The 53,505-nt window shown below is 33.7% G+C and overlaps 3 protein-coding genes across 5 annotated transcripts in view; 1 reads left to right on the top strand and 2 right to left on the bottom strand.

Annotated features, from left to right (window-relative positions):
- Window positions 1–20,781: 20,781 nt before the first annotated feature.
- On the bottom strand, window positions 20,782–36,597 carry LOC141483251 (uncharacterized). Of its 3 annotated transcripts, none has more exons than XM_074177742.1 (2): window positions 36,204–36,597; window positions 20,782–21,327 (listed from the first exon to the last, which is right to left on the bottom strand). In XM_074177742.1, exons 1-2 carry the CDS (start codon window positions 36,499–36,501, stop codon window positions 20,876–20,878), a joined length of 750 nt encoding a protein of 249 aa, XP_074033843.1. In that variant the 5' UTR covers window positions 36,502–36,597; the 3' UTR covers window positions 20,782–20,875. The 3 variants fall into 3 exon arrangements, with proteins under 3 accessions (XP_074033843.1, XP_074033844.1, XP_074033845.1); XM_074177743.1 differs by lacking the exon at window positions 20,782–21,327 and adding an exon at window positions 27,741–28,381; XM_074177744.1 differs by lacking the exon at window positions 20,782–21,327 and adding an exon at window positions 27,741–28,375.
- LOC141483250 (uncharacterized) lies at window positions 28,405–32,822 on the top strand. The gene is made up of 2 exons (XM_074177741.1): window positions 28,405–30,234; window positions 31,209–32,822. Exons 1-2 carry the CDS (start codon window positions 30,174–30,176, stop codon window positions 32,111–32,113), a joined length of 966 nt encoding a protein of 321 aa, XP_074033842.1. The 5' UTR covers window positions 28,405–30,173; the 3' UTR covers window positions 32,114–32,822.
- Window positions 36,598–49,299: 12,702 nt separating the features above from the next.
- The window catches only part of LOC141483236 (uncharacterized), an 8,854-nt gene continuing 4,648 nt past the window's right edge, over window positions 49,300–53,505 (bottom strand). The window contains exon 2 of the mRNA XM_074177716.1: window positions 49,300–49,957. Coding sequence (XP_074033817.1) covers window positions 49,620–49,957 — 338 coding nt within the window. The 3' untranslated portion in view covers window positions 49,300–49,619. The remainder of the gene's footprint in view (window positions 49,958–53,505) is intronic.

Genomic DNA, 53,505 nt, shown 5'->3' with positions numbered 1-53,505 from the left:
AAAAATTGCCATTTTTAAAAATATCCCTAGACTTTTCCGATGTGTATATATATATATATATATATATATATATGTAGTCCATCTAGCCTCTCTCTCCAGAAAAATGTTGAGAGGAGGTAGATCCAGAAGGATCTCCATAGTCGCTGACGGTGTGTTACTGATGGCCAGACAAGCCCCTCTCTGTAAGCCAGAGAGCTTCGCCTGGGCAGAACATTCAGTCACCTAAAAAGGAATTTAAAAAAAAGATTGAATACATGTACATAATTATTGCTCACTGAATTCATGATGATTGTAATATTCAAAGAATGTAAGGTTTAACGGTTTTTATGCCTGACATTTCGTCTGCTACTGCGGTAATGTGGTAACGGTCACGAGCTGGTGCTCGAGTTGTTGTTTCCGTCGTTCCGACTTCATTAACTACGATGCTGGTATTTGACTCTATTTTTATATTATTATTAGTGGGCGTGGCTTGGCTACATTGGAATTACGAAAAGAAGTGTGGGTACCCGTTTCTCTGAACACAAGAGGCACTGTTGACTCGGACAAACTGACCAAAAATTGGATGTAGTCGAACATGCTCTCAACTAAGAAGGCACTTACATTATCTCATTCTCGAAGATACAGTAATATTCGATAAAACTCAAAATTACAATTCAATAGTAGATAGAGAGATAATAGGAATTCAAAAACAGGGATAATTTCAATAGGAAAGAAGAGGCAATGAACATTAATAAAATCTGGCTACCTCTCCTTAATAGTACACAAACAAGGTCGGGTATTCCAATGGGAAATGTTTCTCCTGACGAAAATCAAGTAGTTTTCATGAAAGAGCTCTAAAACAACGCATTTTAAAACTTATAATTTCAACTTTTTTCTTTAAAACATTATTTAAATACCTACTTAAAAAAAAATAATGAAATAATGCATTCAACATTTAAAGGGATTCGTATCTATTTCACCATTTGGCAACATCGGTTATAGCTAATAAAGGACAATGAATCTGTTATCTGTATGAGACAAACAAAGATGACATATTTCAGAGGCGTGCTGTTCTGTTTACTTATGTTCCGAGTTCTGAGACATTCTGTGATATATGATATTTTGTGCACCTAACCTATCTTCCTCTATATAAATAAATAACAAAACAACTGTTGTTTATGTGGCTTGTGGAGGTGGTATTGAGCTATAATTTATATTTTGCCTTAATTGTTGATTTATAAAGATAATTTTCCTTTTTTTAAAGCAGAATATCTAGGTACGTATAAATTATTTCAACTTGATATAGGCGCTGTTGCCAATATGTGAATTAGAAACAAATTCCTTCAAAAATTAAAACCCAGCATTTGAAACATCAATTTGAATACTTTTCGAAGTGAATTTGAAAAACTCATGAATTGAACTCAACTTCATTTTGTTCAAACTTGCATTTGCCGTAATAACCCAAATTGAGGAACATTCCCCATCAAGAGAAATCAAGCTATGCCCAGCAATAATTATATAAAACCAGAGTCAAATACTAACATCGTAGTTTCAGTGTTGGGAACAACAACTCGAGCACCAAACTCGGGCAATGCAACTGTTACCACATCGCCTTTGATAATGTCTACCGCAGTAGTAGACAAAACTTCAGTCATGAAAATCTAAGGACCACGGCCAAAAAACCCGGGAACGAAGCTTCCATGCAATTTTATTATTGCCCCGTTCATTATAATTTATTTTAACTTGTGAACTATTTTGAATGTGTTACCATTTTTATATACTTGTATACAGGGTGTTTCAAATTCAATTCACAAATATGGTTAAATCGGGGCAAAGTTGCGCATTTACCTAACTAACAATATGCCGTTGAGGAATTTCTGAAATTTCGAGTATATCCGGATATATCCGAAAAAAAACCAAATTTCGGAAAATGGTTTTTATTTTTTCCCGCTTCATTTTTCGAAGGATTCGAAAATAAATTGCACATCCACATTCCCACTTTTTCCCTGCTATATGATGGTGTTTTCAGATTTGCTATCCGACGTTTCGTCTTTCAGCCACCATCATCAACTTTATTTTTTCTTATGGGGGCTACATTGGATTCTTTCTGTTTTGAATAGAACCAGATTTTACCTTTTCAATGATAAGTTATCATTCTTTTTTGAAAAATTGGAGATATTGAAAAAAATGTATTTTCATCATAATAGGCTTTGACTTCTAAATTTAACTTTAATTTGTTACACTCAATGACATTTTGTTATTGTACAAGTCATTGAATTTATGGTGAAAAAAATCTGTCTCGAATGAAGAAAAAAGATATACATATTATTACAAATAGAAACAGTTTTAGGACATCGGAAATGTATTTAAACGTGTATTCCGAAAGACGACAACCGTATCGAACTATGTTCAAGTTATTGGATGAAAATCTCACCAAGTTTGGTTCGTTTGAAAAGCCAATGAAAAAATACGGTGACAGAATCAACAATTGAAATTTGATAAATGAGTTGTGTATGAGGTAAATTGGACATTGTGTCCTCTTCAATGAAAATAGAACTTTCAACAAATAAGAATAATTAATTAAAATGTAAAGACAAAAGTTAATCACAACAGATGCTCAAAATACTGGCCTTGTTCATGATAACACGTCTGTGCCCTTGTTCGAATATTATTCATTGCACGATTAATTTCCCTCCCACTCTATCTTCCGAACTCAACAATGCTGTGTTAAAGGTCCTCAATATTTTGATACGCCCTCTAAACAAAATCTCTATTTTTCAGTATACCTCATAAGAATGTATCTATAACACTTAAGTCTGGAGACCTTGCTGGCCACCTCACCGGCCCAATATTCCCTATCCATTTACCACCAAACGGGAGGTTCTATTCTTGGAATGTACGTATGACCACAATGATTGAGGATTAGATACTACAGATTCTTGTATAGAATTTAAACTCCCTCTACGAGTGTGTATTCCTCTTTTCTCTATTCACTTTTTCTCTATCTATTACTCTCTCACTCCGTCCCCACTCTGAATTATGTTGCCATGACGTCATCACAGCTGTTCACAGAGACTCGCTCGTGATGAAGATGATGAATAATTATTAATTGATGGATAAATTGAACTTATTTTATAGTTATTTTATTTTATAATAATTTATTATTTATTTACGATACCATGCATTCTTTTATAGTTTGAAAGGTTAGGTTTGAAAGCAGCTATAATAGCTGAACCTCGCCCATTCATCATATTATGTTTCATCATATCTTTCTACTGTTTATTTTTATTACGATGAATAAAGACCTGTTATTATTATTATTAACTTTCTATGTTTTTACCACTTTTATTTGTAACTAACGTTACTGCAGTCCTATAAGGACATTTTCAAACTAACATATTGTTTAATATAATATATTACTTATACAATATATAAGTTTTACTACTTTGATTTGTAACTTACCAACTTTTACCACTTTTAAACATAGAAAGTTTCATTTCTCTTTTCTTCATTAATTAATCAATTGATTATGGAAAATTAGATTTTTTGAGCATTTTTTTTAAAATTATTCTAAAAAAGGCAATAATAATAATAATAATAATCTTTATTGAAATAGGAAACCTAATATACATATCTATGAGTGCAATAATAACACTAGAACAATGAAATATAAAAAAAATGTATGCAAAAAATTTCAAATTTAAACAATTTGAGATTTAAACTAGCATGTAGCCAGACAATGAACATTACATATAAAGATTTCAGTATCATATGTTAAGTCACATTTAAGTAGATAATGAAATATAGGTACATATATACATTAAATTATTATTAAAACAGTGATATTTGAATTGAAAGGGTTATATTTTTAGGAGTGAATAATTTTTGGGAAAGAAAGTAGAAAGCCAAAAACTTTCTTTCCCAAAAAAGTGATATTTGGTTTCATTACAGATATGAATACCCTAGTGAACAATTAAAAACAATAAATGATAGCCAATAATGTCCCAAATAATTTCACATAACTATACAATTTGTATTCTATTACTTTTTTTCTAAATTCTTCAAGTGCTCTTTTAAAATCTTTTGAAATTTATATTTTTTTTATTTCTTCCGGTAATTCATCGAACTCGTGGAAGCCCTTTAAAAATTAACGAATTAATGGTACTCCCAAATGCCGTTCTGTTTATATGTATATTATTGGAATTTATTGTATTATAATTATGATTGTTTTTATTGAATTTGATGTAATCTTTGAAATATTCTGTTGTCATTCCATTTACAATTTTGTATACTAGAGTCATTGTAAAATAGTAGAGTCTACTTTCAACTGGTAACGAATTCAAACAATCAAGCATACTTTTATGGGAGTACGGCGATTTGTTTTCAAGATTACTCTCATCCCTCGATTTTGTAGTTTTTGTAGCATATTTAATTTGTTGAGGTTAAATAAAAATAATAATGGCGCACAATAATCAAAGTGTGGTTGAATAATGGTATTGTAAACTGTTACTTTGGACTGCATTGACAAATTTTGTGCTATACTTCTGAAAAAATATAATTTTTTCGATATTTTCTTATGTATATATTCAAAGTGATTGTCAAAATTTAAAAAATTATCCAGTTAAAAACCAAGGTATTTGATTGATGACACAACTTCAATTTTTTCGTTATTTATATTGAGGTTTATACCGTTGATATCTAGAGAACTGTATTTATATTTCCTGGTGAATATCATTGCTTTTGTTTTTGTTGTGTTTAACTTCAATTTGTTAGTGCATAAATACTCATTTACCGCTCCTAAAATCCTATCCATTTTATGAATAGCTCTTTCTAAATTCATATCGCTACACATAAGCAACGTATCATCAGCAAATAGGTTTATGAACTCAGATTCAATAAAAAGGTCAATATCGTTCAAATATAAAACAAAAAGAAGTAGGCCCAGAACGCTACCTTGCGGAACACCTACATCAATGTCTTTTTCATTTGATAGTGCATCTTTAAAACGGACTTTCTGTTTTCTATTGTTTAAATAATCACTGAACCATTCTAACGCCTTTCCATCAATCCCATACTGAGCCAATGTCAATGACTTAATTTCTCTATCAATTGTCTCAAAAGCTCTTTCAAGTCTAAAAATACAGCAATAACATATTTCTGGTTATCCAAGTTAGTTTTAATATTACATATTGTGAGCTGTAATGCTGTTTCACATAAGAAGTTTTTACGGAAAACCGATTGGTTATCTATCAAAATTGAATTTTTAGTGACGTGATGTAGTAACTGATCATGATTTGAAAGGGTTATATTTTTAGGAGTGATTAATTTTTTGGGAAAGAAAGTTTTTGGCTTTCTACTACTCCATCTGATACAAAAAAATGGATGAGAGAATCTTCCAAAGAAAGGAAGGATTAATCAATTTGAAAATAAGTAACTCTATACATGGATGTGTAGATCATGCAAAGAAGTAATTTTCAAACACAAACTGAAAGAAAGTCCTTCTGAAACAGCTACTTTCATATAAACATTGAATTACACGAAAGAAAAAATTCTTTCGAAACAAATACTTCTATACGAACACTGAATTATACAGAAGATACTTTTCTCTATTCAGTTTGTATATCTAACATTCGTGGAGGAATAAGAATCAGATATCATTCACATGAGTTCTACTTTGAATGAATGGTAATAAATTGTACTCACATGGAACACTCTCACCCTAACTGGTATACACCGGTGTTTCGCCTTAAGACACTTGCCCTAAGGCTCTTCAGTACCAAATTGGATAACATTATAGAAAATACAGACACTTCATTCATGAATTACGATTTTGAATGTCACAGATAAGCTTGATTTGCTTATGCCATCGATGACATCGTAATGACATTCATTCACCTATTTGATTTAATCCCAGCCATGAGGAATCTTATTTGAATTGAAAGGGTTATATTTTTAGGAGTGATTAATTTTTTGGAAAAGAAAGTTTTTGGCTTTCTACTACTCCATCTGATACAAAAAAAAATTGATGAGAGAATCTTCCAAAGAAAGGAAGGATTAATCAATTTGAAAATAAGTAACTCTATACATGGATGTGTAGATCATGCAAAGAAGTAACTTTCAGACACAAACTGAAAGAAAGTCCTCCTGAAACAGCTACTTTCATATAAACATTGAATTACACGAAAGAAAAAATTCTTTCGAATATAGAATATAGAAGTATTTGTTTCGAAAGAATTTTTTCTTTCGTGTAATTCAATGTTTATATGAAAGTAGCTGTTTCAGGAGGACTTTCTTTCAGTTTGTGTCTGAAAGTTACTTCTTTGCATGATCTACACATCCATGTATAGACTTACTTATTTTCAAATTGATTAATCCTTCCTTTCTTTGGAAGATTCTCTCATCCATTTTTTTTTGTATCAGATGGAGTAGTAGAAAGCCAAAAACTTTCTTTTCCAAAAAATTAATCACTCCTAAAAATATAACCCTTTCAAATCAAATAAGATTCCTCATGGCTGGGATTAAATCAAATAGGTGAATGAATGTCATTACGATGTCATCGATGGCATAAGCAAATCAAGCTTATCTGTGACATTCAAAATCGTAATTCATGAATGAAGTGTCTGTATTTTCTATAATGTTATCCAATTTGGTACTGAAGAGCCTTAGGGCAAGTGTCTTAAGGCGAAACGTCGGTGTATACCAGTGAGGGTGACAGTGTTCCATATGAGTACGATTTATTACCATTCATTCAAAGTAGAACTCATGTGAATGATATCTGATTCTTATTCCTTCACGAATGTTCGATATACAAACTGAATAGAGAAAAGTATCTTCTGTATAATTCAGTGTTCATATAGAAGTATTTGTTTCGAAAAAAAATTTTCTTTCGTGTAATTCAATGTTTATATGAAAGTAGCTGTTTCAGGAGGACTTTCTTTCAGTTTGTGTTTGAAAATTACTTCTTTGTATGATCTACACATCCATGTATAGAGTTACTTAATTTCAAATTGATTAATCCTTCCTTTCTTTGGAAGATTCTCTCATCCATTTTTTTGTATCAGATGGAGTAGTAGAAAGCCAAAAACTTTCTTTCCCAAAAAATAACTGATCATATACAGCAAATTCCAGAATTTTTTCAATTGGGGGCAAAGTATTAATGGGTCGAAAATCACTGGCTTTATTAGTGTACTGCTTTTCAATTTATATGGTATTTTTTCCTGTATATAGAGATGTATTGATTAAGTTTAGAATAATATGACCGATGGTTTCGAAGACCTCTTTGATCATTTTACAGTTCAGCGTTTCATATATGGAGAATGTATTGTCCAGGTTACTATTTTCCGCAAATCTCTCTTAGAGAGCATTTCGAAGTTTTCGAGTTTACAATATAAATTATTGTTTACATTGTGCCAACTTTCAGTGATGCTAATACTTTGTCTTATATCATTAATACTATGAACAAAATAATTATTAACACCGCACGCTATTTCTATGTTACTCGGTAATAGTCGATTATGCTCATTTGATTGAAAATATATGCAATTCGAGACATTTTGGCTATTACTGTTAACCACTCTCTTCAAAGTTCTCCACATTTCTTTGGGATTATGTCTATATCTGTCAATATTGTTAAAATAAAATATTTCTTTTTTTTTTTGTTTTAAAAGATTGACATCATTTCTCAATAGTTTAAAGGTTTCCCATTTATTTTGTTTGTTGTTGTTGCGACTCGATTTGAAAATTTTATATGCTCTATCCCTCTTCTTGATTAATTTTTCTTATAAATACAAGTATTCTACTTAAAAAACATACACTTATTTATTTGCATGCTATTTCCTGAGCTTTTCAATTAATTAAGTTCAATGAATTAAAACAAATTTTGTTCTCGTCAGATTAAGCGAATCCCTCTGGATAATCATCAAATTATGAGACAGCACGTCTGAAACATAAAGATGAACTATATATATATATATCTTAATTTGACGCGCTTGAGTATTTCAAAATGGCGATTTTTTTTTGTACATTATAATAATGGCCTCGAGTTTGCGTCAGATCGAAATCGTCAGATTATTGAATGAGAGCTTTTTTTGTTGCACTTAACACCCCCTTAGAAAATCTGACGCGCTCGATTAAATTTTTTTTTCTTTTCACTTTTAACCCTTACGTACAACCAGAACGCATCTAATAGAGCGAAGATATCTCCGTCGCCATGAGACTATATCTTCTCTTTCTATTAAGACAGATTTACGGGATCGTTTGGCATATATAAATTTTAAATCTTCTTTTATTTTTTTCCTTGACTTATTTTTGCTCATTTTTGGAATGAGTTTATTATCCATGACCTTTGTCCTAATGGATTCGAGGGTTGGCGCTTTATTCTCAAAAAAAGAATTAATGGTATAGCGTACAAAATTTTTCAGGTACTCGTCCAATTCATTTTTTTTCTACCACGACAATGTACTTTTGGAGCTTGCACGATCCCAGTCACCTTTTTTTCACGTACAATGCGTTCAATTGTCGACACGGATATTCCCGTTAAAAATGAACACTGGGCTACAGCTTCCACTGTACGGAGTGTATTTTTCAAATTTTCGTTCACTCTACAGACAATCTGTTTTTCTTCTAACGACATAAACTTCCGCTTTCTTTGTACATTACTTGGACCTGCTACGGCATCCATCTTGATGCTATAAAAATAATAAAATGCAATCATATTATTCAGCTATATGTCAGTTGTTTACTTACCTCAAAAACTATTTTAAAGTTGATGTATTTTGAAAAACACTTTATTGTGAGATTTTCACTAGAACAGATACATACATTGTGATTTTGAAATATTACTATCTACCTAGAAACTAATAATATTCTAGGAAGTAATAAATGACATTTATACCTGAGTTTAATGACTAGGTCAACTAATTATCTCACAATAAATTGTGAATGTGATGAAAATCTAATGTATAATGTATTTTGAAAAACAAGTATCGGCCAACTCTATATTATATTTTAAAGTTAATAAATATAACAGTATATTTAATAAATATAATAAAATATATTTAATAAATACAAAACAGTCACCTTCACAAGAAACAGAACACACTACGCCTATGCAGATAAGGACGCTTGATGGTGAAGAAACCGAATGACTAGTTATGGCATCTTAAGGACGCAAATATAATAGACCAACGAAGTGTTGATCAGTTTACCGATGTTTCCAAGTATTTAACGAACTGGTTCACCTATTCGCTCGTACATCCTATCGATATGCAGAAGCTATCTTGTTACGGGGGGCAAATTTTATGGAATCATCTTACTTTTCAATTATGTACAATGGCGATGCATAGACAATAAAAATGACCCCGGTGAGAAATTAGTTCTAACATTTAATATTGTTGCCGTTAGCTCTCAGTTCAATTTGTATACTATAGTGTCACTCTTAGCACAATAACCCACAAACTTATTTCAATAATTACTTTGTTAATAGTATTTCAAATATCTCTAAGAGTATCCCTCAATCTGATGAATGGTCATCCACAAATTATTCAGTTATAAACAGTTCTTTTTCCAAATTTAAACTATTAACGATGACTCAACTGCGGGAGATTATTCATTCCTTAGACAATAAAAACAACTCTGAAGTACTGAATAGCAAATTTTTAAAAGAAACATTCGAGGTATTTGGGTATGTGATATTAAACCTGGTGAATAAATCTCTGGATAAAGGAATATTTCCCGATCAACTGAAGATAACTTCTGTTATTCCTATACCAAAGGTTAGTAATACAATTGAAGCAAGTGATTTTCGCCCAATTAATACACTACCAACTTTGGAGAAAGTTCTTGAACTAGCAGTTTACGAACAATTAGTTGCATACTTGGATGATAATGAATTATTCTTAGGTAAACAGTCAGGATTCAGAAAAAATCATTCCTGTGAATCAGCTATTCAGTATACTTTCTCTAGATAGAAAAATGCGTATGATGAAAATAAATACACTGTAGCTGTCTTTCTTGACTTCAAGCGCGCATTTGAAACAATTGACAGAAACATTTTGATAAAAAAATTAAATTATTATGGGTTAACAGGCTCTGTGCTGGCATGGTTTCTTAGTTATCTTAGTGAAAGAAAACAGAAAACAAAAATTGGTTCAAAAATATCTGATGAGATAGATATCAACATTGGTGTTCCCCAGGGAAGTGTACTTGGTCCACTTTTATTTATTATATACCTAAATGATATTTATTATGTTCCTGGGCTACATGAACTTAATCTGTTTGCAGAAGATACGTTAGTTTATACTTCGAATACAGAACTCAATGATGCTGTAAATACTCTCAAAGGTTATATGAAGAACATCGAAAAATATTTACATATGAATAAATTAAAATTAAATGCAGATAAAACAAAAGCTATGGTGAAACAACTAAATATAAACTGAACTCTATTGATTATAATGAAATAAAAATTGAAATTGGTAACACTACCTTGGAATATGTGTCTGAAATAAAGTATCTGGGAGTTATTGTAGATAACACTTTGAGTTTGAACAGTCATGCTGAATACGTTATAAAAAAATTTCAAAAAAATTATATTTTTTTTCTAGGATAACAAATAATTTGACTATTAACTCCAGAATATTAACATATAATTGTATAATTAAACCTCATTTTGAGTACTGTCCAACTTTAATGCATTTAATAAACCAAAATAGGCTTTCCCAATTTAAAAACTCCAAAATAGGAGCATGAGAATTATATTAAGATGCAGTCGTTATACTTCCATTGATCACATGTTAAATATACTACAGTGGCTGTCGATTTCAAATCGATTATTCTTTTTAACAATGGTTTTTATATTTAAAATAACCAAAAGTCTCCAACCAACATATTTTAATGAATTTTTGGTTTTTAATAATCAAATACATGAACATGAGACAAGATCTTATAATAATTTTCATATATATATATAGAACTCACACTGGTGGTGGAACTAAAAACTTATTCTACAAGGGACTACGGAAATTTAACAATTTACCAAATGCCATTAAAGAGGAAAATACTGTAAGAGGGTTTAAAAGTAAATTATTGGAATAGCTAGAGCGTTAGTTAGTTGGAAAATATGTATATTATATATAGTTACTATATCAATATTGGTTTTCAACATTGGGTATTATAAATTGTATATTTTTTATTATTATCTTTTTATTTAGTTTATCTTCATTATTGTTATTATCTATATACATATTTGAATTTTATTAATATTTTTGGCACTGTGGAAATTTAAATTATTAATTAGTTATTATGTCTTGTAAGATTAGGATGTATCCTATAATAATGAAGATTACATTACATTACTTATGAGTAGAATATCATGAAATTTCAATAACTTTCTTTCTATTCTATCCAGCACTCCACCGATATCCAATCAAACCTGACAATGCCGAGCCAATCAGAAGAGTCCTTCCAACCACTGTCTTTAAACAATATCAATGACACGCTACATGGGGTCTCATCAACAAGTCCACCATCGGGGAGGTTGCAACGCATTGGTGCCAACAATAGCTGAAGATGCCCATCATAGTCGTGGGCGAGTCGTTTGGACCACGGCTACCCAGCCCGAACAACCAAACTTCGAATTCCAGTTTCAAAGTTCAGTTCATTGTATTGGTGCATTTGATCCTGTGTGGGGAACCTGTAACCCCCATCGGGCGCGTCCTCAGGTGGCGGATAGGGGGGGCCCTAGCCGGCAAGTCTGGTGGGCTGGAGGGTAGGAAACACCCTCCCGCGGACCAACAGGTTTACAAGGCATAATCCAAGGTGTTAGGCGACCCGTGCCGATGGATGAATGGTACCTGGGCCTCATCAGGTATCACGAACGGAGCCTCTGGGATACCAGGCGACCTCCCAGAGTAATCAGCCTTGCATCCACACAGGGGGCACCGTGGATGTGGACCTTTCTATCCCCCATACTCGTGGGATCAAAATGGATAAATGGGAATATATACACAAAAAAGATAACTTCATGAGCGATACTTCTGACTCGCAAGCTGGAGGACTGTCGCCTTTCGAACAGCAGTCTAAAAGACCGTCAAGGGCGCTCAAGCGCAAACTTAGAAGGGCACAACAGAAAGTTGCCGCGGGGACATGGACAGAAAATAAACCTCTCAAAATGCACTACGACCGAGAACAAAGACCTAGGAAAGAGATGAGATTACTTTCGCAGAATAAAAATATCGGCGGCTATGTCTCGCATACTTCAGGACTGTCGGCTTTCGAGCAGCTTCATAAAAAACCATCAGGAGCACAAAAGCGCAAACTTAAAAGGGCACAGAAAGTTGCCGCGGGGACATGGGCAGAACATAAACCACTCAAAATGCACCACGACCGAGAACAAAGACCTAGGAAAGAGATGAGATTACTTTCGCAGAAAAAAAATATCAGCGGCCCTGTCTCGCATACTTCAGGACTGTCGGCTTTTGAACAGCTTTATAAAAAACCATCAGGAGCGTTCAAGCGTAAGCTGATAAGAGCACAGAAAATTGCCACGGGGACGTGGATTGAAAAAAAACCACAGAAAATGGGCCGCGACATAGAACAAAGACTCAGAGAAGGGACAAAATTTCTTTCGCAGCTTTCACCAGCTGGGTCCCATAGGGAGCCTACTGGTGATCTGAAGATGGCAATTATTGATAGCTGCCACCCAGGGATCATGTTGAATCAGGAACAAGCAGATCTGATTCAGGCAAGATTGGTTCAAGAACTAGACAACAGTTCCTCAGCAAGCAACGTGAACTTACAGTTCAAAACAACTTTATTCAACGCAGGCATCCTTTGGATAACTTGTGCGAATTCAGACACAAAAAAGTGGCTTTGGAGGAGAGTCAAGACCCTGGGAAGACTTTGGGAGGGAGCGGATTTGACCGTGGTGGAGGTAGAAGAACTTCCAAAGAGGCCGAGGATCCGGGTGTTCATACCAGGTCAAAGAGATGAAGAGGAAATGGTAAGGACTCGTCTGAGTAGGCAGAACCCTGAGCTGCGAGTGGAGAACTGGCTGCTCGTAAGTAAGAGAGAGGAGAAGGAAGGACAAACCCTTGTCTTTTCTATGGATGACAGATCTTTCAGGGTCTTGGAGGAGAGCAGGTTTCAAGCTTATTATAAGCTTGGCATGATCACCTTTAAAGGTGCTGCCGGGTCTTAACACAGATGTTGGGACAAGTACAAGCCAACGTCCATACTAGAGGTGGTTTTGATTACTCTCATTCTTTTAACATGGGCGTAGAGGGAAAACTATGGATCATGAGGGGTTCGCCATGTTCACCACCATGCATATTAACGATTGTTGAAATGATTTAAATTGAAAGGGGTATATTTTTAGGAGAGATTGATGTATACCTCTTTCAATTTGAAATATTAGTATTTTTTCATATGATTAATAAATTGAATTGAATAAATTTGCTCGTTTTCTTTAAAATATTGCACTGCAAACGTATTGCTATGCAAATGATGAATCGTTGAATTTCAGCTTCATTTCTTTTGGAAGGAACACTTCACCATAAAATTTACAGAATTTTACATGTGCTTATTATTCAACAAAATTTTCAATATATATTTTGTAAAGCCTTGTAAAGATAGTAACAACAGAAAACATTGATGAAGATAATAGGTTCGTTCCAACCAGCGTCAGAAACAGTTTCTGACAGTCAGGATTCTGCGCAGTAATGTGATTGCGTTCCAACGTGAGTTTCCAACCATTAGTAAACTATCAGTTTTCTGTTCCATCCAAGATTCAAACCTGTTCGAAATCTATCAGAATGGTTTGAGGATTATCTTCTAACCATCAATCTGACGCATGCGTATTCCGTATTACTGTTTCTGTTTTATGTTCATGCAACTTACAAACAACATAACCTGCAAAAATTGTTATAAAATAAATTATGTATTTGCTGGCGCAGGAAAAATTGGGAATTCTTTAAGTGAACCTATAATATGAACATCTTTAATTACACAAATTAATTATTGCGGTGACCTCCCAGTTCCATGTTGATAAGTAAATAGAATAGAGACATAAAATACTGCAACCTTCTTTTACTCTCCAGAAATACACTTGATTAGATTTATTTTTAAAGAATTGAAGGGGTTATATTTTTAGGAGTGACATTCGTTGTGGAATGTTTGAAATACAAACTGAGTAGAGAAACGTATCTTCTGTATAAGTCAGTGTTCATATAGAAGTATTTGTTTCGAAAGAATTTTTTTTTTCTTTCGTGTAATTCAATGTTTATATGCAAGTAGCTGTTTCAGGAGGACATTCTTTCAGTTTGTGTCTGAAAGTTACTTCTTTGCATGATTTACACATCCATGTATAGAGTTACTTATTTTCAAATTGATTACTTCCTTCCTTTCTTTGGAAGATTCCCTCATCCCCTTTTTTTGTATTAAGATGGAGTAGTAGAAAGCCAAAAACTTTCTTTCCCAAATTATTTTCAAAGGTTATGTTGAAATTCCATGCCAAACTTCAGTTGAACTATCAGCTGTTCCAATCAGAAATTTCAAATTAATCAGAAACCAATATTTACCAGACATGCGCGTTGTCAACGATTTACAATCAGTTGGAAATCTGTTTGTGACTCAAGGTTGGAACGAACCTAATAGTGCTTTGAGACAATAGAAAATGTTTGGAAAATCATACTTTGAAAAACATTGGTCAACGATATTTCCACTGACAAAGTAAATGGTTTTTCATAAAATGAGAATTTACCATACCACGAAAATGACAAATTCTACCTTTCTTGGTATATAACTGCATCTTATATCGATATTAGAGAGGTTGTTTGCATTATGACACATGTTAATTGGTGACTTCAACATCAAGTTCGTTTGTGCCCTTTTGCAATAAAAAATTATTGTGCCTAGATGCTAGTCTTGAAACAAAGAATTCAATTTCTGATAGTAGTGCAGAACAGTTGCCGGATTTATTCGTTTCTCTACAGCTGCAAATTCGAATTCATAAAGCACATCAGAGTAGTTACAACTCTTCCAATTCTGAAACTGAGGAATTTCAGAAATCTATTTTATATTCTATCAATTGCAGATGTATATTGATTTCTAGTGTCCGACCGAAACTGGTTTTCACGACCGAAACCGAATTTTTGTATCAGTTTCGGCCGAAACCGAAACTTCCTTACAAGGAGTATGTTTTAAGGGAAACATAAAGAAAACTTGTTTATATTGAAAGAATTATATTTTTAGTAGTGATTAATTTTTGGTAAAGAAAATTTTTGACTTTCTACTACTCCATCTTGATACAAAAGAAAAAGTGGGAGTCTTTCAAAAAATAAAGAAAACGTTATTATAATCAGTCAGTCTCAATTTTTCCATCTTTAAATCATAACGTTATGCAGTCTTCAACATTTTCACTTGTGTTAGATCTTCTCTAAGAATGTGTATGGTTTTGTTAAATATATTGAATGCGAGGTCTTGTTGTGTTTTGATTTGAACTTGTTCCTCGATAAGTGATTTATGATTGTTAAATTTATGATATATATATATATATATATATATATATATATATATATATATATATATATATATATATGTTTGATGTTATATGATGTTAAAGTTGATGTGGGTTTAGAAAATACCAAATTTGATTTTTCTTGTAGATATTCCTGTGAAGAAATTTGGAAAGAGACACAATTGATCTTAGAAAATGTAGAACAGTTTTAATTATAAAAGTAAAAATGTGTTGGATTCAAAAATATATCAATTGCCAAAAGAGAAAATTCCTTAAATCTAAAATTGTCCTAAATCTACAACGAACTATTCAAAGTAAATATCCGAACGTACTCGGCAAATGTCAGTTTATTATTGAAGGTCACTTAAATTCTTGCAGACTTGAGTTTTTGATTCAAACTTTAATCTTGATTGTCCTATCAATTTCTGGTACAGTTCAATTGATATATGCATATATTGTTGTGAAATGGAATAGTTAAATACCTTATTTTCCTCCAAGGATGGTGTGGTTTTTCTACGAAGCTGGAACTTGTGGATCTCACTAGAAGTGTCTGGACAGGTAGGCTTTTCACTGAATTATTTGTAGCTCATGCGTCAGACACCAACATTGAAAAAAATGAATTCTCCTATTTGGGTAGAGTTGACCAATCTTATCACACAGATCCCAAGTACTTCTACATGTATTGCATACATGATTCCAACAATTCATGGAATGTGTATCACAACGCAAACAACGTTGCAGTGGAGCTGGAGCTGTAGAAATATTTGTGGTACCTGTTCCACTGAACAACAGTGCAGTGTTCCACTGCACAACAGTGCAGTGGAACAGGTACCACAAATATTTCTACAGATACCTACATTATTAAATATTATAGGTTCGGAACACTTCAGACACTGTAACTGTTGTTGACGATAATACGATTTTGTTCGCTTCAGCAGATGAGAAGGAGGCGATAGTTGAATCCGCGACACACAATCACTACACATACCAGTACATGGATTGATTGAATCCTCAGGTCTACTTATTTGGCAAAAGTAGCACACAATAGCCCCTGCAATCATCATTGGGTAGACACACACTTTTGGTTTTTCATTCCACTCTTTTGGAAACGTCATTTTACTAATTCGATTAGAAATATTAAGATATGACTTACAGAAACTCTAAATGCTCTCTTCTATACCGACGATCTCTATTTATACAAATCAACATCATGTGAAAGGATAGTGGGATAACTTCTTCTCTTCCACTCTAAACGAGTCAAGTGGGAGTCGCACTACCACCACTACCTATATAAGTCGACTTGCAAACCTAGAGTTCATTCATTCACTCTGCATCTGTGAGAAAACGTTAAGATGAATACTCAAAAAATAGTTGCTGCATTAAACAGAATATCTGCTATTGATACTAATAATTGGATAGACGAGACAGATGATGAGGATGTCAACATTCCGCTAGAGGAAGTGATAGTTGAAGAAGGTGTAGGAGTTGAAGAAGGTGTTGGAGTCGATGAAGTGGAGATTGACCTTGAAGTCAACGAAGTTGAAATTGAGGCTGAGAGCGATGAAGATATGGTCGTTGAGCTAGTCATGGATGATGAAGGTGAAGATGAAGGGGTTGTAGCAGATTCATCTGAAGGTGATAGCGCTTTGAGAATCGGTCACCGAATGCTCAACATCACCGATACCTTAGAAGATCCTGCCGATTTATATTGCGTGATGAATGCGCATGTGCAGATCGAAACGATTGATGGCAGCATAAAAAAGTTATGTTGGTGCTGTTTCCGATTTTATTCAATAAGGAACAATAACGGTGGCTGGTATCAACACGTTAATATCCACGATACGGTCTCTATGATGGAGATGGGTCAATATTGGTGTGAGGCATGTGAAAGACCGCTTACGAATTTCACGAGAGTATCAGCTTTCATAATATGCAATAATGTGAAACCTGTGGCAGAATAACCCTGGACCTATTGGTCAAAAAAAAACAACAGCCCTTTTCAGGGCTACATTATTCACACAAACAGTAGTTAGTTGTATTAGTATTCATAGATTATATGACAAATGAATACTTTGACTAATAAAAAGTCTAAGTTGGAAATTTGTTAGTCTTTGAATATCTATACATTATATGACAAATAAATTACTACTTTGACTGAAAAGTCGAAATTTGGAATTTGATAGTCATTGAATATCTATGCATATGATGAGTACTACTTTAAATGAAAGTTGAAGTTGGCATTTTGTCAATCATTGTATGCATATAATGATGAATACTTTTACATACAGAATGCTTATAGTCAGAATGCTTATAGAAGAAATAAATCCACTGTTGACGCAATTGATCAACTCATTAAACATGTGTTGGAAATCTTAGAAAACAAACAGCAAACTCTGGGGTTATTTTTTGATTTGAGCAAAGCTTTTGACCTCGTTGACCATGACATACTGCTACACAAATTGCAGTTTTATGGTATACGTGGTCCTGCATTGAATTGGGTTAGATCTTACCTGACTGGCCGTAGTCAACTGGTCTGTGTGAATGGAATTAACTCTGTAAGTAAATGTATAGTAAGAGGGGTACCTCAAGGCTCTGTTTTAGGACCTCTTTTATTTTTGGTTTTTATTAACGATCTTCCGAAATTTTGTTCGAAAGCTTCCATTAATATAATTTTTGCGGATGACACTAATATCTTGGTATCTGCGGAAACTATGTCCGAAGTAATTGTCAAAGCTAATGAAGTAACTGATCAAATTGAGGAGTGGTGTTCTACAAATGGTCTGCTGCTAAATTCTGCCAAATCTCAAATGCTCAACTTTGTTACTAAAAATATAACTATTGATAAAAGCTATTTGGTAAGATTAAATAATGAAACTTTACATCAAGTTAATTGTACTAAATTCTTGGGTGTTGATATTGATAATAAACTTACCTGGAGTTTCCATGTTGATAGTGTCAAACTGAAGCTCAGTAAACATATATATTTACTTCGTAGGTTGAAACAAACAGTCTCTTTTGATGTTCTCATGCTTTTATACCACAGTTTAATTCAGTCAGTGATTTCCTATGGTCTTGAACAGTGGGGCTCATCAGCTAAAGCTGATGAAGTGTTTGTCATTCAGAAAAAGGTAATCAGAATTCTGGCTGGGGCATCTTCAAGTGCTAACTGCAGGCCATTATTCATTCGTTATAGTGTATTAACAATGCCTAGTTTGTATATCTACCAAACTCTGATATATATAAGAAAAAATATTTCAATTATTCCTAGAAATGAGCAAATCCATGAACATTTCACCAGAAATAACCTTCAACTTTATCAGCCTTATAGTAGATTGACAGTATCGAAGAATCACCCCATGTGCTGTGGGATTAAATTATATAATAAGCTTAGTAATGACATTAAGTCCTCAAACATCAATGTCTTTAAAAGGAAGCTTAAGGTTTTTCTATTGCAAAAAGCATACTACTCTGTGGATGAGTTTCTCCTTGAGTCATAATCATAATTTGATTGTAGCTTAGTGATTTTATTTTTATTTAAGTTATGCTTTGTATTTGTTTTTCTATAATAGTTTGACCTGTTGTATCAGCCAGTATTTTATGATGATGTTTGCCTAATGTGATTGTAAATGAACACTGATTCAATAAATGTTTGATTGATTGATTGATTGATTGATACATACATTTTGTTTGAGACTATAATGTTAACATAATGTTAACAATGGTATGAACCTGTTTCTGTTTGAAAGTATGATAATAGCTCTGAAAAGAGCTATTTTTTTTATTGTTTCAGTCTTTAATTGTAGTCCTGAAAAGGGCTGTTTTTTTTATTAACCCATGCAATGATATGGACTAACGCTCCTCATCATCAGAAACAATAATTATGGTATCGTCATCTGAATCAGATGATATACTAATGATATCATCCTTATAGTCATCTGAATCAGATGATATACTCATGATGTCGTCATCGTCATAATCATCTGAATCAGATGATATACTAATCACATCATCCGCATAATCATCTAGATTGTTATCGTCAACAGCCATCTCAAACTCTGCATCTATGTCCTCCTGAATACCTTATTCTACTCGTTCTGCGAAATCATCAGGAAGATCATAGATTCGCTGCAGAAATTGAGCGAAGGTTGTACTCAAATGATCAGACGTTGAATCTACTTGGATGGGTCCTGTACTCGACATTGTGGAAGAATGATGTAGAACTGGGATTGATACTATATTTATATTGGAAGAAATAAAACGGAGGGGGTGAAGTGTAAATATAGAACAGTGTTTGAGATTCGAAAACATTAAGAATGACGATCTTCATGAAACTCTGAGCGATTATTATGAGAAATTCCAAGTGATTATTATGAAAAAAACTAATAAGAGAGAGGGAGGAAGACACTGCCCCAGCCTCGCAGTGCCTCGTGTACACCAACCAAAAAAGTGTGTACTCCGTGGAAGGAAAGGTAAGGAAAGGATGGAAGAAACGAGGAAATGATTACAAATCATCATCGGAATTGAGGACATCATCATCATCGATCAGGATGGGGGATGGTGGAGGACTATCCTCGATGAGGATTGGGGATGGTAGATGTCTGATATCGCCAGCGTCATCGTCGGTGGTGTCTCCAGGCGGTGGGTCATCCCATTCGTCATCCCATCCGTTGGGATCCGGATAATCCCCGTCCGATAGGTCAGCTTCATCACTCCCAGTGACATGCTGAACCTACATCCTGTAGTCGTTATTCATGAATCCATAGGGCAGATAGTGCGGTTCTGTGGTGGAAGTGACTCGTGGTACCTGGGTGTTGTCCCAGTAATTGAACTAATACCCCGGGTCCGGGCAGCTATAGGGTTCAGAGGTTGAATCAGGTTCCATCTCGATGCTAGCTGATCAACTGAATGTTTCATCAGATGATTCCTACTTTTATACTTTTGAGAGGGAGTGGGAGAGGAGTGGGAATTGAGTAGGGGTAAATTGCAAAGTAACATAAGACATATTCAATGAAAGAGATACTTGAATGGATAAAATACAAATGAAATATACTTGTCGATTTCATTATGAAACATGTCTATTTTTTATTTTTTAAATTTTTTTCACATGAAATTATTTACAAGTGATTAGAGAACACAAAAATTGATGTGAGGTATTTGTCTAGAAGAACTTGGAATTGAAATTAAAAAAAAATAATAATAATAAGAGGAAGTGAAGAAAAATGCTCCAACCATCGCATTGTTCAATGTGTACCAAACCAAAACAATGTACACCCTTTATTTCGTTTTTTTTAATTTTATTTTTTTTGGTTCCTAAAATTACAAATATAAACTTAAAACTACCATAATTAAATATTCCTAACTAACCTAAAACTAATCTTATATTTACACTTTATCTACGAAAATAGTGTCCATAATTGTCACTAATTTTTTGTACAGCTCTATCGAAGAGGTCTCTGCTTTACACCTTTCCTGCAGAGATGCATAATTCCGATCTATTTCGGCCATTTCCTTTTGGAGTTCCCTCCGTCGGTTATCCATTTCAGCCATTTGCCGGTTCATGGTAACCAACGCGGCCTCGCTAGATCGGGAAGCTCGTTCTGCTTCTTTACATCTCTGCAGAAAAACACTCAACTTTTCACTAACCTCTCCGATAGGCTCTCGCACTACTTGTGGCATCAACACCTCAGGATCCGCCGGTGTCGCTGGCAGCGGTGGTAGTCGCGTCACGAACGGAGACAATATCACTAATTCCGGAGAAGACGCCCTCGGAGTTTTCAGTGCTGCTGCTGGTGGTGTAGAGGCCCTCTTACGAGAGGTCGACCAACTACCTGCATCTATCAAAAAGAAAGGTGTGATTTACCAAATCGTGTAGAATAAGTTGACGTATTTTTAATTATGTACACTTCATCAATTGGCAATTATGATAAGGCCTTTTGCTCTAGTATTTCAACCTCCTGTACAATCAAATTATTTTGTTCAAGTCTACTTTTGAAACGGACATGATGAAAATATATATGAAAATATAAACAATTTCCAACAGACAAATACACTCACCGTCTTCCTTCTATTACGAACTGAATAACACTCTACCAATTGCTAACTGCAGCAGGTATATTCGTTTACTGATTTCATAGTGTGCCAGGCATTTCTTTTATATTAAACAGTGCGAGTCACCCCCACCATGAAACCGTGAAAGGTTCACATTGCTAGTTGCTATCCACTAGAGATGCCTTACGTCACAGCCAAGCCCATCTCCCAACTTGATGCGATAACAGTTGCCGGTACGAGCAAGCAGTGGTCGTTGCGCTCTCGGAGAGGGCAGACGTTTGCACAGTCCTCGGCCGCCTGCGTGTCATCATCAATAGCGAGGGTAGGGCGATGCGTTACGTCACATCATTCACTGCTTCGAGAGCGATACGAACAAGCAGTTGTCGTTGCGCTCTCGGAGAGGACAGACGTTAGCACAGTCCTCGCCCGCCTGCGTGTCACCATTGATGGCGAGTCTGGGGCGATGCGTTACGTCACATCCTTCACTACATCGAGGGAGGTGGAGGTGAGAGCAGACCGATGAATACGCATTACTCTGCCACACGTCGTGGAGTGAACATGTCGCTCTCTAGCCGTTGAACGGTTATTGCTGTGACGTCACTCCACTACTAACTTGGTGCCCTCACACCGATGGAGCATTCATTACTTGGAGGATCTTCGAAGTATGCAGACGTATGTTTGTACATAGACAAACAAGCACATGATGAAACCCTGTACCGTGCATTCTCTTACACACACACACATACACACACAAAATCTCATATGAAAAAAAAATCTGACGATCCATGCACCAGACACTTCAAGGTCACAACGCCTTGACTTCACTGCACAACAAAAAAAGCAAATAACACGTCATATTGGTGGGGGAGGATTAGAACCGGGAAAAAATTTCTGAACGATCCATACACCACACCCTTCAAGGTCACATCACCTTGACTTCACCAAACAACAACCAATAAAAAAGCAATTAATACGTCATAGTGGTGGGGGGAGGCTTAGAACCGGCTCAAATCTCCTACTGTCAGTACCGGGCAGGCGGTCCTGGATTGAAGACAAAATGTGAAAAACCAGAAGAGTACTTGATAAAGATAACTGCGTAAACGCAAGCGAAACATAAGTGGAACCACCTATTGGTGTGACACCCAAATCAACTTGACAAGTTTTTATGTCAGTGTTGGTGGTTTGACCAACTAACCGACAACTGCGGTAGCAGAAATTTGGGAAGCTAACCTGAAATGCCATCGGAAAATGAATCCACATGTTTCTAGAAATGATATTAAATCGAGAAAGGTTAATGCAGTCTGATTTTTCACATTTTGTCTTCAACCGAGGACCGCCTGCCCGGTACTGACGGTATGTATGTATGTATGTATGTATGTATGTATGTATGTATGTATGTATGTATGTATGTATGTATGTATGTATGTATGTATGTATGTATGTATGTATGTATGTATGTATGTATGTATGTATATATATATATATATATATATATATATATATATATATATGCTGAACTGGTTTTTCCGGGTATATGATCCGTGTATGTGATATTATCTCTAATTTCACCGACGTTTCGACAAAATCTCATTTGTCATTATCAAGGTGTGCTGTTATGTGTTCAGAAGTTTTGTTAACCTTGCTCAACTCACTTCTTACTATAATGGTAAAATGGTATTCTTTACGTGTTCAGAGGTAGAGTAGTCCATAAACCCTCTACTACCTACTATTTAAATGTTGTTGAGTTTTACCTGAGTTCTTCTTCTTCTTAGTTGACCTCATCTCCCCGTTAAGGTATCGAATATGAAATCTGAAGCTTTCACGGATAGGAATATGCTGAACTGGTTTTTCCGGGTATATGATCCGTGTATGTGATATTATCTCTAATTTCACCGGAAAAACCAGTTCAGCATATTCCTATCCGTGAAAGCTTCAGATTTCATATTCGATACCTTAACGGGGAGATGAGGTCAACTAAGAAGAAGAAGAACTCAGGTAAAACTCAACAACATTTAAATAGTAGGTAGTAGAGGGTTTATGGACTACTCTACCTCTAAACACGTAATGAATACCATTTTACCATTATAGTAAGGAGTTGAGCAAGGTCAACAAAACTTCTGAACACATAACAGCACACCTTGATAATGACAAATGAGATTTTGTCGAAACGTCGGTGAAATTAGAGATAATATCACATACACGGATCATATACCCGGAAAAACCAGTTCAGCATATTCCTATCCGTGAAAGCTTCAGATTTCATATATATATATATATATATATATATATATATATATATATATATATATATATATATATATATATATATATATATATATATATATAAGTATATGACAATGTAGGTTTTCACGGATGGTAGAATATGATGTGTTGTTTATCCGGGTGTTCATCCGTTGTGTACTATTCGATAGTCGACGTTTCGCCATCATCTCAGATGGCATTATCAAGACGAGTTCTTCTTGAAGAAGAAGAACCTAACATCAGTTACACCTCTCGAAGCGAAGCAGTAACTCGTCTTGATAATGCCATCTGAGATGATGGCGAAACGTCGACTATCGAATAGTACACAACGGATGAACACCCGAAAAAACAACACATCATATATATATATATATATATATATATATATATTATATATAGTATATATATATATATATAGTATATATATATTATATATATATATATACAGTGCATTTCTTTAATGTCCCCCTTTTATTTTTTGAACGGATTAACTCAAAAAATTGAAATTTGGGATAATAAAATTAATGCATGAATATACTTTATTATGAAATGAGATTCACAGATGAAACTTTCAAGATGGCGACTCGGCGCCATCTGGGAAAAAAATTAAATAGAAAGGGGGCTCTAGTGACACATCATTTTGGAGCTCCTGACGAATACTTCGCAATCCTAGAATATGAAGTCATCTTCACCTACTACAAATGGCGGAAGATTTAATAATTTCCTGAAAACAATACATTAATATCGATATTTCTAGAAATATTCCTTTTTATCTGCCATACGGCAATTCAAACAACCCAATAAGGTATGTTAAGTTATTTTTTGTTTATAAAAACGTCAAAAAATGTCAGTACGACAATGAACATAATTGTTCAGTTAGAATATTCTCATCTAGTTTTCGGTTTTACTAGTAGAAAAGTACCCGTCAACAATCTCTAAAATGGTCAATTCCCGTCCATTGGAAGAAAAAATTGAAGCGATTTTCATTTACGGTGTGGCGCGTAACTTTCACGAGACCTAAAGGATTTTCAATGAACGTTTTCCGAATCGTCCTATCTGTAGAAAATATTTGAGGGACCTTGTATAAAAAATTCACAACTACCGATAGTGTACATAACAAAAAAACCCCAGGTCATCCGTCCATTCCGGAAGAACAGCAACTGGTGATATGGTAGTAAATCCGGAACAGTCTACTTATTCTGTTGCGAATGTTTGTGAGGTGTCTCCTTCTACTGTGGGGAGACTTTTGAAGAGGAATAGGTATCATCCATACAAAATTAAAATGGTACAACAATTAACTGAAGATGACACTGATCGAAGAACAGAATTCTGCGAAATCATGATGGAAACCATTGCAAGGCATCCTACCTATCTCCACAAACTTTGTTTCAGTGACGAATGTACATTTTTTTCAAACGGCAATGTTCACAGACAAAATTACCGTTATTGGAGTGACACCAACCCTCACGTTTTCCCGGAAGCACATACCCAATATCCAGAATAAATTAATGTATTGGGAAACCATATTATAGGACCTCTATTAATAGATCAAAATTTAACAGGGGAACTGTATTTGAATATGCTGGAAACTACTGTTGGCCCTCTCATCAATGAAATCGTGGAGCACCACAACATTACTCCAGACAAGTAAGAAACTATTTGGATACTACTTTTCCTGGTCGTTGGATTGGCCGCCGAGGTCCTACAGAATAGCCAGCCCGCTTGCCAGATTTGGCGTGGAATATCGGATAGGTTGTTCATATGTCAAGAAGTTCAAGGCAACCATTTCGAGCATCTTCTGAACCTCAAGCTTATCACCTCATATTATGTCAATGTATTCAGGCAATTATTAATGAAAGTTCCGCCATTTTTTAGTAATTGAAGATATCGACATTATATTCTAGGGTTGAAGCATTTATCAGGAGCTTCAAAAAGCTGTGTCACAAAATCCCCCTTTCCTTTATTTTTTTTCCAGATGGCACCCAGTCGCCATCTCGGAAGTTTCATCTGTCAATTTCACTTCAAAATAAAGTATTCCTGCATTAACTTCATTATCCCAAATTTCAATTTTTTGAAAGGGGGAGGGACATTGAAGAAATGCACTGTATAATTTCATTTCCAAATAAATGTATGTTCCTAGAATGTGAATTTATTTGTCAATGTTTTTTTCTGATTGATTCGGCAGTTACTTGATGAAGATCTATAGTAATTTCAAAAACTACACCTCACGATTTGATCTCTTAAAATGTCATAATCAAATGGAAGTTAAAAAATTTTAAAACGTTATAAATTTCTAAGTGATTATTGAAAAATAGTTTTTGGTTGGTAGAGAAGTTCCTAATCCAAATAGTGAAACTTTATGCAATTTACAAAAAGTGATTTGTGTTAAGTATATACCTAAGCATCTGACAAGTAATGGAATTTCAATCTAACTTCAAGAAACTTGGCAATAAGTGAATGAAAATGGATAGAAAAAGATGTGAGGATATGGAGAAAGATGTGTTTAATAAAAAATATGTGAAATGCAACTATTTAGTGCTTAAACAAGAGGTAAAATATGTGGTAAAACAAAGTTTGACCAGCCATATATCGAAAACTGATTGAGAAGGACTAAAAATAAAACATCATGTAGTATCATCCCAGAAAAAATCACGAAAATCCGTGAGTATCCCATAAAGTACAATCTTGCCGAAAAATATCAACTGAGAGCATAAAAATTACACGAATGTTCATTCCGGTGTGGATATCATAGAAACAAAAGCAAAAACCACCTGATCATATTGAATGGGATTGGAAAATTACTGAATGCAAAAAAATCTTCATCAGACTACAGTACCTGTGATAAAGCAAAATGAGTAGTGTGAAAGCTGCTGCTAAAGTTAGCTGCCAAAATTTCCGAATACTTCCGAACGTTCAGTGGCGTACAGAGTAAATGTTATAATTGGACGTTGTTATGCAGAATGCTACCAACCCACAGTAGGCTTAAATTCGTATTAACCACATAACATGTATCTATATGTCAAATATTTTAAACTGCAGAAACCTACCAACCCATTTTCTTAACCTTCTGAGATTTCGGTTTTTTTAGAAAAATACCAACCCACTTGGTTGGTTTCAATAATGATTTAATACGACCAAGTGGGTTGGTTGTCTTCTGCGTCAATACAAATCTTTTGAATGCAAGAATTATTGTTGACGCCACTGCGTGGGTTGGTAGTTTTCTGTGTTATGGAATCTTCACCTAACCTCAAAAAATTATATTGTTTTGTGTATTTTGGCTCGTGATCTTAGCAAAATTTCAAGTGTTTCAATGGTATTTTGTAAGTAAAAAGTGTGTTGTTTTGTGATACAACATGTTTAGTTCCCGTACTAGTAAAATTTTCAATCTGCTTCAACAAAAGGAACAAGAGAGGTGAGTTTTCAGCAATATTTGTTAAAGTAAAAATCAATAATATATTTTCTGTTATTTTAATGAAATAGGAACGGAAAAAGTACTAGATTCCTCTCAAACAAATGAAAAAGTAGGTGATACTATTACAAATCAAATTCCATGTACTAGTAAGGAAATAACAATAACAACAGACAAGCAATTATTTAAAGAGTGTGGATCTATTAACAAAGCTTTTATGAGGGAGGAAGAGAAAGCATTGACTCAAACGGTTCATGGTACGAAAATTACATGTCCCATTACATGGGAGTGGGAGAGGAGTGGGGATTGAGTAGGGGTAAATTGCAAAGTGACATAAGACATATTCAATGAAAGAGATACTTGAATGGATAAAATACAAATGAAATATACTTGTCGATTTCATTTTGAAACATGACTTTTTTTTATTTTATAAATTTTCTTCACATGAAATTATTTACAAGAGATTAGAGAACATCAAAATTGATGTGAAGTATTTGTCTAGAAGAACTTGGAATTGAAATAAAAAAAATTAATAATAATATGAGGAAGTGAAGAAAAATGCTCCAACCATCGCATTGTTCAATGTGTACCAAACCAAAAAAAAAACAATGTACACCCTTTATTTCACTTCCTTTTCCTTTATTTAATATAAACTTAACAAATATAAACTTAAAACTACCATAATTAAATATTCCTAACTAACCTAAAACTAATCTTATATTTACACTTAATCTACAAAAGAGGGTCCATAGCAGTCCATAACCTTTTGTGTAGCTCTATCGAAGAGGTTGCCGCTTCACACCTTTCCTCCAGAGATGCAATATCACGATCTAGTTCGGCCATTTCTTTCTCTATTTCCCTACGTCGCTTAACCTTTTCATCCTTTAGGCGGTTCATGTTAGCCAACGCGGCCTCACTAGATCGGGCAGCATGTTCTATTTCTATGCACCTCTGTAGAAAAGTATTCATCTTTTCACTCATATCTCCGATAGGCTGTCGCACTTGTGGTACCAACACCTCAGGATCCGCCGGTGTCGCTGGCAGCGGTGGTAGTGGCGCCACCAACGGAGTCAATATGACTAACTCCGGAGAAGACGCCCTGTGAGTTTCCAGTGCTGCTGCTGGTGGTGTAGAGGCCCTCTTACGAGAGGTCGACCAACTACCTGCATCTATCAAAAAGAAAGGTGTGATTTACCAAATCGTGTAGAATAAGTTGACATTTTTGATTATGTACACTTCATCAATTGGCAATGATGATAAGGCCTTTTGCTCTAGTATTTCAACCTCCTGTACAATCAAATTATTAATTTTATTCAAGTCTACTTTTGAAACGGACATGATGAAAATATATATGAAAATATAAACAATTTCCAACAGACAAATACACTCACCGTCTTCCTTCTATTACGAACTGAATAACACTCTACCAATTGCTAACTGCAGCAGATATATTCGTCTACTGATTTCATAGTGTGCCAGGCATTTCTTTTATATTAAACAGTGCGAGTCACCCCCACCATGAAAACGTGAAAGGTTCACATTGCTAGTTGCTATCCACTAGAGATGCCTGACGTCACAGCCAAGCCCATCTCCCAACTTGATGCGATAACAGTTGCCGGTACGAGCAAGCATGGTCGTTGCGCTCTCGGAGAGGGCAGACGTTTGCACAGTCCTCGCCCGCCTGCGTGTCACCATCAATAGCGAGGGTAGGGCGATGCGTTACGTCACATCATTCACTGCTTCGAGAGCGATACGAACAAGCAGTTGTCGTTGCGCTCTCGGAGAGGACAGACGTTAGCACAGTCCTCGCCCGCCTGCGTGTCACCATTGATGGCGAGTCTGGGGCGATGCGTTACGTCACATCCTTCACTACATCGAGGGAGGTGAGAGCAGACCGATGAATACGCATTACTCTGCCACACGTCGTGGAGTGAACATGTCGCTCTCTAGCCGTTGAACGGTTATTGCTGTGACGTCACTCCACTACTAACTTGGTGCCCTCACACCGATGGAGCATTCATTACTTGGAGGATCTTCGAAGTATGCAGACGTATGTTTGTACATAGACAAACAAGCACATGATGAAACCCTGTACCGTGCATTCTCTTACACACACACACATACACACACAAAGTCTCATATGAAAAATCTGAACGATTCATGCACCAGACACTTCAAGGTCACAACGCCTTGACTTCACTGCACAACAAAAAAAAGCAAATAACACGTTATATTGGTGGGGGGAGGATTAGAACCGGGAAAAAAATTCTGAACGATCCATACACCACACCCTTCAAGGTCACATCACCTTGACTTCACCAAACAACAACCAATAAAAAAGCAATTAATACGTCACAGTGGTGGGGGGAGGCTTAGAACCGGCTCAAATCTCCTACTGTCAGTACCGGGCAGGCGGTCCTGGATTGAAGACAAAATGTGAAAAACCAGAAGAGTACTTGATAAAGATAACTGCGTAAACGCAAGCGAAACATAAGTGGAACCACCTATTGGTATGATACCCAAATCAACTTGACAAGTTTTTATGTCAGTGTTGGTGGTTTGACCAATTAACCGACAACTGCGGTAGCAGAAATTTGGGAAGCTAACCTGAAATGCCATCGGAAAATGAATCCACATGTTTCTAGAAATGATATTGAATCGAGAAAGGTTAATGCAGTCTGATTTTTCACATTTTGAAAAATACCAACCCATTTGGTTGGTTTCAATAATGATTTAATACGACCAAGTGGGTTGGTTGCCTTCTGCGTCAATACAAATCTGTTGTATGCAAGAATTATTGTTGACGTCACTGCGTGGGTTGGTAGTTTTCTGTGTTATGGAATCTTCAGGTAACCTCAAAAAATTATATTGTTTTGTGTATTTTGGCTCGTGATATTAGCAAAATTTCAAGTGTTTCAATGATATTTTGTAAGTAAAAAGTGTGTTGTTTTGTGATACAACATGTTTAGTTCCCGTACTAGTAAAATTTTCAATCTGCTTCAACAAAAGGAACAAGAGAGAGGTGAGTTTTCAGTAATATTTGTTAAAGTAAAAATAAATAATATATTTTCTGTTATTTTAATGAAATAGGAACGGAAAAAGTACTAGATTCCTCTCAAACAAATGAAAAAGTAGGTGATACTATTACAAATCAAATTCCATGTACCAGTAAGGAAATAACAATAACAACAGACAAGCAATTAATTAAAGAGTGTGGATCTATTAACAAAGCTTTTATGAGGGAGGAAGAGAAAGCATTGACTCAAACTAATGTATTACTAATACAAAAACGTGCAATACGATGCATATGCAAGGCCAAGCCTAGGGACTCTTGTCGACCTCTTTTTGCCTCTAACAAAATCCTAACTGTGGTCTCCCTATTTATATACGAGAAAATCTGCCTTGTCTTCAAAAATAGGGTATTGTTTAACAACTTGGACGCGCCAATGTATCAAACCAGGCAAAGATTCAGCTTTAAATTACCGCTGCCTTCTTCGTCGCTAGTTAAAGATTCCATTATTTACAACGGTCTTAAAATGTTCAATCACCTTCCTCAAGCTATAAGAACCATAAATGACCTTAGAGCTCTTAAGAAAGAGTTGAAAGACTTGCTCTCTGAGAGACCTTATTATAGCTTAGCAGAATTCTATGATGATAATTTTAATTGAGAAGACTAACTGTAATATCTACGGTATTTTATTGATTTCATTTCATTCAATTTAGTTTAAATTGATTTATTTACATTTTGTTGACCATGTTCTTATATCCTGAACGTTTGTTATTATTCACATGTCTCTTTTCAGTTCATGTTATAACCTACTTTTAGTGATTTTATTTTTGTGATTTCATGTATATGTTATTTATATTTCGCACAAGGTTTTATCAATAAAAATTTATTCTTCAGACAATAAAGTATATTAAAAAAAAAAAAAACGGTTCATGGTACGAAAATTACATGTTTCTTTTATGTAATTGATGATTGCTGTTTCATTTTAGATGTTCACCATTTGGAAATAACCTGTTCCAGTGGTCATGAGCTCAAAGATAACTATTCGGTGGATGACGATGACTCTATTCGCGACCCCAATTACGAAGCTGTAAGTGATGAATCTTCTAGCTCAGATTATGAACCAACATCTTCAAAACATGTCGTTGGTGATAGCGATCATGTCGTTGCTGATGGCGATCCAACAGATATCCCCTTAGAAAATAAAGTTAACGAGGCAAGACAAAAAAAAGGAAGAAAAAGAAAATTCGAAAATCAAAACAGGACAGAAAGGAAAAAGAAAAGGAATAGCAATGAAAAATATTACAACTATAAAGGGAGAGAAATTAGACCGAAAGAATTTATAAATTACGATTGTAATTGCACTTTAAAATGTGCCGAACATGTACCTGTCGAAATACGAAAGTTAGAGTTTGAAAGATTTTGGTCATTAGGCTCATATGATTGCCAGGTAAATTTTATCGCAGCGGGAGTACAGCAGCTTCCGAAAAAACGACTTTATGGTAGAAATCCAGAAAGAAGAAAATTTTCAAGGAGCTATAAAATACAAGACAAAGTGGTATGCCGTGAAATGTATATTAGAACGTTTAACATCACAACATTTAAAGTTAATAGCGCCCTAAAGGAATTTAGAGGTGAAATTTCTTTAACTGACCAAAGAGGTATTAGACAAGGAGGGCAAAATAAACTTCCAGAAGCCAAAATTCAGGAGGTAATTGAACAAATTAAAAAAATTCCAAAATATAAATCTCACTATCGTAGAGAACAAACAAGCGCTGAATTTTTGCCCCTGGAAATGACCATAAAGAAAATGTACGAGATGTATAGCCAAGAAATTGATAAACCTGTAAGTCTACCATCCTATAAAAAATATTTTACCAACGATTTAATTTGAAATTCAAGACACTCAAAAAGGATACCTGTAATAGGTGCGATAGATTGAAGATACAAATTGATAACGAAATTGACCCAGAAAAGAAAGAAAACATTCAGAAAGATTATACCAATCACCTTAAAGACGCAGAAAATGCTCAAAATTTACGGAGTTGTGACTTTCAGTTGGCTAAAGAAAATGAAAAATATGAGTGCCTTACATTTGATTTAGAAAAAACATAATCTTTACCAAGAATACCGACAAACATTGTATTCTATAAAAGGCAGCTCTGGGTATACAACTGTGGTATTCATAACGGGAAGCAAGATCAGGTATTCTGTTACGTTTGGGCTGAAGGCGTTGCAGGAAGAGGGGCTCAAGAGGCAGGTTCCTGCCTTCTTAAGCACATAAATGCTCACATAGAAAAAAGCGTCGAACATCTCATTCTCTGGAGATTGATATAAAAAAAGGCGGAAGGAACAGCACGAAAATCAAAATGGAAGACTTTTTTTAATGAGTACGTTATGGCCCAATGGTAAGATGATCGCTGCAAAAAAACTTGCAAATCTTAAGGAGATGATCCCATCAGACTGCCAAAATTTCTACAAAAAAATACAAGGAGATGACAACATTGACGAAGATATCGATGGGTATAACATAGCTAGTCTTGATTTTGAACTTGAAGATGTTTAATAGAATTTTTTTATCGATAAATTATATATTTTTTGTCTAGATCTTTTGAATTTTATTTTTTCTTAATATTACATAATGATGCAGAAAGCAACCAACCCCCAGAACAATGGCTGTATTTTTCAAAATATTGAACAAATTATTTTTCTTTTAGTTTCATTTTGTCAACAATGGGATATTTTGCCAGACAAAAATAAAAATTTAAATGTTTTCATTAAGCTGTAATGTATATTATTAAATTACTGTTAAAAAAATGAATAACCTCGATTAACTCAAAACTTTACTTTTGAGGGTTTGGGAGCTTTCTGCATAACTACGTCCAATTGATACATTTATGTCATGTCATGTCATGAATACACTTGGAGAAACTTCACAAATACAGCAGAGGGTGAAACTTCACTCTCCTAAATGATATCATACGATAATCATTATGTAAACTAGAGATTGAATGTATGTAGACTCGTCAAAATAAACACTTGGAAGGAGACATGATTATCACTGATAATGTTTACCACGTTAACTGATTTCTTCAGTATATAATTCAGTTTATGTATAATCTGTACAAAATTTAGCAACGAAATGTATAGAAAATTATGAAATAACAATGGTAGAAAATAATCATTGAGAAATAATCGCTTGAAAAAAAATATTATCCGATGGAAAAAATTAATTGAGTTGACTGCTTTGTTACATATAATTCAATTTTTCATATACTCCGCACAAAATGTAGTATTGGAAATCATGAAGTAACAATTGAAGAAAACAACCACTGCAAAATAATCGCTTGCAAAATTGGTTTACAAGGTGGAAAAAAATAATTAAATTGACTAATTTTTTTTGTATTTATTTCAGTTTTTCATGTACTCCGCACAAAATTTAGTAAAGGAAATCGATAGAAAATCATGAAGTAACAATTGAAGAAAGCAACCATTGCGAAATAATCGCTTGCAAAATTGGTTTACAGGGTGAAAATAAATAATGACTTTGAGTCATTTTTTTACGTAAACAATTCAGGTTTTTATGTACTCTGCACAAAATTTAGTAACAGAAGTCGATCGGAAATCATGAAGTAACAAGCAATTGAAGAAAGCAACCACTGCGAAACAATCGCTTGCAAAATTGGTTCACAGGGTGGAAAAAAATAAAGAAGTTGATTGAATATTTTCGTTTATAATTCAGTTTTTCATATAAGTATATAAAAAATGGAATTATATGTAACAAAGCAGTCAACTCAATTAATTTTTTCCATCGGATAAACATTTTTTTTCAAGCGATTACTTATCAATGGTTATTTTTTACCATTGTTATTTCATAATTTACTATACAATTCCGTTGATCAATTTCATGCGAAGTATATGAAAAACTGAATATCATATGGAAAAAATTATTTGAATTCAATAATTTTTACTCCCCTGTAAACCTATTTTGCAAGCGATTTTTTCAGAGTGGTTGCTTCTAGCAATTGTTACTCCATGATTTTCCATTGATATCTGATACTAAATTTTGTGCAGAGTGTATAAAAAATGAATTATATGCGGAAAAAATGAGTCAATTTCATTATTTTTTTCCACCCTGTGAACCAATTTTGCAAGCGATCATTTCAGACTGATTACTTTCTACTATTGTTAATTCATGATTCTCCATCCATTTCCGTTACTAAATTTTGTGCAGAGTAATAATTTAGTCAATTTCATTTTTTTTTTTTCACCCTGTAAACCAATTTTGCAAGCGATTATTTCGCAGTGGTTGCTTTCTTCAATTGTTACTTCATGATTTCCGTTACTACATTTTGTGCAGAGCATATGAAAAATTGAATTATATGTAACAAAGCAGTCAACTCAATTAATTTTTTTCATGGGATAACTATTCGGTGGATGACGATGACTCTCTTCGCGACCCCAATTACGAAGCTGTAAGTGATGAATCTTCTAGCTCAGATTATGAACCAACATCTTCAAAACATGTCGTTGGTGATAGCGATCATGTCGTTGCTGATAGCGATCCAACAGATACCCCCTTATAAAATAAAGTTAACGAGGCAAGACAAAAAAAAGGAAGAAAAAGAAAATTCGAAAATCAAAACAGACTGATTACTTTCTACTATTGTTAATTCATGATTCTCCATCCATTTCCGTTACTAAATTTTGTGCAGAGTATATGAAAAACTGAATTATATACGAAATAATTTAGTCAATTTCATTATTTTTTTTCACCCTGTAAACCAATTTTGCAAGCGATTATTTCGCAGTGGTTGCTTTCTTCAATTGTTACTTCATGATTTCCGTTACTACATTTTGTGCAGAGCATATGAAAAATTGAATTATATGTAACAAAGCAGTCAACTCAATTAATTTTTTTCATGGGATAATAATTTTTTTCAAAAGATTATTTCTCAATGGTTATTTTCTACCATTGTTATTTCATAATTTTCTATACATTTCCTTTGTTTAATTTCTTGTGGAGTATATGAAAAACTGAATATCATATGGAAAAAATTACTTGAGTTCAATAATTTGTATCACCCTGCAAACCTATTTTGCAAGCAATTTTTTCAGAGTGGTTGCTTTTATCAATTGTTACTTCATGATTTTCTATCGATTTCCGTTACTAAATTTTGTGCGGAGTATATAAAAAATTAATTATATACAGAAAAAATGAGTCGACTTTATTATTTTTTTCCACCCTGTAAACCTATTTTGCAAGCGATTATTTCGCAGTGGTTGCTTTTAACTATTGTTATTTCTTGATTTTCTAGACACTTCCGTTACTAAATTTTGTGCGGAGTATATGAAAAAATGAATTATATACAAAAAAATTTAGTCAACTTAATTATTTTTTTCACCCTGTAAACCCATTTTGCAAGTGATTATTTCGCAGTGGTTGCTGCCTTCAGATACTAAATTTTGTGCAGAGTATATGAAAAATTGAATAATATGTAACAAAGCAGTTAACTCAATTAATTACATTCACTTTGTAAACCTATTTTCCAAGCGATTATTTCAGAGTGATTGCTTTCTTCTATTCTTATTTCATGATTCTCAGTATATTTTCGTTGCTAAATTTTGTGTAGATTATACATAAACTGAATTATATACTGAAGAAATCAGTTAACAACCAGTGATAATCATTTCTACTTCCATGTGTTTATTTTGACAAGTCTACATACATTCATTCTCTAGTTTACATAATGATTATCATATGATATCATTTAGGAGTGAAGTTTTGCCCTACGTCCTACACTCTATCTGTGAAGTTTCTCCTAGTTCATTCATGACATCATGACATAAATGTATCAATTATAAATTTTACACCGTACGCTTCTGAACGTTCGGAAGAATTCGGAAATTTTGGCAGCTAACTTTAGCAGCCAATTTCACACTGCTAACAAAATGTGAGTTTTGAATCATAAGTCATATCTTACCCTGTATAATATCAAGGAACTTATTTTGAGGGCCTTCACTTATTTCGTCTCCATATTTTTCTGATTTGGGCTCATGGTAAACATCAATAACATTTTCACTTTTAATCTGATCTATATCACAATTTTCTTCGAGGTAATGGGTAACCATTTCACTACCAAACATATCATATTTTCCAGATTCACCAACCATTTCAGTTTCACTTGTTTCACATTTCATGATATTTCTTTCAAAAACCACTTCATCCTCAAGAGATTCAAGCTCTCTCTTAATAATTCTTCCACAATCATTGGCAGCCATTATTTTTTTATACAGAGGAATTGTTTTCAACAACGACTTCACAGCAATTAACAATGTTACATATTAAAGGTTGTTCACGTTAAGAAGAGAATGACATCACAAGATGACAAGTTACGGCGTTGCCAACATGTGCACTATTTCAAACTTTTAAATTTTTTTGTACTGTTGATGTTTTATTGCTATTATCCTTACTTACTTTTAGTATTTATTGAGACTATTTCGACAATGCTTCAGGCATATTGAATATACGCAGGTCATATCAAAAGAAATTATTAGCTATGAAAAGAAAAGAAAGACTGACAGTTTTCGAGTTTTTTTCGATTCGGCAACGTCTGAAATTTTACTATCAGTTGAGCAACTTACGAAATGAAATGTTACTAGATTCGTTGCTGTTGAACGCATTTCAGTGGGAATTTTAACATTGTTATGTTGGATATACAAAATTACCAAAAATGACGCCATTCTCTTAACGTGAACAGCCTATATGCTGTGAAGACTTCTTTATTTTTCTTCTTCTTCTATATTTTGGTACCAGCTTCCAGATTTGGCGCCATTATGACCAGTGCTGTTTTCATTATAGGGATAACTACAATAAAAACTTTTTTAAAACTTTTTTTTTATAAAAACACTTGATATTTTTTGTTAACTCGCCTCCTGCTCGGGAGACTTTATGACTTTGACACATAATTTAACACATATGATTGATAAAATCCAGTCCCCACGTGGACATCTTCCACGTGAGGAGAATGTGGTCTGCCCAGCCAAAATTGCTGTCTCGAATAAGAAGCACCCCTGAATAGATAATCTTAAAGATGTTGTTTACTACATGTTTTGTTATTTATATGCATATTTCATTTGTATTGTTGAAAACTATTCAGTAAATTAAAAAAATATTTCGAATAATAAATCAGTGTCAAGTGTCGATGTCAAATGGAAGGAAAAAAGTTCTAGATTCAGTACAGACTGCCATACGTGTATTTTATTCCAATTTTTGCTCGACCAAAATACATCGATCAGAAGTTGTGTTTTGTTTGCACTCAAAATAAGTCGTTTCCTCCAAAAGTTATTCGTTATTCAATTCAGTTTATTTATTGTCCCAAGAAACAATAAATGCTTATAATCAGGAACTATAATTAATCACAAATATTTCACAATGAACACATAACATATCTTTAAAAAATTAATAATAAAATGCAGTCAAATATGAAATTGGTTACAGAAAGTATTTGTTGAAAACAAATTGAAGTGTAATAAAAATTAATTGAAAATTATGGAAATTGCATTAATTAGATTTTTTTTTCAATTGATACTTGAGTTTTGTATTGGAATAATGCTCCTTTATTTTTTCTGGAATTGAATTATATATAATGTATGAATTAGGTAACTAATTTTGAGTTCATATAAGTTTAAAGTTGGTTCCAAATATGGTAATTTATAAATGTTTCTAATTATTTGGTTTTGTAAGGTTTTCAGTGGTTTGATTATATATTTACTTGCTATTCCCCAAACCAAAATAAGATAGTGCAGATGTGAATAAATGAGACTGAAAAATATATTTAAAAAAAAAATTAAATGTATAAAGTTTCTAATTTTGTAAAAAATTCCAATAAGGGGAGATATTTTCTTTCTAATTTTTTCAATATGTTTATTCCATGAAAACTTCTCATCAAAGTATAAATCTAAAAATGTTGTTGTTCTTGTATACTTAATAGAATTTTCATCAAACATAATCGAATTATTTGAAATAATAATTAGTTTCAGGGAAGTATTCATTTATGAGCATTTATTGAAATTAAGCCTCAACTTATGTTCATCAAGCCAAATGAGAATTTCATCTAAATCATTCTTCATTTCATTTTTCATTTTCTCATAACTGAAAAATATACCGTAGTATCATCAGCAAATAATTCAATTATACCATATTCTAGTGAATTATTATAAATAAGGAAAAAACAGGACCAAGGATGGATCCTTGGGGTACACCATAAGTTATATTTTGAAGTGAGCTTTTTTGATCACCTATATAAACATATTACTTCTATCATACGATGTATTTAGATCTAACGGGAGAGCGAATAACTTTGTACTTGAATGATAAATTTGGAATATGATTAATGCCAACAACACACATCTAGTACGGATGCGCGGAATGGTTTCTTGGAAATTTGAATTTTGAAAGTTTCTGCAGAGAGTATCGGTAACGAAAAAATTTGGAGTACCGTTCATGATTAGGAGTGAAATACAAATTGCTATTGTATCTGGTGTCAATTAAAGAGATGTTCTCCGGATTTTGAAGAAAGTCAAAAGCACATGGGCAAGTCAAATGTTGATAGATACATCGGTAGACCGTTCGCAAATTCGTCGGTTACTCCACCGATTTGATGAAAAGCATAGGTGCTTATTTAGAAAGTGCAATAAAATTATGACTCGAAACTGAAAATATTTCATTCTCGAAATTTTGGAGTTTATAAAGTCGAAATTTCGAGACTGAAGTTGTTATTCAAGATTATAGTCAAAACTTCGCGGCTATAGTCGAAATTTCAAGAATAAATCCGAAATTTCGGAATGGCGACTGACGCCATCTAAAAAAAAAAATTAAATAGAAAGGGGGATCTTGTGACACATCTTTTTAAAGTTCCTGACAAATGTTTAACAACCCTAGAATATTTTTCATCAGTTCGGATTTCCATTGTCTAATTTAATATTAATTGATTTGAAACCCCTGAAAAAACAATTAAAAAATTAAAGCTGAAAAATGAAAAGTAAAAATTATTATTCACAAAAATGAAAAATAAAATTTCATAAAAATAAAATTTCATTTTTGTTAATAATAATTTTTAATTTTTATTTTTCAGTTTCATTAATATTTCAATTTTTATTTGTTTGGTTGTTGCTTGTATGTTATTTCTTTGTAATTTCAGTTTTTCGTTTGATAAAATTGTTATTTTCGGTTAATCTTATTAATTTTTGAATTGTTTTTTCAGGGTTTTCAAATCAATTTATATTATATTAGACAATGGAAGTCCGAACTGATGAAATAAACCACGAAACATTGTCAACCACCTTCAAACAAACCCTAGAATATAATGTCGATATCTTCAACCACTACAAAATGGCGGAACTTTTAACAATTGCCTGAATACATTGACATTCAACTACATAATATGAGGTAATAAGCTTGAGGTCAGTTCAGAACATGCTCGAAATGGTTGCCTTGAACTTCTTGACATATGAACAGCCTATCCGATATTTCACGCCGAATATTTTCGAACACAGTAACAGCAATATCTCTAAAAATATTTATTATTCTCTGCCGTATATCCAATATTGAAGCAGGTTCAGTATCGTACACCTTTTGGTTCAAATATTCCCATGAAAAAAGTCTAAAGGTGTCGAATCTGGCAAGCGGGCTGGCCATTCTGTAGGACCTCGAAAACGACCGGGAAAAGTAGTATCCAAATAGTTTCTTACTTGTCTAGAATAATGTAGGGGTTCCCCATCATGTTGAAATACAATATCCATATTGAACTCATTAGGTTTCGCATCGACGATTTCAGTGTTGAGAGAGTCAACAGTAGTTTCCAGCATATTCAAATACAGTTCTCCTGTTGAATTTTGATCAATTAATAGAGGTCCTACCATATGGTTTCTCAATATTCCTGCCCAAACGTTAATTTTTTCTGGATATTGGGTATGTGTTTCTCAGAAAACGTGAGGTAGTCCAGTCATTATAGTAAGTTCACCTCGGAATTCGAGATACCCAGCTGTAAGTCTGTAAATACTTGTATATTGACACCCTAAAAGTTGTCTCAAAACCTACATATGGTAGGGTGTCAGCAACTATTAAATTTCAAGGTCAAAGGTCACAAAAATCGGTTTTTTGCGCTTTTTTTGGAAATATCTCATTTCCTATGGGTTTTTTGCTATTTGTATTTATTATCAATATTGTAGAATACAAAATTCTCTACAAATTTTGTTTAAAAATTTTTTTTTTTATACGGTGAACCGTTTTCGAGATAGAGGGCGGAGAGCATGCCGTCACAGCATCACTTCAGGTCAACCGGTGTCTCCGGTCGAAAACGCGCCATATATATAGTTGATGAACTATCGATAAATCAATGATTATAAATATTTGTCAATTTTTATTAACTATTATATTATATTTTATCATTTTTTTCCTAACTTATCCACTTTTTATTCAGTATTAATTTATTTAACAACACTTACCTGCCCATGTAATTGCAGAATTGTTAATGAAAATATAGGAATTATATTTGAATTTAAACCTAATTAATATTTATAACTTCTTACATGATGAAAAAAAAACAAATAAATTATGAATTATTCTTTTTATTAAAAAATATCATTGAATACATTTATTTTTATTGAAAGTAAAGAAATGGAATAAAGGGTACAAAAACTAAAATTTATAATTTTAATCATCTTCTTCCTCTTCATCGTCGTCTTCTGGCTGCTGGTAAATTTCAAACTGGTCTTTATTATCGTCTTCAACGACATTTGTCTCAAGTTCTTCCATGATTTCGGGGTCAAAGGTTCCATCTTCGTTAATGTCGCTCTGATATGGTAGAGCATTGAGACAAGCTTGCCCATTACATTGGCCACAAGCTAAAGAGCATTGCAAGCCCGCTTTCCTGCATCCGCATCGCGAACCACAACTACTCTTGCAGTTGCAGAAAATTGTATTTAGCAAATCTTCTGGAGCAGGTGGTAAAATTGTCATGATAGGCTCCAGAAAATCGTTTCGCATTGCCCAACCCCATACCTGGGGTTCCAAATCGTGTCCTAACCAAGTTTGAACTTGATAATATACACGGTTGAAATGTTGATGAGCAGCTGCACTTGTTGGTGGAATATTTGAAAGCTGCACAGGTTTATTGAGTTTTGTAGACTTGACGTAATGCATATAACGAAGATGATCAAGACTTTTCACAGATTTCGGAGCATTATAGACTGCCAATAAGGTTTGAGTTCCACTCTCTAATAATCTCAGGGCCGAACAATTTTCTTCCTCAAATGCTGCATCTAGTTCATCCAAATTTGTCAGTTTCTCAAAAACTTTTAAAAATGATTTTTTCCCTTTTTAAAAAGCGCAGAAGTTGTGTCACAGCCACTTAATGCGTGCAGAAATAAAATATGTTTTTTAGAATGAGGATAATTATCAAAACTTTCAGTCGAGTATATCTCCGTTTTCACATTACCTTTCCCAACTTTTTTAAAGAAAATTTCTTCTTCGTAAGACAGTGTACGCCCAATTAAAATGACAAGTAAATCAATATCTTGTCCTATTATAACTGCAGTTTTTTTAGACTTTGATTCTTCAATTGCAGTTTCAACAATAAGAACATCCGCATCATCTCTGGCTTGTTTAGTAGTAATATTTGCAGCTTGTAATTTTTCAATTAACATATTAATGAACTTATCTTTGTTATTTCGATTCGATAAGAATTTTTCTTGAGTAACTGGTACAACCATTGTTTCATCGAAACAAACTTCATACGTTTTTGAAAGTGCAGCAGGTCTTCTCTGCTGCTCCATAGCTTTTACGTTCTTATGTAGTCTGAATATCCGTCAAATACAACAATTATTTTGGAACTGTAATGCCTTTGTAAATAATTCATGTATTTATCAAAAATAATAGAAAAAGTATCTTTTCTGCTCCATACAATATGAATAGATATAGATTTAATGCATGAAGAAAATGATAAAATATAATATAATAGTTGATAAAAATTGACAAATATTTATAATCATTGATTTATCGATAGTTCATCAACTATATATGGCGCGTTTTCGACCGGAGGCACCGGTTGACCTGAAGTGATGCTGTGACCGCGCGCTCTCCGCTCTCTATCTCGAAAACGGTTCAGCGTATAAAAAATTTTTTTAAACAAAATTTGTAGAGAATTTTGTATTCTACAATATTGATGATAAATACAAATAGCAAAAAACCCATAGGAAACGAGATATTTTTTCAAAAAAAGCGCAAAAAAACGATTTTTGTGACTTTTGACCTTGAAATTTAATAGTTGCTTACACCCTACCATATGTAGGTTTTGAGACAACTTTTAGGGTGTCAATATACAAGTATTTACAGACTTACAGCTAGGTATCTCGAATTCCGAGATTCTTACCTAATTTAAGCTTAAATGACTGGATTAAGGGTTAATGTCACTCCAATAATGACAATTTCATCTGTGAACATTGCCGTTTAAAAAAATGTACATTAGTCGCTAAATTAAAAATTGTGGAAATAGGTAGGATGCCATGCAATGGTTTCCGTCATGATTTCACAGAATTCTCTTCTTCGATCAGGTCATCTGCAGTTAATTGGTGTACTATTTTAATTTTGTATGGATGATACCTCTTTCTCTTCAAAAGTCTCCACACAGTAGAAGGAGACACCTCACAAACATTCGCGTTGGAATAAGTAGGCTGTTCAGGATTTACTACCATCTCGAAAAAAGTTATTCTACCATCTCACCAATTATTTGCACTGGCTGTTCTTCCGGAATGGACGGATAACCTGGGGGCTTTTTGTTATATATACTAGCGGATACAAGTTGGATACAAGTTCCCTCAAATATTTTCTACAGATAGGACGACTCGGAAAACGTTCATTGAAAATCCTTTCGGTCTCGTGAAAGTTACGCGTCGCACCGTAAATAAAAATCGCTTCAATTTTTTTTTCCGATGGACGGGAAATGACCATTTTAGAGATTGTTGACGGGTACCTTTCTACTAGTAAAACACTAAATGAGAATATTCTAACTGAGCAATTATGTTTATTGTCGTACTGACATTTTTGACGTTTTTATTACCAAAAAATAACTTGAATATTACCGGAGTTTTTTCCCAACACCAAATCGTTATTTTTACACCTCGACACGTGTTTCGATCACCAAGTGATCATCTTCAAGAGGAAGATAAAACTAATAACTACTCAAAACTAAAGCTACTTATACTAATCAGGTACATCATACAGGTAGGTAATCAGCAATACCACCCATACAAGTGTACCACCCTAAATTAATTTTACAATTGGCCTTTCTATTATTTACAATATGTCCTTATGTATGTTTAAATGGTACAGCTATATATATAGAACAATTTTCACTTATATAAAATTAGTTTCACAATATTGCCTATCTAAATATATTTACAATGTGTCTTTTTGTAGTAATCAGTAAACCCAACAATATTATTTCAACAAGCTATATAGTATGCTATTTGGTATTGGTCCGTTATCGTTATTCATAATATTATTATGTTTACTTATGTCCACACTCTCATAGGCATCTAGTTGCCTGTTGTTATTAACTTGTCTAACTAATCTTAAAGAACTGAAGTCTATGGAATGGTTTTGTTGCAAAATATGATGGGCGACTGCTGATTTTTCAGGTCTTCCATATTTTAAGTGTGATATGTGTTCCTTATATCTCACTTTAATAGATCTTTTTGTCTGTCCATAATATTTTGCATCGCAGTCCTTACATTCAATTTCGTAAATTCCAGACTTTTCCGAATTCTCGACTTTGTCTTTTGGACTTCCCAAAAGGTTCTGCAGTGTATGACTTGTTTTAAAAATCATCTTCATACCTAGTTCCTTGAAAATCTTTCCAAAGTTCTTCGTATATTGGTGGTATGGAACTGAGATGTATTTATCTTGGTTTTTGTCCTTTCTGAAAGTCGAGATTTCGTTCATTCTTAACCTAAACTTCTTTTTCCTAATTATGTCATCTACAATACCCCTCGGGAAACCGTTAGTGGCTGCTATTTCCTGTATTGTACGTTTTTCTTTTGTGAACCTATCATGTGTTAGAGGGAAAGTCGGGGAAGCCCGATTCCTCGAAGGGACTAGTTCGAGAAAAGGTCAGGAATCAAATCTCTAAGAACATGATAACAGATAAACGGAAGCATTCAATAAACAACGAGAAAAACCAAAAGAAACTTATCAAACGATTGAAAGACAAGAACGTTTTTTACTTGAAAGCCGACAAAGGTAACAAAGTAGTAATTCTGGATAAATCGGACTACTACGAAAGGGTCAATACTCTCATTACCAACGGACCGAATGCGAAATTGTCCAGAAACCCGTTACCAAAGATGATTGCAGAAGTAAAAGACGTCCTAAAGAAATGCGACAACATACTTACCCCTCAACTGAAACGGAAGTTACAAGTTTCCAACCCAACGGTGTCGAAACTATATTGCCTCCCAAAAATCCATAAACCGGGAAAATCAATGCGCCCCATCGTGTCAGCTATTGGAGCTCCTACCTACCAAATAGCGAAGTGGCTCACTAAGGAATTTGAAACCTTGTCTATTTGAAACCTTGTCTATTGCGGAACCAGGTTTTAGTATAAAAAACTCTTTAGAGTTCATACAACATACAAAAAACATGGTTCTGCAAGAAGGTGAGATTTTGGTTTCTTTTGATGTTAGTTCATTATTTCCTAGCGTCCCAATTCCACAGACCTTGCAATACCTCAGGGAACTACTAGAGAAAAATAATTTCAATAACAACGAAATCGATGAATTCGTTTCTCTTACCAATTTGTGTATGAAACAAAATCGTTTCCAGGTAGAAGGTTGCTTTTATGAACAACAGGAAGGAACGGTCATGGGAAATCCCCTGTCCCCCTACCTGGCAGACCTGTTCATGAGCAGATTCGAAATGGAAACTAAAGAAAAGTCAAAGTATTTTCCTAGGATTTGGCTAAGGTATGTGGATGATATTTTCGCGGTATTCGATACCAAAAAATCGAATATCGAGGACTTTGATTCCTTTTTAAATAATAGATGTCCATCAATAAAATTCACGTATGAAGTAGAAAATAAGGGACAACTACCATTTCTTGACATTTTGGTAATGAGGAGCAAAGATGGAGGGTTAGAATACGATATATTTAGAAAAGAAACAAGCACGTACAGGTATATTCCTGACAGTTCACATCACTGTGGACAGCACAAACGTGCTGGGTTGAATTTTTTGGTGCATCGTCTTTTGACTTTCCCTCTAACACATGAAAGGTTCACAAAAGAATAACGTACAATACATGAAATAGCAGTCACTAACGGTTTCTCAAGGGGTACTGTAGATGATAAGGAAAAATAATTTTAGGTTAAGAATGAACGAAATCTCGACTTTCAGAAAAGACAAAAACCAAGATAATTACATCTCAGTTCCATACCACCAATATATGAAGAACTTTGGAAAGATTTTCAAGGAACTAGGTATGAAGGTGGTTTTTAAAACAAGTCATACACTGCAGAACCTTTTGGGAAGTCCAAAAGACAAAGTCGAGAATTCGGAAAAGTCTGGAATTTACGAAATTGAATGTAAGGACTGCGATGCAAAATATTATGAAGGCAGAAATTTCCGTGCACAAATTTAAATGATAGAATGTTAGTTTTGCTGAAGTTAAAACATAGTGAGTTTGAGTCACACCAATACTTAATTTTTTCTAAATCAGCTTTAATGGTTCTCTTCAAGGAAACCAAATCCTTTCCAAGCCACAATAAAGTGGTGTCATCTGCAAATAGTGTAATTTTACCATCAATATTGATGTTAGGAATATCATTCACATATAGGAGAAATAAGATAGGACCTAGAACAGATCCTTGAGGAACTCCACGGCATATTTTGGAGAGGCTGGATGTTTTATTTCCTACCTTGACAATTTGATTTCTGTCAGAGAGAAAAGAGCTGAACCATTCGAGGGTGGGCCCTCTGAAACCATAAAGAAATAATTTCTTCAGCAATATTCTGTGATTTACACAGTCAAAGGCCTTGGAAAAATCACAGAATACTGCAGCGGCCGCCTCGCCTTGATTTAGGCCTAAATATAGCTCTTCCAAGAAGTCAAAGATAGCATCGCTAGTATTCTTACATGATTGAAAGCCAAATTGGGCATTGTTTATTATATTATGTTTTGTAAAGAAGAATATCATTCTTTTCTTGACAAGTTTCTCTATAAGTTTCGATAGAGATGGTATAAGAGAAATTGGTCGAAAGTTTGACGGCTCGTTCGCTGCACCCCCCTTGTGAATTGGAATAACTAAAGCAGTTTTCAGGACGCCAGGAAATGTTCCAGTTGTGAAAGACACATTAATTGAATCCGCCAGAAAATGAAGAACCTGATCGGAAAGATTTTCAAAAAGTTTAATGGATACTTCGTCAATCCCGTGTTTTTTTATTTTTGATATATTTTAAAGTTTCTCTAATTTCCTCAACATTTGTATGATCTAATATGAATTCCTCGGGTATATTGATATTTTTTAGGTAATCTAAGGGGTTATTTTGTGCTGTTATAGTGGATGTAAGTTTTTCTGCTATTGTGCAATAAAAATTGTTGAGAGAATTTGGATCAATCTCCAATTGAACTGGGAGTATGTTTGTCTTTCCCCTTAGCTCATTGACTATGGCCCAGTTTTCTTTAGATTTGTTTGACGATGTAGAAATTCTTTCACAGTAATACTTTTCTTTCGCTCTTTTAATGATTAATCTGTACAGTTTGCGGTAATTATTAAAATATTGTTGGAAGACTTCACTGGAAGTATATTTTCTAATCATGTGCAGTGCTCTCATATTCATGGCAGATATTTTAATTCCTTTAGTGATCCAGCTCTTTTTGTTTTTTTCTTTGATTTTTTGTATGGGAAACAATGTTCAAGCGCTTCACTTATGTTGGTGTGGAATACAGTTAGAGGGTCAAGAGAATACAAATCATTATTCCAATTCATTTCATCAGTGAAGTCTTGGTACTTGATAAAGTTGTTTCTTGTATAGCGTCTGCCGTATCTCTGCCTTAACCTATTCTTATTAAAATCACAACCTAATGAAAAGTATGTGAAAATAGCTTCATGGTCAGAAAGACCTGAAGGTACAACTTGAGTTTGAGTAGCTTCATCATCAAAATTCACACAAACATAGTCAATGATACTTTCGGAAAATTTTGATATTCGAGTTGGCTGCCTGACAATCATTTTTAAATTAAAAGAATTTAAGAGAGCTTCCAAGGAATCAGAAAATGAGGTTTCATCAGTGAAATTAATATTAAGATCACCTGCCAAAATAATTTTAGAATTTACAGGAATCTTAGACAGGATGGTTTCAAGGTTTATTAGGAATATATCCAGATTCGAATTTGGAGTTCTGTATATGCATAAAATGTAAAATTTATATCTTTTGCAATGGACCAATGAAAATTCAAAAACCTATTTGGATATTTCTTGTATTATAAATGCATCAGAAAATTCTTTGTTTATAAGGAGCATAGTTCCTCCATGGATAGATTTAGTTCTGCAAAACTTGGAGGCTATGATATAACTTTCTAAGTAACAGTTTTCTTGTGGATAGAGCCAGTGTTCAGTTAATAAGATGAAATGAGGAAATTTTGTTTTTTGTAGAAATAGCAGCAGTTCATCTACCTTATTTCTAAGAGATTGAATATTCAATAACAACATAGATAATTTGTTTTCATGAGTTATTATGTTAGGTAGTTCGTCATCCGGTGTGACTCTAAAAAAAAATCGGTTCGTATAGAGCAAACAGTTTCTGTGAAATGACTTTCTTTATTAGCATCAGAAAAAACCTGAACATCAATCAATACTGTCTTAAGAACAATGTTACGTCTATGATTAAAAAAATAATCTTTAATCAATCCTAGCATCTTCATTTTGCTTCCTATTTTTTGTCCATCTATTAAGAATTGAAGAGAAATATTGATGTTATTTTTTCTGAATATACCTATTTTATTTTTTAGAGAGCTTATCAACTTTTGATCTAGAGGTTGATTTTTTTCAGTTAATATCAGAACGTTCGTAAATTTATAAATGGAAAGATTTGTTTAAGAGCTATGTTCAAGTTTTTGCTATTGCTAATATTGTTAGTATTGTATAACGATTATATAATCCTGCATACTGTACTGAATGGTGTCAGAAAAAATATTTTCCGTCACGCGAAACGCTCACCACATTAGAATAAATCGATTTCATCTTCACTTATTGCAAACAAATTCCATAGATTATTCTCTGTACAATATTTTGCCCCAATATTTCAAAGAACTCAGTCTAAACACAAGAGAAAATTGAAAAATCATTTGTTGAGGCATTGCTTCTATTCTGTCGATTACTTCAGAACACATTTTTGTGGTAACATACAAGTTACTACTTCTTTTTGACTTTCAAAGTTTTTACATATGTGATTGTTTTGTAAATTTTAACTTTTGAATTTTAAATGTAAAGCCAAACATGACTTGCTACAAACATAATTGTATTTATAAATATTACTGGAGTTTTTTCCCAACACCAAAACAGTTTTATCTTCCTCTTGAAGATGATCACTTGGTGATCGAAACACGTGTCGTGTCGAGGTGTAAAAATAACGATTTGGTGTTGGGAAAAAACTCCAGTAATATTTATTACTACACCAAAGGTTCCAAACAGTACATCATAAGTATATTGTATTTATGTCAAATAAATATTATTATTATTGTATATATATATATATATATATATATATATATATATATATATATATATATATATATATATATATATGTATATATATTAATTTATATTAATTTACAAGTGATAATCATGAAAAATTAAGGTAAAAGTAAAAATAAAAGTAAAAGTGAATTTAACACATGATTTTTACAATATTAGTTTCAATTCAACAAATAAGAAAATTCATTTTAGTAGTAATTATAATCAGCATTATGATGATAAATTAATAATTTGTTTGATTATAATGTTTCTAAGCATATTTTGAGTTATATGAGTGTGTTATAATAATTTGCTAGTCGACACATGGTTATAAGAGGAACTCTAGTAGTTCTACGTAGAACAGGGATATTAAATGTAACAGAAGAGAGCATTCTCCTTGGAGGCACATTGAATCGCAGTAAAGAAAGTAACGTTGGTGAGTTAGTTTTATTATTGATAATTTTAAACAAAAACATCAAAATGTTAAGCATTCTTCGATCTTCTAAAGATAAAATTTTGAATTCATGTCTAAGATGGGTAATTCTAAGTAAATCTAAAGTGAAATCCAAGAAAGGAAAGGATTAAGAATGGGAGAAACGAGGAAACGATTACAAATCGTCATCACAATTGAGGGCCTCATCTATTATTTCAAACTGGATAGGAGATGGTGGAGGACTATCTTCGATGAGGATTGGGGAGTTAAGAGGAAGTGGTCGGAGAACAGGAATTGGCTGGTCCAAAGGATCTTCCTCGGACTCATCATCATCGTTGTCACCCCAGGGTGGTGGGTCGTCATCCAAATAATCGGGATCCCACCATCGGTTAGGATCCGGGTACTTGCCATCGGAGAGGTCCGCTTCGTCGGTGCCGGTAACATGTCTGAGGCTCCTGGAGGCTATATGGCTCGCTAGTTGAATCAGATTCCGTGTTGAAGGTGGCTCATCAACTGAAAATTCCATCAGATAATTCCTACTTTTATACTTTTGAAAGGGAGTGGGGGAGGAGTGGGGATGAAGTGGGGGTGAATTGCAAAGTGACATAAGCCATATTAAATGAAAGAGATAATTGAATGGATGAAATACAATATGAATTATATGAAATATACTTGTTGATTTCATTATGAAACATGTCTTTTTTGAATTGAATGGGTTATATTTTTTAGGAGTGCTTAATTTTTGGGAAAAGAAATTTTTCGACTTTCTACTACTCCATCTTGATACAAAAAAAAGGATGAGGGAGTCTTCCAAAGAAAGGAAGGAAGTAACTCTATACATGGATGTGAAGATCATGCAAAGAAGTAACTTTCATCCTTCTTTTTTTTTGTATCAAGATGGAGTAGTTGAAAACCAAAAACTTTCTTTCCCAAAAATGTCTTTTTTATTTTCTTCTCAAGAGATTATTTACAAGAGACTAGAGGACACAAAAATTGTTTCGAGAGATTTGTCTAGAAGAGCTTGGAATTGAAATTAAAAAAATACAAGGTTTGGTAAATCAATTTTATCAACTTTGGAAGATGTAAGCAATGATAAATTATTTAAAACTTGGCTACTAAAACGTATTTCGTTGCAATTCTCCAATTGCAATTCACCCAAGTCAACTTGCCAAGTTTTTATGTCAGTGTTGGTCATTTGACCAATCAACCGACAACTGCGGTAGCAGAAATTTGGGAAGCTAACCTGAAATGCCATCGGAAAACGAATCCATATGTTTCTAGAAATGAGATGAAATCGACAAAGGTTGATGCAGTCAAACCACCAACACTGACATAAAAACTTGGCAAGTTGACTTGGGTGTCACACCAGTAGGTGGTTCCACTTATGCTTCACTTGCATTTACGCAGTTATTTTTATCAAGTACTTTTCTGATTTTTCACATTTTGTCTTCAATCGAAGACCGCCTGCCCGGTACTGACGATGCCCAATAGGCTGAAACAGCTGTCTACCGGTGGCTCTTAAATTGAAATCAATATGGGAATGATCAGAAAGTACTTATCTACTTATCTTTTGATATTCATGGAATTATTTTCCAGCAGCTTTACTGCATTAACCTTTGTCGATTTTATATACAGGGCTATTCAAGTTCGTTTTTGTACATGGGGATCTCGTAAACGATAAGAGATAGAGTGTCGGTTAAATTGTGGCAAAGTTGCGTATTTTAGAGACTTATTCAATGATGTGAAAAAATCGAATATAGCTCTTTTGGTTCTGGAGATATACAGGAAAAACAAAAATCCCCAATTTATTTTTTTGCCCATATCTTCTTTATTCGCTGACATATTGAAAATCTGTCCACATTTTGCCATTGGTACTTGATATGAGCTATCAGAATATGTTCATGAATCTTTTATATAGGGTGTCATCTGACTTGGACCACCCCCATCTTTGAATTTTTAAATACGGACCTGTATTTTTTGTTGTAGTTTTTGGATCTTAGACGTTCACTTTAAACTTAGAAATTAAATTTTATTTTATATTTCGGGATGTTTCGGTAATATTTGATTATAATTGGGTGATTTATTTTCTTTTAAATTACGGTCCTGGAAATTGTTGACTGAGTTAAATAAAAACACAATAGCAACTTTGACGTCTCTCTATGTACCGTAAAGTTTTTCGACAGTTTTTTTTTTCGTTTTTAGGTACTATTCATATTTTTCCATTGCTCTGAGGGTTTCCTACAATTACTTCAAAAAAGAAAATCTTTTATGATTATCTGAAACATATCACACAAAAATATATTATATGTGTTTTTATGAGCAGAAAAAGAAACGATAGCAATAACATTGTAATGAAAATTGAAATGAAGTAATTTATACAGTGTTACCGATAAAGTCCGCATCAAATGGGAAACTTTTTTATTTATCGTTTTATCTGAAATTTGATTTTGGCAGTAGATTTTGCTTAAGAAATGATGTCAAATGGCGTCTACAAAATAGGTCACGTGATTTCTTTAACCTGTCAAAATTGACATTTAAAAAAAGAAACATCAAAAAATGACATTATTTTTCAAAATATCCAAAAATATCAAAGGATAAAAACACTTTCTTTTGTAATTTTATACCCACACACCAAGTTTCAAACCCATAATAAGTATTTTATATTTTCACTATTTTTCCGCATTCCTGCTTTTTCTACTTATCAAAATTTAAGCACACCTGTACTAAATCATTTATTTTAACTAAACTCGTCACCGAATTTCTTTTTTGTAATATAATAATATTTTAAGAGCCTCTTTGATGTTAAAAACAAATTTTGAAAAATAAAAGTTGTCAAACTCGATGCAAAGTTCATCTAGTTTCAACGGGGCTTTCAAAACTATACAGTACTTGAGTTTTTTAATGAGCAAATGGCCTCACAATATGAATTAGAACAAAACGGAACATTAGGAAACATCATTTCGTGATTCTTGAAGCCCATTCAATAAAAGAAAAAAACTCATAGTATTTACATTTACCTACTCCGCTTACAACACTAATTTAAAAAAACTGGGTAGGCTGTGAAAAAATATGAAACTACATAATGTGTTTTAAAAAACGTCACTGTCACTGAATAAATTAATGCCCGTTAGTTCAATGTAATGTATGAAAATTAAAATAATATGTTATCTTTACAAGAAAAAATTGAAATTGTGCTAATTTGTGGTGAAAACACATTGCATCGACAAGTGGTTGATATTTTTAACGCAAGACATCCTGGTAGACATGTACAGCAATCCACTGTAAGTAGGATTTTAAAAAAATTTAAACTGACTGGTTCAGTTGAAAATACTTTTAAAAAACGTCATAATCCATCACGCAATAATGATGAGGTTCAGTTGGCTGTCTGCCTGGATGTTATAGAACAGGGAAAATCAAGTATTACCAATATTGTAGATAGAAATGGCGTTAAAAGAGAAAGCGTAAGAGCAATTTTACATAAAAATGAATTCAAACCCTACAAACCCAAATTTATAAATACCTTGAAGGAAAGAGATTTCGATGTTCGACTAGATTTCTCTTTCTGGTACCAAGGAGAAGTAGAATTAAACAGAAAATTTCCGTTCAAAATCCTATGGACCGACGAAGCTACCTTCACATCGAACGGCGTAGTCAGTTCCCAGAATTGTAGGCGGTGGGCTCAGGAAAATCCTCATTTTGTGATAGAATGTCGGGACCAATATTCATTTAAAACAAATGTGTGGTGCGGTGTTTTAAATAATCAGGTAATGGGACCATTCTTTTTTAGTCACAATTTAACTTCTCAGGATTATTTGCAATTTCTAAATACTGAGATCAGTGATATAGTGGACAATATGCCGGTTGAAATAAGACACAGTCTGTGGTATCAATGTGACGGGGCTCCTATTCATAGTTCAAGACAAGTCAAAGAGAAACTATTAGAAATGTTTAGGGGCAAAGTTATTGGGCGAAATATGGAGCAAATATGGCCGCCTAGGTCGCCAGATTTAACCCCACTAGATTTTTTCTTGTGGGGTTACTTAAAACAAATCGTTTATAAA

Source organism: Leptinotarsa decemlineata, unplaced genomic scaffold (assembly GCF_025532065.1).
Source record: "Leptinotarsa decemlineata unplaced genomic scaffold, Ldec_3_MD MMD2_tig00003192_RagTag_RagTag, whole genome shotgun sequence".
Lineage (NCBI taxonomy): Eukaryota > Metazoa > Arthropoda > Insecta > Coleoptera > Chrysomelidae > Leptinotarsa > Leptinotarsa decemlineata.
Note: the sequence above shows the minus strand (reverse complement) of the source record. Positions and strands in the feature narration are given on the sequence as shown.

What these genes read in the sequence shown, in the direction of transcription:
- LOC141483250 (XM_074177741.1), top strand. Translation starts at nt 30,174, where the DNA reads ATGTTTAGTTCCCGTACTAGTAAAATTTTCAATCTGCTTCAACAAAAG. An exon ending in ACAAAAGGAACAAGAGAGAG is followed by an intron (nt 30,235 to 31,208) that starts GTGAGTTTTCAG and finishes GTTTCATTTTAG; the next exon opens with ATGTTCACCATTTGGAAATA.
- LOC141483251 (XM_074177742.1), bottom strand. Translation starts at nt 36,501, where the DNA reads ATGGCTGCCAATGATTGTGGAAGAATTATTAAGAGAGAGCTTGAATCT. An exon ending in GTTCCTTGATATTATACAGG is followed by an intron (nt 21,328 to 36,203) that starts GTAAGATATGAC and finishes TCTTTTTGATAG; the next exon opens with ATGCAGGTAGTTGGTCGACC.